The sequence below is a fragment of the Dipteris shenzhenensis genome, chromosome 31, assembly GCF_047967505.1.
Source record: "Dipteris shenzhenensis isolate YYH24624 ecotype China chromosome 31, Dip_SZ_1.0, whole genome shotgun sequence".
NCBI lineage: Eukaryota > Viridiplantae > Streptophyta > Polypodiopsida > Gleicheniales > Dipteridaceae > Dipteris > Dipteris shenzhenensis.
Window position 1 is genome coordinate 39,042,277 of NC_141626.1, and position 72,089 is coordinate 39,114,365.

Below are 72,089 nucleotides of genomic sequence, written 5' to 3' on the forward strand. Positions count from 1 at the left end.
CATAGATTAAAGGGCAAAGGTATGTATAAGGAATGTATTAAAGTAGCCACCCTAAGATGTGGACTACATGATGTGGAGATGTGGATTGAGGATATCCACAAGGAGAGATGTGGATGAAAGGGTACTTTGGCAAAAATGTATAGCACAAATACGCAAGCCAGGAAAATGCAGCTCAAGCAGGAGTTGCACAATGTGCAGAGAGAAAATATGAGCATTAATGACTACCACATGAAGGTGAAGAAAATTGCAGATGCACTTGCTTCCATAAGGTCGCCAGTGGAAGATGATGATCTAGTTTCTGTGACCTTGAATGGTCTAGGAAAGGATTATGCATAGTTTCGAACATCCATTGCCGTCCGTGTAAAATTTCCTGATTTTGAGTTGTTTGCTCTTCTAATTTCTGAAGAGCAGAGAAATGGTGGTGCATCTTCTTCAGGAGGAACTTCAAAAGAAATTGTCTTCTACTCAAATATGCTGGAAGAGGTAGAGGCAAAGGTAGAGGAGGCCAATCTGGAGGCCGTGGTAGAAATCAGAATATGCAGCAAACTCAAGAAAACCAGTCCTTTGGAGGAGGACGTGGTAACTCTAGAGGCAGGGGGAGCCAAAGAGGTCGTGGTGGATGGCAGAGAGGCCAAAATGCAAACAGCAATGTTGAATGCTACTATTGGGGTAAAATGGGTCATATGGCTAAAGACTACTATAAAAAGCAGAATGACATTATGAATGGAAAATTGCAGCAAGGCAATTATGCATCTTCTAGTAGACAGGGTGATGACAGAAATGAGCATCTGTTTATGGTGCAGCACATGACCAATTCTGTGACAAGTGCAGAAGAAAGAAATGATGTGTGGTATGTTAACTCAGGTGCGTCAAACCACATGACAAGTCATACAGAATGGATGCAGGATGCAAGGAAAATGGAAAGACCAGGATTTGTGGAGACTAGTGATGATACCGCACATCCTATTGTGCAGATTGGTAAAATTCCTTTGTCTATGCAGGATGGGAAAAAGAAATACTTGTCTGATGTATTTCATGTCCCAAACATCACCAAGAACCTGGTTTCTATTGGTCAAATGGTTGAGCAGGGCTTGTAGGTCAAATTTAATCCTCATGGATGCTTTGTTGAGGATATGAAAAATAACAGTCGCTTGATAGCAAAAGGAAAGAAGAAGGGCAGGATGTTTACGTTGGATGCGGACATGCCTTAATTGAGTGCAGCAATGTTTGCACATGGGACCGGTGTAGTTGCAGATATTGATATCTGGCATAAATGCATTGGTCATGTTAATGTACAGTGACTTAAATCAATGCAAGCCCAAAATATTGTTGCAGGATTGCCTAAATTCAAGGTTGCAAAAATGCATAAGGTATGTGAAGCCTGTCAATTTGGAAAACAGGCAAGGAAACCATTTCCTAGGCATGTTCAAGAGAGTAAGAAGCCATTGGAATTAATCCACTCTGATGTGTGGACTACTAAAGCTGCATCTATTGGAGGCTATCATTATTTTGTCACTTTTATTGATGACTACAGTAGAAAAGTTTGGGTGTATTTTATGAAAAATAAAAGTGAAGTGTTTGGGCACTTCAAAGCTTTTAAAGCTATGGTTGAAAAAGAAATAGGCTTGCAAATAAAATGCCTAAGGTCAGATGGAGGGGGAGAGTACCTCTCAAATGAGTTTGCAAGGTTCCTACAGGAGCATGGCATAAAGCAGCAATATTCATGCATTCATGCCCCACAGCAAAATGGACTTGCAAAAAGGAAAAACATGCATATTGGAGAGGTATCTCGGGCCATGCTAAATGAAAAAGACCTACCAGATTATTATTGGGCTGAAGCAGTTGCTACAGCAGTTTACATAATGAACAGGACTCCCACTGCAGCAATACATGGCATGACGCCAGAGGAGATGTATACTGGTAGGAAACCAGATATTTCTCATTTGAAAATTTTTTGTTGCATTGCCTATGTTCATGTGCTAGATGAGTTGAGGTCCAAGTTGGATCCAAAAGCTGAGAAGTGCATCTTTATTGGTTATTCTCTACAGCAGAAAGGGTATAGATGCTATAACCCTTCTACTCGTAAGTTTACAGTGAGCAGAGATGTTGTTTTTGATGAGATGAGCAGCTGGTATAAACTTGTAAATCTGATTGATGATGTAGATGCACAAAATGGTAATGCTACACAGAATTCACAGCAGCAGTCACAAAATATTAGTGGACCTGTAGTGTCCTCTAGTAGTGGTTCACATACTTTGCCATGGACAGGCAGATTGAGATCAGCAGAATCTCCTCAAAGCAATGCAGATAGTGGTACGCAAGTATCACGAAAAGGAAAAGAGAAGGTAGATCAGCCCATGTTTGATGTGAATACAGGTCACTCTTATGTGGATGGTGAATCCAGTGGCTCAGAACAGAGCATTGATGATGAGTTGGGTATTCCTTCTGTTGTTACACCTAGAGTAAGGAAGACCAGGGATGTTTTGAGAGCACCTGGAAGTGAGCCTATTTTGCACAGGTCTACCAGAGCTAGGTATCCTGTAGATAGGTTAAAATATGATGGATTTATAGCCATTCACTATGCATATATGGTCAATGTGATACAGGAACCAGAACCCACTTCTTTTGAGCAAGCCATGGGAAAAGAAAAATGGGAGAAAGCCATGGATGAAGAAATGGATGCCTTGGAAGCAAATGCTACATGGGAATTGGTGCCTTTGCCTAAAGACAAGAATGCAATTGGTTGTAAGTGGGTTTATAAGGTGAAGCACAATGCAGATGGTTCTGTGAACAGATACAAGGCAAGATTAGTTGTCAAGGAGTATGCACAGACATATGGCATTGATTATGAAGGAACATTCAATCCGGTTGCAAGGATGGCAACTGTAAGAGCAGTCATTGCTATGGCTACATCAAAGGGATGTCTTTACATCAGATGGATGTAAAGAATGCCTTCTTGTATGGTGATTTGCAAGAAGAGGTCTTTATGGAGCAACCACCAGGTTATGTTCATGCTGTTCATCCTGAGTTTGTTTGCAGGTTGAAGAAAGCCTTGTATGGCTTGAAGCAAGCATCTAGAGCATGGTCTGACAAGATAGGACAGTATCTTGTCACTATTGGCTTTCACATTTCCAAGGCAGATTTCTCACTTTATGTGATAAAAACAGAGAAAGGTATTATGCTGCTTGTCATTTATGTTGATGATTTGATCATCACAGGTGATAGTGATGAAGATATCCTTCATGTGAAAATGCTATTGAAACAGAAGTTTCAGATGAAGGATTTGGGAGAGCTGCGTTATTTCTTGGGCATTGAGGTGATTAGATCACCAAGTGGAATACAACTCTTATAGAGGCAGTATGGATTGACATGCTGTCTAAATATGGGATGACAGGCTGTAAGCCTATTTCAGTTCCTTTGGAGCAGAATGTGAAGCTGAGTGCAGATGCAAGTGAGCTTCTGGAAGACCCTACTATGTACAGACGCATAGTGGGAAGTTTGATTTATATGACTATTACCAAGCCAGATTTGAGCTATGCTATTGGATTGGTAAGTCAGTTTATGCAAGCTCCAAGGAAACCGCATTTGGATGCAGCTAGATGCATACTCATGTATGTGAAGTCCACATTGCAGTATGGACTATTTTATGAGGCTGGGGTTTAGATCCAGTTGCATGGATACACTGATGCTGATTGGGCTGGTAGTATTTCAGATAGACAATCTACCAGTGGATATGTGTTCTCTTTTGGGAGTGTTGTAGTCACTTGGAGCAGTAAGAAACAGCCTACAGTTGCCTTGTCGAGCACAGAGGCTGAGTACAGGGGTGTAGCAATGGTTGCATGTGAGGTAGCTTGGTTGCATAAGCTACTCTATGATATGCATCAGTCTACAGATGGGCCAGTTGTCATTTATTGTGACAATATGAGCAGTATACACTTGGCAAATAACCCAGTCTATCATGCTAGAACAAAGCACATTGAGGTGGATTATCACTATGTGCGGGAGAAGGTTTTACTAGGTCTTATTGATCTAGTTTATGTCAGCACAGAGGATCAGGTAGCTGACATATTCATGAAGGCATTGGGCGCAGAGAAGCTGCGCAAGTTCAGAGACCTGCTTGGTGTGCAGGAATTGGGATTGAGCTAGACGGGGAGTGTTGAGTTATTGAGCTCCACTCGTGATATGCCAGGGTGACCGTTGTGCATTTATGTCACCGACTTGTTTAGCTACAGATGCGGTTGGTACACCACCCATGAATAATAGCTGGATGACAACTATCCTTATCTACTCTAGTTCGTGGCTCAGTTAGTATGCCACCTTAGTTAGTTGGGTTTGGTTTTGAGACCCACATATAGGGTTCTTCTATTTCTTTGTACTAGAGTTCTTTTGGCTTACACAACTAAGAAGAGGAAAACTATTTTCAGCCTCCACCTCTGTGTGTATTCCCCCATTGTGTATGTGAGAAAGCCGCAAGTGAGACTCCTTCCCTCTCTCCCACTATCTTCACATCATGAACATTTATTTGCCATAAAGCCATCTATTGAGCTCTACAACAAGGTGGATATCTGCCTAAGTACAACATGATGGATAAGGCCCAAAAGGAGAAATTTGTGGCCTCCTCCAAAGTGTCACATATGGCAAGGTCTTCCACATTGGAACCTACCAAGGAAGAAGACAAGAGCCTCAACGGAATGAATATGGAAAATTGGACTCCAACCTACTAAGTCAACGAGGCCAACAATGGAAGTCTGGGGCATCCAATGAATCCCCCAGCAACACCCATCTATTTCCCAAGAGAGACAATGTGTGGTGTGGGGTATGCAATGACAACCATCCATCCAACGAGTGTCCGCACCTAAGGACAAGGCAACCCTATCACTCTACTATGCGCAGTGTGCTAGATGGGGTAACCATGATAACGCTCAGTGGTGGAGATATCCTCAAATGGCACCCCAAGGGATGTATCAGGCTTGCCCTCAGCTTGCTTTAACTACATCTCCAAACCCTGTTAACCAGGCACAATTGGTAGTATAAGGTACCATACCCACCAATATAGGCTAGTATAGGGTGCAAAATGTTCCACTACTACTGCTGCCACCGCTAGGCCCTCAACTACCCCCACAATGTATTGCTCCAATTGGAAGAGTTTCCCAACCAACTAGAAGGAGCCCAAACATGACCATGGCCTCCTAGAATACCCCTCTTACAATGAAGGGAATGGGGTTGATCCAGCATATTAAGCCATTATATCTTACAAGACTACCAACATGTTCTAGTGTATCAAATGGCCCCAGTCTCTCAAAGGGCAAGAGATATGAACATCCTGGCATGCAGACCTCCAATCCACTGCTATACATGCCAAGTGCCACACGGGGCTAGTGAGTGTCCATACAAGGGAGCGATAAACCCTCTCGTGTCTTGCTTCAAATGCCAAGGTCCTCATTTCCTAAAGGACTGTCTATACACAGATCTCACTCTAGTGTTACCATCCTCAGCGCCCTTGTATGCTAGGTGTGGAGTTGAACATTTGTTTAAGGATTTCCCACTCAAAAGGCCAGCCACACTGACCACCCTACCCAAAAGTAGTAGCCTCAACTTGTTGAGCACCAAACAGTGCCAAGTGGCCTATGTGCCCCTTAAAAGTAATAAATAGAATGCAGGACAAGTCCTTAGGTAAGGAGTTGAAGAAACAAGCAAAGAAAGACAAGGCCTTGACATCTCAACCACATGAGATAGTTAGGTCTACGCATGCAAGGGCCAGAAAGGCCAAAAAATAGGAGAAGGGGCAAACCAAGTACTCATCTAGAATGGCTACCTCATCTTCCTTTGAAATAATCCCTTCCCGTGGTAGCCCCAAAGCACCACCTTATCTAGAGGCAAATAAACCGGTGAAGGCCCATGGCCTTGCACCTTGGTTGCTCACAAAGGAGCTTATCCAGATCCCATCACAGAAAAACAATGCCTACAAGAAGGCCAAAACTTGGTACACGAGTGCCAAGAAAAGTTCGAGGCAACACTCAAGGCGAGCAAGGGGACAATTACCATACACCTGGGCCATCTAAACACTCTCAAGGGATCAAAGTCACTACAAGTTCCTAAGAGGGTAGAAGAAGAGGAATCACCTTGTCCCGCTACTATAGAGGGTCTCCATTTAATGCAGTGGATGTTTGATGAGGACCCAGCTCTGTAGAGTCTAAGGGAGGATGACGATGTAACCTAACATGGCTTTGAAGAGCCATTGTCACTTGGTCGGGAACCTTCTACTGAACCCCGTGACATTGCAGGATTATTGGCTTTCCTCTCCAGAGAGGTGAAAAATGCCCATACCAGCATTGCTATGGGGGAATCCCACACTTTGGTGTGATCTTGCTGATTGGACAAATGGGCAAATCCTAGCTCCTGAGCCTACAAGCCCCAAGGATAACTCACCACATGAATTGGGCCAGAACCTTCCCAAGGTTCCCATAAACAAACTCGACCAATACTTCAAGGGTGATGACACTAACGTCGTGATTCCCATATCCTTTCAAAATTAGAAGGTAGAATTCATACTAGATGGGGGAGCCAGCATGAGTGTATGCACTAAGGAGTGCTGAGAGAAGTGGGGAAAGCATCCCATAGTACATCCCCACCTAATAGTGAAGCTTGCCGATGGCAAAGCTACCAAACCCTTGGGAGTGCTCAAAGGGATAAAAATCAAAGTATTTAGCTTCACGTACCCTTTCAAATTTGTAGTGATGGATTTGACTCAACAACCTAGATACAAAGCGATCCTAGGTAGGCCATTCCTATGTATGTCGGGTTTGATGCATGACTTGCACTCAAACAATATTTATCTATGCCAAGGTCAGCAAGTCGTGTGGGTAGACCTTCAAACCTATAAGGCCTACCCCCTATCAGGATGCCTATTTGTTGTAGAATTTGCAAGTCCAAAGCATGTGAAGTGCAAAGCAATGGTAAAGAGAGGATGAGCATTGGTATGGACCCCTCCTTGAGCCAGAGTTTTCCCATAATTGGATGCATATCTTGGCGACCATAGACATCTCAGAGAGTATAGGATTTCAACTAATGACCCCCCAACTAGAAGAACAAGGAGTGGTAGAACCTCTCTAAATGTTCAAATGTGCTCAAACCTGCACAAAGGGGAAGTCAAAGTAAAGTCAAATCTTCACTGGCTAGCGTATGTAGGAGCAACCACTTCTCACCATGAGTTCTCCTCCAATAGGGAATCTCGGTTGAGTAAAGTTACATCTCTTGTGGGCTCCCTAACAGCAACAATGAGGGAGCTACCTCCAGGTCGAAAACTCCCTAATTCCAAGAGGCCCAGAATCCCACCAAGGGTAAAGAAAATCTTTGAACCGTGGTGGAGGAGGACGATGACGATGATAAAGAAGACTTGAGACAAGTCCCTCCCCACTACAAGGCCTACATGATAGAGGACCACAAGATCCTCTACCAACAAGCCAAGAGAACACAAGAGGAAGGTGGCTTCCAAGGATACGATGGCTCTGCCAAATTAAAGGAAGTCAACCTAGCACCCGAGGGGTTCAAACCGCAACCCATTTACATAGTCCACGACCTCACTCTCAAAGAGGAGAGAGCCCTCATTGCCCTCCTCCCAGACTACAAAGACTACTTTGCTTGGAAATACACTAATATGAAGGGTCTGTTAGCAAAAATCATGCATCACACCATCCCCATGTTGGATGTATGCTAGGCCAATAATGCAATGCCCTTACCCTATGAATCCCAAATACGCACTTATATTAAGGGAAGAAATACCAAAACTCATAGATGCAGGATTCATCTGTAAGGTTGAGCATATAGACTAGGTGTCAGTGATTGTGATAGTCTTGAAAATGAATGGCAAGATAAGAGTATGCATAGACCTCAAGAAGTTCAATGCTACATAAGGCAAGATCATTACGCCCTACCCTTTACAAAACACATACTAGAGAGGGAAGCCAGGAAGGAAGCCTCCAGCTTCCTAGATGGGTTCTTGGGTTACAACCAGGTATCCATCGCCCCAGAAGATCAACACAAAACGGCATTCACCATGGATTCTTTGCTACCAAAGTGATGATCTTTGGACTCACCAATTCTCTAGCCTCATTCCAGTGCTTGATGGTCATCGTTAAAGATTACCTAAGAGAGACTTCTTAGACCTGTGCATGAATTCTAAGTGGGATGATCATCTTAAATATCTAAATTGGTATTTGAGAGCTGTAGCTATACCTAATCTCCCCAAACCCTCTCAGTGTCAATTTTGGGTAAAGCATGGAGTGATTCCGAGGCACATAGTATCCAAGAATGGGATCTCCACATATTATAATAGGATTAAGCTCATCTTTGAGCTACTCCCACCCACCAATTCAAAAGGAGTGTAGTGGTTCACTATCCATACTGGCGAAGGTTCATCCTCTTCTATGTTGATATAGCTATGCCATTGTACAAACTCCTAGTGGTGTTTGATTGGACGGAGGAGTGTCAGAAGGCCTTTGACACTCTCAAGCTAGCATTGGCCACAGCACTTATGCTAAGGGTATCAAACTAGGATTCGATATTCCATGTCCACATTCTAATTATGCCATAGGGTGTGTGTTAGCACAACTAGGGGAACACAATCTAGACTACCACATGTACCTTGCTAGCTGGAAACTAAATGATTCCGAGGTCAATTATACGACCATTGAGCAAGAAGGCCTTGCCGTGGTGTATGTGGTTAAAAATTTTAGGCACTACTTGTTGGCAAAGAAGTTTTGGTACTTTGTGGATCACCAAGCACTATTGTATTTGGTCAACAAGCCATGTATGATTGGGTGCATAACTAGATGGATGTTAATTCTCCTCGAGTTTGACTTTACCATCACGGTTCATAAAGGGAGGAACCACGTCTTGGCAAACCACCTCTCTAGAATATCTAATGGGGAGCCCCCAACTGGACTGGAAGCTGCTGACCTCCCTAATGCGTCTTTGTTCCCAATTGATTTTATTCCAGAATTGGTAGTGGGAATAGACCACTCCCTTGCTAATGGGTTCCCAGCCAATAGGCCCCTCAACAAAGAAAGGGCATGTAAGCTCATCAAGGATGCTGCAACCTACCAACTAATCCCACATGCCAACTGTACTACATGAGGAAGGATGGGATGATGCTTAGGTGTGTGATAGTGGATGAGTAAGTAAATGTGCTAGAAGAGGCACATTCAGGCATAGCCAATGGCCACTTCACCACCACAGAAATCACAGCATGAAAAGTGCTACAAGAAGGTCTCTAGTGGCCTATACTCTTCAGAGATTTGGCCGAGTTCATCAATTGTTGTGATACTTGTCACCAAAGAGCCAAAATCCCCCACAAGGCAGACATGATGCCCCTTGCCAATATGTGAGCAAACCAACCATTTGAATAATGGGGCACAGATTTGATTATCCCGATAAGCCCATTAGTTAAGGGAACGGGAGCCAGATATATCATCCTGACTACCAACTATTTTACCAAATGGGTGGAGGGCAAGGCCACGAAAAAGACCGATGCAAGATGCATAGCCAAGTTTTGTATGAACATGTAATCACAAGGTTTGGATGTCCCTTGGAGCTCATTAGTGACTAAGGAACCCACTTCCTCAACAAGACTATAGCAATCCTGACCTAGTAAATTAATGATAATCCATCCAAAATCCACGTCTTACTACCCACAAGCAAACAACTTAGCCAAAATCTCAAACAAAACTTGCTGCAAAATAATCAAGTACATAGTCGAAGGAAGTTGCACAAACTAGGAGCACAAGCTCATTGTACCACTATGGGCATACCACACGTCATATAAAGTGGCAACCAATTGCACCCCCTTTAGCTTATCCTTTGGGGTGGAGGCATTATGCCAATGCAGAATGTGGTACCTAGCCTACACATTGTACTTATGTAAAAGGCTTACTGAGAACGCCTTAACCGAGTGCCCAATAGAGCTTGAGAGGCTTGATGAAACAAGATTGAGAGCTACATATTGCCTTAAGGTTGAAAAGGCTAGACACAAAAAATGGTTTGACTGCAACTTTTAAAAAAAGGACCTTAATGCAGGGGACTTGGCACTCCTTTATAGCATTCAAAAACATGAAGCAAAAACATAAATACAAGGGCATGGGTCCCTACCACCTAATGGAGATTACTCCACAAGGCACATGCGCAATAGTGACACTAGACGGTGGACAGCTACCTTGACGATAGCAAATTGAAAAGATACTATGGTTCTCTCACCCTACAAACCCTTTAGGCCATCCATCGAGAAAAGGAACTTAATGCCAAAGTGGAAGAATGAAACTCCAAGCCATTGAAGACGCCAAGGTCTATAAGCTAAATTAAGGCAAAGGAGGCAAATGGCCATATATAAGGCTACCTAGAAATGGTAGATGATTCTGAGGATATAACAATAGATCCTGCTAGGGTGCCTTTAAGGTTTCAAGTGGACAATAGGACAAGTAAGACTTGCAACACACTTATCGACCCAGGCAAGAGCCATAACTTTGTATCACGGGAGGTATGGGAGAAACTACCACAGGTACCTTTGTATCTAATCCCGAAGAAGTATGTGCCGTAAATGCAAAATATATGTGCACCCTAGGATACATAATGATCGACGGCACAATACATAACCATATTGTGTGAGCGCACTTTTAATTTTTACCCATAGGCTTGATCGAGAAATGGGTGATATTAGGAAAAGGGTGGTGCTAGCAAACTGGTGTTGCCTCACCTATGGAGGCCACACCTCAGTAGTACTTCTACGAGAGAAAGCTAAGAAGAAGATAACAGAACTAATAGAAAAGTCGACCCCCAAGATGTTGGCCCTTGTAGCCCCAAGGATGCCTAAGGTTCCCCCCCATACGCCCAAAGCCATATAGAAACCAGGATCATCAGATAGACAACCCAATGAAAGAAAGGACCAAGGGTGGTCTCCCACCCACAAATGAAGAATTCACATGGGTCTCAAAAATAGGCCTCAACAACTAAAGCCCCTTGCTCCTCCACCTCTGCTAACTCCCTAAGCCTCGGACACAAAGAAGCCAACCTCGTCGATGCAAGCAAAAGACCCACTCGCAATGGGTTTTGAAGAGGCTCCTAACAGCCCAAGGCTATTCCCAAGGCCAAATGTAGATTTGGGCTCCAAGGTCAAGCTTCCCTTAGCCTATGAGACAGGCCCGAGCCGTTGCGCCACAAGGCAAGGACAAAGGATCGCCAAGTGGAAAGATCTCCATGGTAGCTCCACACTGAACTTGCTTCGAAAAATGAAGTAGTGCCACAAGAAACTATCATGGACCTCACCCAAAAGAATGAATCTCGGAGCCAAGATCCAACAACGGTTCCCTATGTAGTGTCGCTCCATGAGAGGTCCCAACAAGCCAATGGGGAAGAAACACAAGAACCTACACCAAGGCCTACCCCCCAAGAACCAAAAGCTACCATGTCAAGGGTGACGCCAATACTTCCCACTTGCCCTAGTTCAACCAACAAGCGACAAGCCACAATGCCACAAGAACCTGCTTCCACAAAGGAGGCAACACCACAAGAACTTGTGTGCTTCGAATCATCAAAGGACCACCAAGAGAAGTGCACTTGCGCTTCTAGTCCCCATCATACAGCAGCTCATCGCCATCACTGACATCCCGAGTGGCCAGCAAGCTCAATGCTTGCTTAACCTGGTTGTCAGCAAAATATGCAACTGCCCAACGACAATCTTCCCCACAATCATCTTGAACCACAAAGGGCAGGGTGCATGAGCATTTAAATCCAAGTACAGGTGAGTCCATATGGTAGGCATTCCACTCACAATTGCCATATGCTCACTAGTCCCATGATATCATAAGACAACCACGAAAATCAAGGTCAGCACAGGTGGATCGGGCTAGGACCAACTACATTAGAGCACGCTGATCTCACACATGTTCACTCCGTCTAGTCTTGTCAAACTGACATCGCCACTAGAGGTCATCTTCTACCCAAGCAGGACCTAGGTAATAGGCTGAAAATTTCAAGGGGGACCAAAAATTTTGAAAACAGGGCAGGTAGCCAGGTTAAAGGGAAAGTCACTTAACCCACTGACCTGGTAGCATAGCTTATTGTCTTGCTAACCTGGTGGTTTAGCCCCCCATCCCGCCGATTTGGATTGTTATGCCCTTATTTTTCTAGCCTCGACTCTTGATCATCCTCCCCACCCGACTATCCCCCCGGATGGTATCCCTTGACCCGATGCCATAACTGCCTATTCCATCGGCCATGTGTACACAAAGATCTATCCCTCCGAGGAGTAACCCGTTGATCGGTTGGATGGAGCCCTATCCCCCCAACGTGGTGGCATGAGCTACCCCACCGGTCGGAGGGATAGCAAATTTCTATAAAGCCAAGGGCTATCCCTCGACCGGTGTCATGGCAAAAAGGCACAGGCTTTATCAAAATTTACACTTGTCCCCCCAACTCCCAATTGCTCCAAGACTTTAAAAGACACTATACAAGCTGAGATTCATCCTCTTCCACGAACTCCTGGATCACTAGATTGCCTCTTATCTTTCAAATGAACCCAAAAGGAGATGACTTCCAGGAGCTAGAAATTGCACTTGGCCTCAACCCCACTCATGAATCTCAAGCTCAGGCTACTCCCTCCGTGTCCATCAGGATGCCCTCCAATATCAAAGATGAAGAACTATAGGGGGATGTAGAAACATCCGTAAACCCCTCCGTCCAACCATCCTGCAAGAGTGCACAAGGAGCCCCTGAAGTTGCTCTGTCCAAGGTGAATTCAAGGTTTCAGATCACTAGCCCACTCACCCTCCAAGAGCAATGGCTCTAAGAGATCGCTAGATATGCCATCCACTCTTACTACTTCTATGAGGACCAAGAGTACACCTTGTACTACCATAACGCAGTGGCCTACCGCGCTTTACATCACCCAAAGGTCCAGCCCCGTCTTCTCTCGACTGGTTTCAAGCCCATGGCCGACAAACTCTCGTGCCACATCGACATAAGGCTGCCAGGGGAATTTCTCTTGACATATGACACCAATACTAGGGGCTGTGTTCTTCATGATGAGAAGGGTGTTCCACACTTGCACCACCTCAATGTTGATTTAGTATGAATGGCCTTCAACCTTCCAGTGATGGTCGGCAAGAAGTTTATCATGAAGAAGCAACTGGATGACATGCTCACCCTCATCTACAAACATGACAAGAAGAAAAACAAGGGTCGTATCAACTTCACTAACATCTTGGACCCAAGATAGACAAGCGTGCCAAGGTGGTGCATTTGCTTACATAGGTCAAACACAATGATCGCCACCAGACAATTGTCCTCAACATGCTCACTCGCCTGGCCTAGTTCCAAATCACAAATTAGGTAGAGTATTTTTTCACACATGAAGGAAGACCTTGAGCACTATGGCTACCATCGCAACAACCCTATGATATATATGCTAGTGCTCTACTATATGGTCCACCACCAACCACCACAAGGATACAGCTTGTCTGACAAGAATGCAACGGGGGATGCTGACCCGTTGAGGAGCTTATTTTCCGCCCTACCCCCAAGAAGCTCAAGCTCGCCAAGGGAGAATCCTCTGTAAACTGAGAGGAGAAAGAAAGATCTGATGAAGAGGCCAAGAAGTAGTGGAAAGAGGCAAGTGTCCAAAATTTCCTACAACACCAACCTAAGGGATTCACAAGGGGAACTTATGATATCACGTGAGTGTACAATAGGGGGCTTTTAAGAGATTAGGCATAAGCTTATACATTAGGGGTTGAGGCCCTTTTTACATTTTCCCAATCTTAAGCTTAAGTTAGAAAGGCCATGCCATCTTTTGGTGGGCGGGAGGGGGGGCAAGGCACTACTAGTTTTTACCCTAAACATAAAAAGAACACACACGTACCATTTGACTAGTTACAATTAGAGATGTATCGATGCCTAAACAACTAAGCCCAAATTATGGCCAATTTTAGGCCATGTTAGGGAAAAAAATAAGGCAAATATTAACCCATTGACAAATATTTGAAAGCGGTCTAATCCATATCAAGGGGATGTTATCTAAATTTTCTTATGGTCTAATCTAAATGATTGAGAAAGAACATAGATTTAAGGAAAGATTTGTATAAAAAGTGGCACTATTAGCTACACAAATCTAAAGACTTCAAACTTGAAATGATTCAAGTTTAAGCTTGCAAGAGACAACACCAAGGCCTTGTCCTCAAGATAAGACTATTATCACATGTAACAACCGTGGTGAGAAGCCACTATGTAAACCTAAAATCCAAAGTAGTAGGCCTTACGCCAAATTTAGCTTTATCTAGCTAGAAGAGTGACATAGAACTAGAATGGTCTAATACAACGAGAGCAACTAGTGATGATCATTCCACAATGCAATGCCAAAAGGATGATCTATCCTTCACAGTTAAGATTAATGAAGGAGAAGGCAATTACATAGTTCTGCAAGATTTAAAGAAATGCCAACCTCTATTGTTCTCATATATTATGACCATTGATAGGAAAAAACGTTTTGAGATATCGATTCGAAGGCCCTAATAAAAGAAGCAACCAACAAATGAATAGAGATACAAGTGGGGAAGCTACGATCATCATGAGTGGAAAAATTTGCTCAAACCATTGATTTTATCTTTGGACAATGATTTAGTAGGCTGGTGGTATATATTGCCCATCCGTTACATATATTGTGTATTCTACACCTACATAGCTTGGACTGCTACTTTTAATGCAACACAAGTTATAACTCCGTTGTTATTTTTACATGTAAAGGGATAAATAAAATTCCATTATGTGTTCATAAATGAAAGAAGGGTTGAAGAGCAAAAGAATAATCCTAAAATTACAACATGAAGAAACATGAAAGCCCTACACACGACATGCACAATCACAAAATAAACAGCATTAGTGGGTCCCATCTTGAGAGAGATCTTAAAAGCCAATGAGCCATGCCATAATCTATCAATAGTGAGAGAGTGTCACAATCATGTACTCTAAAATCGTGTCCCGTTAGCTCATTATATTTGACCAGATTTTTCTGATGTTATTTAAAAGAATGGCTTGTTGCTTGTAGCCATTTGGAAGCAGCTGTCTTTGAGTTCGGTATGACCAGACATGGTTATGATCAAGACTCAAGGTGGATAACATAGTCCAATTTCCATGAAAGGAATCGCACAAGCAACCTCCAATTACCACTACTGTACTTATAATGCCCAATCAACCCCTTCAGATGCAAGCACAGAAAATTTGAGAAGCGTTGGGTTATTTAAGGCTCTTACACATTTTTTGTAATACCCAGAGAAATGGCACCAACTATTTCATTTTGAGGGGATTTCGAGCAAGGCTATTTCATGCAAATTAAATGGTTTTGCACCTCTAAGATGCTTTTGTCACTAGATCTTCCTATGTTAGCATGAACCTCTGATTTACAAATGCTTTAACATAAGAATTTGTATCCTTTTAAAAGAAGCCACAAATTAATATGGGCAATGGTCATGTAATACATAATCATTATCACAGTTTTAATGTTAAAATTCTGCAAAACTATGATTCTAAGAAGTACTAAGGGCCTTTGAGAAGGTTTTGAGTCTCCCACTCAACTGATCTTGCCTCCTTTCAGAAGATCCAATATGAGAAAATCTTTACATCTTAACTCAAAATTGTAGCATTCGAGTGGCATTGTTGATTGACAAGGAATACAGGCCCCGTAATATTTAAAGAAACAAGAAACGATAAAAAGAATTTCAGTTACACAAAGGAAAAAGCAACTTCCAAAAATGTAACTGAAAGAAAATAATACATTGAAAAGGCAAGAATGTTCCAAAAACAGGAACCAATGGGTCTGTGCCATTGACAAACATTCTGCAGATACCTGAATGGATGAGGTTTATCACAGGAAATAAAGGCCTACACTTCATGTTTTATGATAACCTTTCCCGTAGCATGCCCCTCAATGCTCTTGGACCAAGCATCTTGGACTTTCGACAAAGGATGTTCTGAGTCTACCACAGATCTGATTTTTCCCTCTTTCAGAAGATCCACCAACAACTGCAAGTCTTTACGCCTTGGAATCATAAACATCAATCCAACTTTCTGCTTGGAAAATTTCAATTTCTTTACAGCACTTGTAATTATGCTCTTGAAACTTGGAGTAACATCAACTACACAAGCAGTGGGTGCCAAGTTTTGTTGAAATTTGGACCATGGAATACCTGCTACACAATGAATAATCACATCATACTTGCAGCCTGAAGGACTTCTGAGATCTGCCCCGTCTTGTGTCTTATAGTCTAGAACTTCATCTGCTCCCAAGCTCTTGACCAAGTCCAAATTACGTGCGCCACAAGTAGCAGTAACGTGAGCCCCACAAAGCTTGGCAATCTGGTGGACAATCGATTCTTCCTTAATCTCTCTCTCTCTCTCTCTCTCTCTCTCTCTCTCCAAGAGAGACCAAATCTGTAAAAAGAGGATGAGCTTACATGACCTAGAATTGGAAGCAGGTCGGTGAAGAGACATCTCTAGGGAAATGAAAGCACGCAAGACAGGAGACATCGAGGATGATCATCACACTTCTAGTATGTTGGGCATACCACTCCATCCAGGACAGACAAATAAAGAGACCTTGACATACAAAAATACGCATAGTTTCTTTGGACAGAGCAAAAGGAGTGGGATCAAACATTAGCGAGATTATGGAATACAGGAGAAAGGTTTTAGACATTGCATATCGTCTCGCCACAATGACACTGATAGTGAATCCATAAACTCATTAGTCATAGAGCTGCCATTTGTATCAAATCATCCTAATTTCTTGCCCAATAGACCCAGTTGGGTCTCCTATAGGCTTACCTAGAGAGGGCTGCACTTGTAGTCTACATGATCTATAGGAGATTGAGTCAGAGGAGCACTTTGATTTCAGATGTCTTGTGTACTATGAGACTTGAGACCGTCACTACTGTCTTTTCAGGGATGGATTCAGACCCCTCCCCAGCATCCTATCCCACCTGGATTCGAGACGTTTGGCTGTTTTCATTCATGCGGCCGTATGACACAAAGACCAGCTGCAGAAGGCACATAGACGAGATCATGGTGCCCAGCCAGACTCCACCCGGAGTGTGATCACTAAGTTTTTCCATTTAGATAGCACAGATCAGCAGGTTCTGGGGATATGGCATAGCCAAGGCCTAGAGTGAGAGATATGACAGACCCATCAACGTGCCAATGCGCAGATCAGGCTTGGGGATTTTCCCTCCATTCTTGCAAGTCAACCTGTCTTCCGAATCCCATTTGGGACTCTTGCCTTCCCGAATAGATTTTGGGAATCCTCTGCATCTGCTAAAATTAGCAATCTGTAATGGAAATTAAGATGGAATCCATTGAGAGGAACTAGACTTGGGATCTAGTTCCAAGATCAACCCGGTGGTAGATCATAGGGGCCAAGTGGATATACAAGGTCAAGACAGGATATTTGACAAGTATAAGGTGCAGCTAGTGTCCAGAGGTTTGCATAGTCTGAAGGTCTCGACTACGAACAAACATTCACTCCCACCACTCAAATGAAGACAATCCAAACCATGATTGCAGCGGCAGCCCATTTGCAGTGGCCCATCTTTCAAATGAGCAAGAAGTCAGTGTTTCTGAATGAGGATCTCAAGGAACAAACACTAAGCAGGTATCAAAACCCAAGGCAAATACAATATAATCATAGAAACATTAATACATAAAACATCTGAGCCCATGGAGAGGATGGAAACTGTCGTGTGGCATCATTGTGATGATCCTTTGGAAGTGGCAAAAGGGACAAGCCCAAGGCATTGTATGAGGTTGCGGTGGCATAAAACCTGCGATAGAACGTTGGTATGGTCGCTATGTGTAGTCTGTTGTGGTCTCTTAGTTGTGCCCTGCATCAGACAAGTGCCATTGTCACCCACATCGGCTGTGCCTTCGATCTGGTGAGCATGGAGGAAAGGTCCTCAAACCTGATCTGTGCATCAAGCCACGGGTGAGTCTGTCATGTCTCTCACTCAGAACCTTGGCTCTGGTGTCTCCTAGGGACAGCTAGTCCCTGCTGTCTGGCTAGAAAAACTGAGTGATCATGCTCTAGGTGGAGTCCAATTGTGTACTCTGATCTTGCCTATGTGTCATGAGCAAATTCTCTCTGTGTCAAATGGCCTCATGAAGAAAGTCATCAAGCATCTTTGATCTGGGTAAGACTGGAAACTAGGAGTCAAAAACCATCCTTCAAGAGACAATGGTAATGACCTTGGATCTCAGACTACATAGGGCCCCCAAAAGCAAAGTGCTCCTCCAACTCGATCTCCTGCCTATCACATAGAGTACAGATGCAAACCTCTCTAGAGATGCTCTCAGTTTGCCCACTCTCAATGTGCAGTCGGTGGCATCAGATACAAAACTACCCAATCGAATGGGAGAGGCGGATCCGCATATATCTTGGCGGGTCAATGAGTTTGAAATCCATAAGCAGTGGTCCCTGTAGAGATGAGCTTCATGGGAATCTCGCTAGGTGCCAAGCAAATCTTGAACATGTGTTATATAAGAGAACCTCCCAGATAACCTTGTTGACCTCATGATAAGTGAGCGGAACAAAGGGGCCTCAATGCTATATTGAAAGGGGTAAATCTGTCCATGTGGAGCCCCAAAATCTCAAACCATTTGCATGTACATGTGTACCAACACCTTTGGTCGCCCTCAGCTGCTAAAGTCATGGATGAAGATAGAGCTAGCCATGGTATCCTATGTTGACCTGAGGTGTGAAAGCCATAGTCCCTGACTTGGTATGGTATGTGATAGCCTGAAAAGTTGCATCACATTGTAGTGAGAATGCTCCAAACTTAGCCAAAACTATCTGATGTGGGATTGATGGCTTATTGTGAATCATCCGTGATAGCAAGAGAGCTTGAAGCCTCTCCACTCGAACCTAATCTACCTCTTCTAGGTTAGTTCCCTAACAAGGACTGCCATACATGCTCGCTGGGTGGACCAAGGAGACAAAGAGAAGAGATTTGGCCTGGGAATCCTAAAAATGAGAGTGAAAGCACTTTTGCTTGAGTCTAGCAAGTGTGATATATCCCCAACTCAATGGGGCCTACATCACTGGTCACATCGTGACAATCGGGCCAAAGGAAAGAACCCCAAGTATGTATAGGATGCGACAACCTCCATCGGTAATCCGTCCAATGTGAAATGCTCTTTGTATATGGCTGCTTGGGATGGGTTGAAGATCATGACCTTAGTTTTACCAAGGTTGACCTTCAAGTCATGTGTCTCGTAGAATGTATGAAGCGCATGCAAGTGTCATTGGAGGCGCTCTGCTAAGAATGGAAGTAAGACCACATCATCTGCATATAGAAGGATCTGAATCAAGGAGCCAACAAGAGAGCAGCCTGCCCCCCCCTAGTGTCCCAATGAAAGTCTTCAGCTAAGGTTGGTGATAATGGAAAACCTTGTTTGATCCCAATAGTGCTCATGATCTCATCTGTCCAGCCTGCACCTGTCCGAAGCCTGCCCAAGACCGTCTCAAGGGTGCTATGACTGCCCAAACGATCTCCTGACCATACCCCACCTCTTGCAAAAATCTAGTGCGGCAAGCCCTTGACATTGTGTCAAAATCTTTGCAGAAATCCACAAAGCAGCAATAAACCCTCTATATCCGTGATTTGGCCTCCTCATAGACACCTCTGAGTGTCAGTATGTGATCTGGAGTCATGTGATCGGCCTAGAAGCCTGCTCAATTATAATGGTCTTGTAGTTTTTCAAGCTCATTGGATTCCTTGCCTTGTGAATGGGAGAGATGGTGTTAAAAGTGTGAGGAGAACCAGTGCAAGCTGTTTCATTAAAAATCTTTGCTACATTGGGGCCATATTACTTATTTCATATGCAATGAATTCAGTACATAGTCCATCATGATCTTTAGCTCAGCCATTATGAAGCTTCAAAGTTGTGTGTTTGACATAACCAGCGGTGAAAAGCGTGCAAGAAGTAGGACAGGAAAAGGGTGCGAGGTCAGGTGATGACTAGTGAGGCATGTCATGTAGTGTGTGTGCATAGGAGTCCCATATTGTGGTCTACCTGAGAGGAGATGGGGCGTGCCACTCGAGAAACTTTTGCGAGAAGTCCTTGGAGACGTTACTAAACAAAACATATATTAACTCCTCGTTCTGGCAAACAAAATCTTGCTTCTTCCAGGCATCATACGATAGTACTCTCCTATCATCTTTGGCTCACTTGGAAGGTGATTCTTAGTCTTGAATCTGAGTTGATGGCATAGAGCCTTACAATCATCGTTGTACCATTAATTGCAAGGTACTAAGCCAATAGGCGATAGAGGAGTGGAATGAGTGGTGTGTGAAAAAGTGTGTAGCGTAGTCTCATGGAGGGAGCGGGTAAACAAGACGGCTCGATCCTCAAGAAGTGGTATGTCATTGATTTAGTGAGTCAAGAGGAAAGGCATGCGGAATTCTCAAGTGAGGCTATGATCAGTGTATGTCCTGAAATGTAGTGTGCGTGGGTACACTCCACCCACGCAGCTCATTGTATCGGGTTCTTTTAGTCTCATAGGCCCTTTGGTCTTTCGATGACTTTAATAAACTTTCTTTCATTCTTTCTCCCCAAAGCATGACAACCATCATTTAAAGCTTTGAGCAGTGGTAAGGCATACCATCGGCCTTACACCTTCACACTACCACGTCCATGATTGGTTCCAAATAAGTTTAGCACTTCAAGTTGACCACATTCAAGACGTCACATCCCAATCTAGGAAAAGGGCTGGTCTCCCTCAGCTCACCTTGATAGAGACGCACAGCTCATTGAAGTCAAGTCTATCTAGGCTTACGTTTAGCTTTCATCATCCTTTTCCCAGCAACCTAACCTTAGGTGCCAGTTGAAATATTTTTTAAAGTGAAGAAAAGAGGTGTGAGTTTACATAGTAAAATGTGAGCTGAATTCTACTTCAAAGAGGTCATGGTCTTGATGATTACTAAAAGAATATTATTTTAGTCTGTTTGGTTTGGTTTCACCTGTATTAGAACAGATACATAAAAAGCATACAAGAAGAGATGTGATCCTTTCGAACCAATAAAATCAAAGGTTGATCACCTTCCCAGTACTAGAAGCTCAAATATGTTGATATTAGCCTTAGAAAATGAAATAATCACTCAAGGTGAGAGGCCCAGCAGTATTTGACTAACCTGTACAGCATAATGCCCAACTCCACCTGAAGCACCAGTCACAAGAAGGTTGACATTGCTTGGCAATCCATCAAGCTTTAGACCAGCATAATCACGAACTGCTTGTAAAGCAGTGAGCCCAGCAATTGGAAGACATGCAGCATCAACAGCTGAAACCTCTAAAGCTCTTTTTACTGTGTATTTGACAGAAGCTACAGCATATTCAGCAAATGAACCTCCTCCCTGCCAAACGAATCACAAGGTGACGGAATTCCAATGTGAGCTTTCCATCTCTGACACACAGCCGAAACGATTTCTCTTTCGTTACAAAAAAAAAGACTCTAGACACACGTCCATTTTTGCAAGAATGAGACTTTAGTCATGATTAAGTCAGTTGACATTAACTTGTCACAACAAGAGGACGAGATCATGCTAATGGGACATTACTTTGAGAAACAGCATTCACTCGCTTTCTCTGTCCCCGACTGCTCTCCCATCCCTCCACTATTTCTAAAACCCATCTCTTTCCTGTGGAGCCCTGGCACAGGCTATCTCACCAGTGCAAGCCTGCCCCTCGTGCTACCAGTCCTCTGCCTCCCTCACTAATCCCTTTCTCTCTAAATGCAGCCTATCATCTCCTCCATCCTTTTGACATATATTCCTCTACCAAGGCGGGCCTACAAACCTGCAGAGGAAACCTCCCTTCTCCTTTCTCTTTTGGATGCTTGATCCCATGAGATGAGATCAACCATATCATATGGTCAAATATACCAGTCATGGACTTGGGGGGGGGGGGGGGGGGGAGGAGTTCCCCACCAAGATCCAGTTCTATCACGATCACTTCTCGAGAGTATTAAAGGATGAAGTGATTATCAGACCCCAATACCTGGAGGACAGACAAGTCCCACATGCATTGAGGACTGCCATTAGGCAGACGTTGTCAGAACTGCGGCAGAAAATGAACAGAAGAGAGAGAGAGAGAGAGACTCACACACACCACACTGAGAAAGAGGGAAAGGAGAGAAAGGCACAAGAGAACTGCAAGTGATCTCTGGAGAAAGCCACGCTACAGCTAGGGGAAAACCTCTGAACAAACAGGCTGCTCGAGAGCTCAACTGGACAGCTCAACAACCATAGCAACTGGAGGCACAAGGAGTGGATGGACTGCTCCACAACCATTATCAGCTCCTGGATGGAACAGAGAGCTAGGTGTGCAGCTGGAACAACTGGAGGAATCCATCGTGTGATACTCCACTGCTGAAGACCGCCACATGTATTGTCAAAGAAGCCCCTTCTTGGCACGAACCGCCTCAGCACGATCACTGGAAACTGGGAACTGTTGCTCCTAGGCCACAGGTGCTAGGAACACTCCTCGGGTCTGGTAATGGTACACTGACTCCAACAGAAGGTACTGGAACAATAATCCGATTGATACTGTCATCAATGCAAGGCCTGCTTCCCTGCATGGGCACCTGTATCACAGAACTAGATAGCCCCCTCTGACCTCTCAAGTCCAAACTAGTATATTGTCGCCAGATCGATGAACTTCAGTGCTTCAATGACAACAGGCACATAACAGCTCACAAGGATCAATCAATTGTGTCTGGGTTCCTGCACTAGCAATCTACTGACCCATCCGGATCTCCAACAGCATCAGACAATAGCTGTAGCAGAACACTACGATGTTGGAATTGATGCTCTAACTCAATGATCGGTTTATGAAATGAATTGAGAACTCCATATGAAATGTAAACTACTGTTTTATATCACCATTGAAGTTTGCACAACAGAGAAAAATTGTGACACAGAGAAGAGACGAAACACCTTCTATTAAACGAGAATCCAAAACATATGACCTGGACGGACTACAACGCACCTCTCCTGAGTTTGTTGCTGCATTACAAGACTCAATCTAATGACACCGACCTTGATCTAGGGACTCCTACAGACATAGAAAAACGACTACCTAGAGCAGCTGCTCTTGTACATGCATTAGACGACTCTCATCGAGCTGTCAGGACAAAGAGAGAGCTCAAAGCTCTGATCTTTCTTTTCATATTGAGCTACGCCGCCTTAACTAGAAGTTGCCAGAACCGCCTAGGCACCAAGTGCCATCCATGTAGTGGTTAGTTTCAAAGGTGGCCAATCACCCTCCTCCTATTCCATGGTCCAATCACAATCAGGCTGCCAGCATAGAAGAATCACGTGCCACAAATATCTCCCCACGAGGATCTATTCCAACAATCCCCCCTGAGCCGAAATGGGGAGAAACAAAACATCACTACTTACAAAAGCCATAACACAAAAACTGCTATGCTCACAAAGAGCTACCTCAATATCTCGTTCACAAAGAGCACTATCCCACAAAGGAAACACTGGCACAACAACTGCTCACAAAGAGCCCCAAAATAATCTTTTGACCCATGCTAGCAACACAATCTAGGATAGTGGAGACATTCAACTGTTTTTCAAATATGTTCCTACCCCTTACAAATTCATTATGTTCTCTCTCCACTACCCCTACACAAATGACCTTGATACAGATGGTGATGGCTTTAGCAAGGATCTTGTAAGAGGTGTTGAGCATGGTAATAGGTTGCCAATCCCCTACCTTCAACCGGTCTAGCTTGTTAGGGAAGAGCTTCATTAGGCCTACATTGACATCAGTAGTAGAAAGTGAGCCCACTCCCACTACCGCATTAGCCATCTTTGTTAGATCTTCACCTACCAAATCCCATAACACTTTAAAAAATTCCACCATGAAGCTATCAGGTCCAAGGGATTTATCCTTATCCCATTGTGTTCAAGGCTTCCCCAGTTCATCCTTCACCTTTGTCACTCTAACGCATGCATCTCGATCCCTTGGAGTATCTGAGTTATTGCGTTCTACCATTATTTGTCCTGTATTGCCTCCATACCGACTATCACAATGAGCTTTTTGAGAAAGACTTCACTCACATGCCAAAATTCATTTACCAGCTTACCCAAAGAATCAACAACTCTATCTATGGCTTCTCTTTGGTGCTTATTCTTCAAGGAGTTGAAAGAGGCTTTAGAGCGATAGTATCCTATTGCCAACTAGTGCATTTAGCTCTTAATTCTGGCTATCCCAACTTCCTTGATCTCCCATTCTTGCAGTGCCGATTCGATCTACACCAGTACTGTGGCCATTATAAGGTCCTGTGGGATTAGAGATACCATGCTCCTAAGGGCTTGGTGCACTGCCGTCAGTGCCTGGATCCCCCTTCGACTTTGTAGCTGCTCTGAGTCTTTGGTCCCACTGCTTCACCTTTAAATGAATTCTATGAACCGCTACATCCTATCATTTGCAAGGGTCCACTTCTAGTTCACCCTCCAACTAGCCCTCCAACTAGGCTTTCCAAATGTCCCTACAAAACTGAGGCGAATTGAGGAGTGTGTTGTTGAGCTTGAATGGAATATCCTTAGATCTTCCCATCTGCATCAGAAAAGAGAATTTCCAGCTAATGGAAAAGTGGTCAAATAAGAAAGTAAAATCCAGACAACCTCCACTCATTGGTCCTCTCAGCCACAAGCACTCCTCCAAGACTCAAGCAACAAAGATATGCCCACACACAAAACAAAAAACTCAACACCGATCAATAAGCCATACACGAAGTTTCCTGGCGCCAGAAATATGACCTCCCAGAGACCATCTGAAACAAGTGCATCGAAGCAGTTCTATAACATGCCAAGAACAATTTAGAACAATTGTCTGATACTAGACTAGCTAGGTAGTGGACTAACTTACAGTATTCACCAAGGCATTTGACCACTAGTTGAAGGAAAAAGCCAGATGGCAAATTGCAAGCTTTTCCGTCACTTGTGTATGATTAGATACAAATTGACTTCTAGCCAGGTCTGGTGGGCCCCGCTTCCTACTTGTTGGATTACCTAGAACCCCACTTGATGTACCCTTCCTCTTCATCCCTGTTCTCACCAATGCCCAAGAATGTGCCTAATTCTTTTCCTCTTCTTTTGCTATTTCTACTTCTTCGATGCCTGCCATGTCTACCAATGTGTCTGCCATAGTGTATACCACTACCTCCAATGTGTCTGCAACCATGCTACCTGCCATCATACCACTAACACTATTGCTAGTACTACTGCTGCTCTGTTGCTATAAGTTATCCTCTTCCAATAACAAGGGAACCCTTATACCTCACCCCATTATCCCTCTATCCCTTTTCCATGTTAAGATGATGGTCTACCAGGAGCAACAGGTGCCTACTACCACTACCACTACCACTATCACTAGTACTCCTACTATTGCTTCTGCAAGTAATCCTCTTACACCTTTACCAGTCACAAGGTCACGCCTTGGACCTCACCCCATTCCCCTCTTCCATGTTGAGACAATGGTCTACCAAGAGCAGCAGATGCATGGTCTTGCACCTAAGGGGATAGAAGCAACAACAACAAATTTTATGGACCCAATCATTCACATGGCAATCTTTGACCTAGCTCCATCTTCCACAATTTGCTATGAACTAGTGGGTTAAGCTACCGTAACTCCAACCACTAGTGTGGTGCCCTCAATGCCACCTCGAGTGACGAGCATAGTATCCCTTGCATTCTCCACTCTCAAACCAATTCCTTCCATATTTCCTCTTCCATCTAGTGGTGGTCAAGAGACCTCTACCACCCAAGTTTTCCCAAGAGAGACTCTCTGAATACACATCCAACTGTTACTCGAAAGATTTGATAGCTCATCCTCTATTTCTACCCCTAGGAGCTCCAAAATTATAGGGCATCAATGGGCTTTTATTTTTCGATGATAGCTCATCCTCTATTTCTACCCCTAGGAGATAAAAAATGATAGGGCATCAATGGGCTTTTATTTTTTGATGAGTCTTGTGTGACTGCAAACCTATACTTGGAGATTAGGTGATAGCTTAGTGCAGAGGGGAGCAATCCATAAGAACCCTATATCAAATTCTTAGATATTGGGTGCCCCATCAAGTTTTTTGGATGGTCCAAAGAGAGCTCTTCGATGGGGACCAAGTGCAGCAAGCCACTCAAATGTAGCTATAGATGGAGCACAATTCTTTGAAGGTGGCCTTCACTCAAGAGGTTCACAATATGTAAATCCTCTACATCACATGCTCTCAAGGACTAATTTAAAAGTCCCTTATCTATGACATTTTCATGAATTAAATGCACCCTTTTTCTATTCAGTCTATGAATACATCCTTTAAATAGTACTCTTTTGTATGTGAAAAATGTGCAAAAGAAAGGGTCTAAAAAATCCCTTTTGTTGAACCCACGTGCTACACTTACATATTTAGGAGTGACCCCCCCCAAGGGTCTTCACCTCATTGATAGAGAATCATGAGAAACTGCAAGCTGAGCATGTTGCATTGGTCTTCTAAATCTAGGAAACAAAAGAAGTTCTCAGGTAGGCTGAGCAAAGGATCATGCAATTGAGGTAAAAGAACAATGACAAAAACACCCTTGGTTAACATTATTACATTTTGTTCCTTTGCATTTAATCTTGTAAATAGAAGTATGCGCCAAAGGATTTTGCTAGGAATTTCTAGAAACTACACATTTTTGGGAAGTTATGAATTCTTAGAGACCACATATTTGGTGTTGTGTTGCTAGGCTTTTGCTTGCATGTGCATCTCTCATTACTTCCCATTTCCCAACACTTAGTAGCTTGGTGAAAAGAAGTTGGTTTTGGTGTTTTGAAAAGGTATGAGCTAAGAAAAGTGGAAAAGAGAGTGAGAAAGAGAGGGAAAGCTATTTAGAGTTTTTTTGTAGATGCTATTCCTGATGATTTGTCATGTGAGATGATGCACCGCTGTCGATATACGAAGGATCCTATTCCGCTTGGTCAACTTGATAGCTGAAATCCTCTTTTGGATCGAAATCAGTGTCTAAGTACACTGTATCAGTTTGCTGCATTTCCTCATTTGTAAGAAACATATTCCCATGTTCATTTGCAAACTGACTGTGACTAGAATGTCCCCACCATGATGATTTCCTCTACCTCAAAAATTACCTCAATTGTTGCTAGACTGACCGCCTTGGTCGTACTACTTCTTGCGGCAATATCTTTCATAGTGTCCAAACTCACTCATGATCAACGGCTTCTGCGTCAACAAATCCATTGACCTCTGTGCCCGAGGGGAAATCTCTGAAAAGTAAACGACAACTATCGTCCTACTTTTTGCCAATTAAGGGAAGCATCACCAATCAAATGAAACGAACCATAGATCTTGTCATCCGATATGTGACCTCCTCAAGGTCACCTATAACAACGGCTTCCATGCAATTCTGAAACATGACAAGAACTCTTGAAAACGCCCAACTTCATCAAATTGGACTTCGTTCACAAGACCAGCTACCTCATTCGAAGGAGACTCATCAACGGCCAAGACACAAAGATCCAACAACTGCATGCACCTTCTCCTTCAAAGTGGTCTCAACCAAACATCCACGACCAAAGAACCGCAATCTTTTGGAGAAATCATTCCGACCTTCACAACTGTAGCCTTAGACAATTTGTAAACCTGATTTTGGCCGTCACAAACTCTCCATGATGGGCAAACCCTTAACGATCAGAATGTCGAGCTCTAGAACCATGCGCTCGAATCGAAACCCTGATTATACTGAGAGGATAACTGGGACACGAGAGTTATGGCCATGTCGTCGGATGATATTTGCTTCCCTGCCTGGACGATCTCTTGCAAAAGTTCCTATAACTTGTTGATGTGGTCCCGCATTGATGTAGACTTCTTGGGATCCAACAACTGCATCTGGACTTCTAGGGAAACCCTCTTCATGGGAGAGGTTCGATTATACATGGACGTCAGATGCTCCCATATGCTCTTGGCCACTGTCATATGCTTCACGTGATTAATCACCTCAGGAGTATAGTTAAGGAAAATGAATTATCTAACCCTTGCATTGACACGGTCCCAGAGCTGAGACAAGGTCTCAGCCTCCTGCTGCTCCAAGATGCCAAGGTCCTTTGCAAGGGGATCTGGTCTGGCAACACCTATCAAGACGAAATCTGCCAAATCGTATTACTGTAGCACAGACTCCATCACCCGCCAGAGGCTATAATTTAGCACATCCAATTGCCGGTCAATCGGGAACATGAGTGACACTAGAATTCTAGTCTTGTTCTTTGCCATCTCGGACAAAGTTGAGAGAGCTAAACTGAAAAAGAAGGTGGATGGGATAGAAGGGAATAGAAGGTTGAAGAGAGGAGAGGGCTGGAGAAGAGGATGAAGGGGCTGACAGCCCAATCTACCTTCACACCTCGCTCTCCGTCCCTCTTGAACACCTCCTGAAAATACCCTTCAAAGTCACCCTTTGCTGGTCACCCGAACAGTCCACTCCTCGCAAAGACACCTCCGAACAGAAGCCTAATCCTCCAATCTGTGTGCTGGCTCACATTCCCTCGCTCCTCGGGTCTCAAGCCAACCGTGGCTCTGATACCATGTGAGAAGTGAAGCGGAAAATGAACGGGGGAGAGAGAGAGAGAGAGAGAGAGAGAGAGAGATTAACGTCCTCGGGAGACCTCACAGGCCTATGGGACAAACACACACCAAAAGGTGAACACCAAAACATCAGTTATAGACTGAGAGTCTCTTGTGAGTGTATATAGCACTCACAAAGTTATTATAGGTTAACAACCATCTAACGACAGTCTACTACCAACGATAATCGGCCTGCATTACATCAGTTTAAGACTGAGAGTCTTTAGGCTTGGATTTAAAGTCTCTTATAAGTGCTTTTCCATCTCTCTAAACAGCCCATTTTCCTTCCTTTCGAGCATCCTTCACTTTAGCCAATTCAGTGGCCATCATTTTGAGCTGAGTTGAGGTGAGCTCCTCCGCTATCCATATTTTAGTGCCTTTCAGCTTATTGGTTTGCTTAAGAAAGAGAGAGAGAGAGAGAGAGAGAGAAAGAAAGAAAGAAAGAAAGAAAGAAAGAAAGTTTATTAAAGTCTTCGGAAGACCGATGGGTCTATGAGACTGAAAAACCTGATACAATGAGCTGTGGTAGTGGAGCTACTAAACAAGCATCCACACCAATGCAGAATGCAAAAAATGCAAAGTGGCAGTACTAAGTCCTAAGTACAACATAGTCATGTCGATAGTCGACTATATATCAATCTTAGCATCATCGTCATCATCAACATCATCAAAATCATCATCATCAAAATCATTAGTAGCAGGACATCAAGATGGATGAGGCACTGGAGGCATGAGGTCAGCAATAGAGCATTGTCGGCCCCTCAAGGGTGCAGTCCTGGTACGTCTCCTGGTCGTAGCTCTGTGTCTAACCAAGGCCACTGTGACCCCCGTTGATCGAGCTCCGACCCTAAACAAGGAGGGGATGTCCCCAAGTATGATCTATGTGTCTGAGCTGTCGGGTCACAGGCTCCAGGTCACGGTCATGTCGAGGTATTGTCTCGTGGGGGTCTATGTGATCTGGCTGAAAGAACTCCGTGATAGAGCTCTGAGAGGTATCAGTCGAGGAAGAAGTCTGCTCCTGTCTCCGTGCTCGGAGTATCCTCTCGCGGTGTCTAAGCACCTCATGAATGAAACCAGCCAAACACCGCTGGTCTAAGTAGGAGAGGAGACGGGCCAAACCCCCATTACTATCTCTGAAGAGGCAGTAGAAACGCCCTCTGATCTCATAGTAAACAGGACACTTGAAGATGAAATGCTCCTCTGTCTTAACCTCCTGCATGTCACACAGTGTGCATATGCGCCTCTCCTTGGGTAACCGCTCTACTCTGCCACTCTCGATACGAAGTTTGTGTGAAGAGACCCGGAACTGCCCAAGAGAGATCCTCAGCGAGTGGGGTAGGTGAATCTGCGTGTATCCTGGTGGATCAATGAAACCCTCCGCTATGATATGTAAGAAGTGATCTCTGTAGAAGCCCAGCTCCACTGGAAGATCACTCGGGCCCAACCACGTCCGGAATGTGTGTAGCCTCACACACACCACACTGAGAAAGAGGAAAAGGAGAGAAAGGCACAAGAGAACTACAAGTGATCTCGGAAGAAAACCCCGCTACAACTTGGGGAAAACCTCTAAACAAACAGGCTGCTCGAGAGCTCAACCGGGCAGCTCAACAACCACAGCAACTGGAGGCACAAGGAGTGGATGGACTGCTCCACAACCCTACTCCTGAGGTGTTACACTAGGCTGGCTATGCTCTTCCACTAGGCACTAGAATGAGATGAACAAAACACAAGTGGGGGGGGGGCTATATATAAGCCCCCAGCCTCCTAGTCGGCCAGCAAGAAGCAGGGCCGACCAGCCTGCTAGTGTGAGCTGACCCACAGCAGGGGCCGACCCCTACAGCCCTCTATATAGGGCTCCACAAGGCCCCAAAGCATGGGCCTGCAAATCAACTGGCAGGGCTCTAGGGCCGACTGCCCCTAGCAGCCTATACGAGGAGCTATGCCCTCTGCCCTCCAACCGACCAGCAAATGAGGATGGGCCAACCCACCTCTGCCCCCCATAAGGGGCTGAAATACTGTGCCACATGGGCCGACTGACATGCCTTCCTCCAGCCTCTAGGCCTCCCCAATGTGCAGCAAGGTGTGCCTACACAAGGGCTGCCATGGGAGAGCATGTGACCAGCATGAGGCGCAAGAGGACCACGCAGTACCTACCCTAGTCTATCCTCACGAGGGGGGGGGGGCACACTCGCAACACAAGCCCTCACTCATCTACCCTAGCCTCACTCACTAGGCGGGAACACCCACAAGCAAGGCCCTCTCTATCTAGGTGACGTCAGGAGATGTTGACATCTAACAAACGTCCCACCAACTAAGGATCAAGACAAGGAGAGTCATAGGCACACCTAGAGAGTAACAGATCTCTAGGCTATGCACATTGGAGGAGGGGGAGACAAAGGAGCACTTCTTATGTACATGCCCAGTCTACTATGAGATTAGTGGATATTACCATAGCTATGTTCAGGAGGGGAAGGGTTTTGGGTCCATTTCTTCGCTAATCCACTTTCATGATCAAGTTTGCATTAGTCTCTATCTGATTGGGATGCAAGGACATAGAGACATCTCGATGACACGGATCAGACAGCAAGAGGTGATGATGGGATAGGAGACAGAACCAGAGCAGGCATAGCAACATGCCATAGACTTATATACGTTTGAGTCAATCCTAGGACAGAGCGGAGTGAAGGAGGAGCTAATATGAGGGTAGAGTGGAGTAGAGGTAAGAGACGATGTGGAGTAGTGAAGCCAGAGACACAGAGACCACACACAGGGAACAGGCTAACCAGAGCACACACGATGGAGGTCCATCCTATCTTGGCATTAGATAGTCAGAGTCGAGGTGTCACTCTAATATGACCCACCAGATACAGAGATCATTGAGGCCACGTCCCTAATGCAGAAATGGACGACCCTGCAGAGACTTATATTAGACATCTTCATATCCCATTGCAAGGCTGCCATGGCACCACGATCATAGCTGATAGTCAATCACATTACCCGATCACATAGTCGATCACATCTCTTGCTCTCTCAGGATTTTTTGAGGTTTGATTTTTGAGTTCTAGTTCTAGTAGTTGAGTTTCTTAGTATAGCACTCAACAAGGGCCATAGCAAGCCCTTGCCTTAGTCTATAGTGGCCTGTATGAGTTACTTTTTTTATTGTACTTTGGTCTCATAGGCCTAGGAGGCCTCCCAAAGACGTTAATATATCTTTCTTTCTATGGGCACTTTTTCCTCTCTCTCTCTCTCTCTCTCTCTCTCTCTCTCTCTCTCTCATCAGCTAACCCAGCCTCAGGCTGAGCTGAGCCCCTGGCTCACTCTGAGGTGTTAGCTCAAATAAAGGGGTCACTGATTGCGCATGTCTTTTTCAATATGGAGTTTCCGAAAACAAAGCTTTTCCCATCGACTCCAACCACCAAGAAGCCATTCTACGCCACCATGGCATCGACGCCTTCCCCCTATGATCTAACTTATCACAGATTTCGAAGTAAGCTTGATCCACATGAATGGATTTACTTCCTAAAGCAAGAACTCAGAGATGCAAAGCTCCGCATTGCTTCTTTGGAGAAGATAGTTTCAGAAATGAAGAATGAAGGCAGACAAGAGGTAATACAAGAAGTCCTACAGCAATGCAACACCACGGCTCCGACACCACAGCTCGTAGTCAAGATCCAAGAAATGGTCAACACTCCAGCTCAAATCCATGGGACATGAAATTACAGCAGCAATACACAACAAGATCGACAAATGTGATCTCTATACTGAGGTTAGACAGCAGCAAAACATAGTAAGTAACAAGAAGATTTTACGCATTGGAGAATTGCCAAGACAGCTGTGTTAGCTGTTTTGGAATGGAAGAGGAAGAGGAACACATTGATGAGAGCAAGATCATTCAACTCAAGAAGGCAGTACCACAAGTCCATTGGGATGAGAATGACATAAGATTCATCACTCGAAAGGGTAACCAAGCACAAATTTACTTCAAAGAAAAAAGCTCAAGGGTCAAGATCCTTAGAGAAACCAACAAGCTGAAAGGTACTTGGATTTGGATATCTGAAGAGCTCACTATGACCCAACTCAAACAACAAGCAAATGAACTCATCAAAGTGAAAGAAGCAAGGAAGGAAGATAAATGGGCGGTCTATCGAGATGGGCAAGCACTGATAAGAGATTTCAAACCTAAACCCAAAGACTCTCAGTCTTAAACTGATGTTATTCAGATCACTCTTACATAATACTTGAATGTAGTTATGTTATGCTATCATAATAATCTGGGGCTCAGTTGTTGTACTCCCCCACAAACTCTCAGTCTCTAACTGATGTTGTAGTCTTGTGGTGTGTGTATTTTGTCCCATAGACCCACGAGGTCTTCCGAGGACGTTAATATTTCTTTCTTTCTTTCTTTCTCTCTCCCCTCGTGAAACTTTCCCCCGAGGGTAGCTCTTCAACGAAGAGAATTGCATTTAGTAGCCAAGAAGGCTCGAAAATCCCTCACTTTGTAGCCCAATTACATTTGGGGATTCCAAGTTTGTCCTAAAAGTGGTCAAATGCTTTCAAACACATGAATTCAAAAGACCTTTCTGAGGGATATATGAGGACCAAGATTATCACTCCTTAATCCATCCTTTTGTTGAAAATTCAGAACAGACCACTAGAGTTTTATGCTTGAAAATAGGATATCAGCATGTCACAAAAGTGGAGGAGATGCCCAATGACATATTATCCACACTAGCATGGGAGACGGGGCCTAAATTACAGGAAGACACTCAAGAGCAAGATACTTAAGACAAGGTAGGGTCTCTAGATACTAACATGGTTCCAAAGATGGGATGTACAGTGGCTGTGGGATTTTCCCCTTGAAGAAATGAAGCTAAAAATTACAGGTACCAATATTGGATACTCTGCATAGAAAGTGGAAAGAGGCCCCCGAATGGTCCAATTCTGAGTATTACTACACACACATTGATCCCCGGTATTGGGAAACTTACACAAAGGAGCAAACACAGCCACACTTGCAGATGCAAATCTCACCTCAGGCTTGACACACCATCACCTTTATTTGCACTGGATTCCACCGTCTTGGACTGCGGACTACATCCTTGGGGGGCTGCCATCAGAGGCTTGACTATACACCCTCTATGACAAGGATGAGGTAAAGACAAGGGAACACATGCTTCTCTTTGCTACGTATATCCATACATCAGACATAAGTATGAACGTATCTTGGGTAGGTCTCTTCACTTTCCAGGTATAATCCATAGTTCACCAAATTGGCACTTGATTTGCACAAGTGCTCACCCTTCAAGACCAGCTTCTTAGCCCGCTTTCAAGCTACATTAACCCTAGCCCTCAATCAACCACTATATTTGTGATTGTAGTTTTATCAATTTGTGCCTGATTATCAATACACCATGTACAATGGGCTTTTGTAGTTCTTGTATCTTTCATGCTTTTGTTTTCGCAGACAGTTTCCATAGACCATATTTTGGTCTCCATAGGATAATAATAGAATCTCTCTCTCTCTCTCTCAATGATGAGGAGGCGCACACAGAAGACGAAAAAATCAGATGCTTCAAGAACAGGATACCACAAGTTGAATGGGGTAAAAGAATATTCGCTGTATCACTCAAACCGTACACAAGTGCAGGTTTATTTGAGAGAGAGGGTAGGAAGAGTCAAAATTCTTTGATAGACAAATAATCTGAAGGGTGCAAGGATATGGATATTTGAGGAGCTCACTTCGACCCAGCTCAAATAAAGGAATACTGAACTCAATAAAGTGAAGGATGCATGCAAAGCGGGGAAATGGGTGGCCTATTGAGATGGACTAGCATTAAGTATAGATTTCCAATTTAAACCTAAAGATCATCAATATTAAATTGATGTAATGAAGGAAACTTTGCTATAGGACTTGTGCTAAAATAATCTCGAGTGAGATGCCATGTGCACTCCTTGACTCTATGAGATGTAGAGATGTAGTAGCTACTCTTTTCTGGTGTGTACTTTGTCTCATATGCCCATGAGGCCTTCTGAAGATGTTAATAAATCTCTCTCTCTCTCTCTCTCTCTCTCTCTCTCTCTCTCTCTCGCTGAGATGCCATGTGCACTCCTCGACTCTCTGAGATATAGAGATGTAGTAGCTACTCTTTTCTGGTGTGTACTTTGTCGACCATGCAAATCATATCTGATGGACACAATACTTTGCATGAAACTCAAAATAGGTGATATTGACTTGCGTGCAAAGTGGTGCACCCATCCGATAAATACTTGTTTGAATAACACACCTAGGATCATGTTTTTTGATGGTTGTCATGATACTAAGGCAAAAACGGTGTTTAACTCTTGATCGACCATACAAAGCATATCCAATGGGCACAATACTTTGCATGCACCTCAACATAGGTGGTATTGAGTTGCATGCAATGTGGCGCGCCCATCTGATAAGTACTTGTTTAGATAACACACCTAGGAGCTTGTTTTTTGATGGATGTGCATCACACTGAGGCAAAAACGGTGTTCAATGCTTGATTAACAGTGCAGAGCCTATCCGATGGGCACAATACTTTGCATGCACCTCAAACTAGGTGGTATTTATTGGCATGCAAAGTGAGGCGTCCATCCCATAAGTACTTGTTTGGATAACACACCTAGAAGCGTGTTTTTTTAAGATTGTGCATAACACTAGGGAAAAAACGGTGTATAATGCGTGATCGACCATGCAAAGCATATATGATGGGCATAAAACTTTTCATACACCTCAACCTATGTGTTATTGATTTCTTGCAATGTGGCATGCCAATCCGATAAGTACTTCAAATAGCATACCTAGGACTGCCTTTTTTTATGCTTGTGCATGACACTAAGGCAAAAATGGTGTTTAATGCTTGGTCGACAATGCAAATCATATCTGATGGCCACAATAATTTGCACGAGCCTCAACCTAGGTGGTATTGATGTGCATTTAAAGTGGCCTATCCCATAAGTACTTGTTCGGATAACACACCTAGGAGCGCGTTTTTTGACGACGGTACATAACACTAGGGAAAAACAGTATATAATGCGTGATCGACCATGCAAATCATATCGGATGGAAAAAATACTTTGCACATGACTCAACATAAGTGGTATTAAATTGCGTGCAAGCTAGCGCCCCCATGTGATAAGTACTTGTTTGAATAAGACACCTAGGACCGTGTTTTTTGATGGTTGTGCATGACACTAAGGTAAAAAAGGTGTTGTTAATAAATCATGATGTCTTGCTGCTAATGATGATGATGATGATAGTTATGATGATGCCGATGATGATGCTAAGATTGATATATATAGTCAAGATATGACTATGTTGTACTTAGGACTTAGTACTGCCATTTTGCATTTTTTTGCATTCTGCATTGGTGTGGATGCTCGTTTAGTAGCTCCACTACCACAACTCATTGTATCACGTTTTTCACACTCTCATAGACCCATCGGTCTTCCAAAGACTTTAATAAACTTTCTTTCTTTCTTTCTTTCTTTATCCTCCCAACCTCCCCCACCTCCCATCTCAACCTAGCGACACTTTCGAATTAAATAAATTAATAAACTTCCAATTTTCGAACTACAAATAAAAATATTGCTCACACACATAACCATATATCTCATTTGACAGAGAGAGAAAGAAGAGAGAAAGAAGAGACACCGACGCCCGACTGGGTGTGAATAAGGTTCAACCCCCAACTAGAAAGACCAGTTGTATTTTATATTCATGATGCTTAGTCCAATCGATAATTGCTACAAATCTTTGGACAAAACCTTCAGGACTCTTGACTCCTAGTCCTAGATCATATAATGATTTCATTCAAGAGATTAGACTCATATAGACAATACTTTCGAACTTTCCAAAAAGTAACCGTTGGCAGCCCCTGGTTGAATCCAAGTGAAGAGTGGCATGGTTGTAGCTTGAATCTTTCTCTTAAACCTTGAAATAGAGACACAACACAATTTTCACCCCGTTAGGATAAGCATGATCAAACGGAAACCCTAAAGATAGTGTTCAATCATTTATACACAAAACCCTGGCTATCTAAAGATCAAAGGAGAGAACTCAGGATTGAAATTTGAAAGCTTTCTAAGGTTCCCAAAAAGCAAAACGAAATCTATAAAAGGAGAGGTAGACGAGACAAGCTTACCCTTTCTGGTCGAGATTAAGTGCAGCAAAGTACGCCAAGAAAGTGGTCAATTAGGGCAATCAGATTTGCAGCAGTATGGGGACCAGCAAATGGCTGTTATGGGCTGACTTGGCGACTGATTCAGGGCAGGGATAGAAGTGCAGCAGGTAGGCGACCTTCTCAGCACAGATTTAGCGACTAATGGAGGTGAGATGATGGAGCAAGATTGGAGAGATGAAGGTTGATGTGTTGGCGGAGGCTGATGCACAGGCAGGGGCTGATTCGCTGGGCAACAAGCTGGAGGCTGGCAGAGGTTGATGCGCTCGACAAGGGAGGAGCAGGAGCTCAAGCTAGCAGTGAATCCTGGAAGAGGATTGGCACTTCATATAGGAGAGCTAGGCAAAAAGCTAGGACTAAAAATAGATGGGCTTTTCTAAAAATTAGATAAACTAGGCGCCTACGTAGCTTAGGAAGAAGAAGGAGAGCTAGGTGTCCAGGTAGCTTAAGGGAGAAGCAGAAAAGAGCATTTAAATAATTTAGTAAACATAGTTGCCAACCGAAATGGAAATGGAAGAAACGAAAACGGGAAAAACCGGGGAAACGGAGTTTCCGGCCCCTGCCGGAACGGAAACGAAAGAAACGGCAATATGGTACAATTTATGTACAAAATTTTATTTTATTTTAGATAATACAATTATCAATAGAGTGCAAATCGTACATATTACAATGATCTATACTTGAAGCATCATGCATGCTTCTATGATTCTAAATTCTTGAACGATGCTTCAACTATCAACATGTGTCATGAACTAAGGATGGAGAAGATGGAAAGCAAGATGGAGAGGATGGAGAGAGAAGGATGGAGGGATGGAGACTTGAGAGGATGGAGAGCAGGATGGATGGACAACAGCAACGCACACGACAGCAAGCGGCGACAATAAGAGCCAGGCGGCGAAATCATATCAAAAATGGCATTTGGGGATTTAGGGGACAAAGCCGGTTTTAGAAAACGGCATTTCTGGAAGAGACACAGTCTCCATTTCGCCGTACCCGTTTCTTGGCTTGAAACGGCCATTTCTGGCAACTATGTTAATAAACTTAACTTTATTCTAAACCACTTTACCCATACACAACATTAATTAATCTTAGGCCTAGGACCCTAACGAATTCCAAAACTTGATTGACTCATACTAGCCATACACAACTCCAAATTCCCTTAAATTGAAAGCATTCTTTAGATCTTGGAGAGCTCTACAATCTAGAACTCAAGGCTTGGTTTTGAACATCACTTCCATCTCACAAAAGCTATGCCATCTTGATTTGTCCTTATAAAACTAAGCATCACAACCCAACACACGAAGGCTCACCCCCAAGGCCATTGAAGGTGTTAGGAAAAGAATTATCGGGTATAAAAAACCCTTGTGGATTTGCGAAGCGTCCTTGGTCTCATACGGCATGCTGATAAATTAATATCGAGTGGAGGGTGATCTGGTGCATAGTAGCGTATGGAAGACGGCAACAATAAATCATGCTGAAAATGATAGATCAAACTGAAAGTGATAAAGTCACACCTGAAGGTGACTAGTCACACTGAAAGTGACAAGAGCTCTGATATCTGATAGAGTCACACTGGAGGTGACTAGTCACACTAAAGGTGATATAAGCTATACTGAAGATAGCATGCATGATGATCAACTATGAAAGAGTACTATGAACTGCAAACAAGTACAAGTACATGCACATGATAGCAGAACATGCCCAATCGAGATGTGGAGTCCTGCAACCAAATTAACATACAGTAATACACACGTGCTCACAAGCTGTGGTCAATCTGCAGTTGAGCGTAATTCCCTCTCCCTTGATGCCAAGAAGATGGGCCTTCACCCTATCAAGTATCCCACCTCTTTTCAATCTACACCACCTGCAAGCGCCTCCTTTCTTGGCGTCGTAGGAACCCAACAAATCAGCTTGACTCCGCCAAAAATCTGCTTGGATGAAGTCCGCTTCGGGATGAGACTTAGAGATATGGTTCCTTAAAGCTATGGAAGCTTGAAAGGGGGCTGAAACTAGAAAGAGGGCTGAAGGGCTGAAATAGGGTGCTGAAAGAGGATGGAATAGAGGGCTGAAGGAGGATTGAAAGAGGGCTGAAGGAGTGGAGTCTGAGCTATGAAGGAGGGCTGAAGGGGAGTGGATGATGATGGAGGGCTGTAGGAGAGAAAGGACTCCTAGGGAGTGAATGGGGCTCAAGGAGGGCTAGAAAAACCTCAGAAGTTCAAGAGTACGAGGCTGAAGGGGTGGAGGGAGTGCAAGTTTGCAAGTGGAGGCAAAATCAAATGTGCAAATAGTAAAAGAAGCTGCCGGTGCAAATCACAAAATAGGGGAGAGGGCTTGTTACGTGAAACGGGCTGTTTCGGCCTGCTAAAACGTGTCTTAGTTGTCCTAAAGCGTTTAAGGATGCCATTTCAGGGGCATGAAATGTTTCAGCCTTGAAATGGTGTTTCATGTCAGGGCCCTTCCAGAAACGGCGTTTCAAGGCAAGCTAGGCCCTGAAACGCGTTTCAGCGTAATTGTGCCATAAAGACTATTATCTCTGTGATGGGTAGTTCTGGAAACAGAACATGATCTATTTAACAAGATATTTGTGGCAAAGGTAACTGAAGAATGCCATAGTCCTATCTTTGCTGGTCGTCAAGGATTATCACCAACTCTTGGACAGCTTGAGAGGTATTTCTACTGGCCGCAAATGAGAAAGGATGTCTTTCAGCATGTAACTTCCTGTGTAATTTGTCAAAACATTAAGTACGATAGACAAAATCCCCAAGGACTACTTCAACCATTACCAGTACCTGAAGCACCATGGGAGCATATTGTCATGGATTTCATTACAGGTTTTCCCAAATCTCCTCAAGGACATGATATGATCTAGACTATGATTGATAGATTCATTAAGCAAGGTCAACTCATTCCTTGTAAGAATACTCTTAAGGCCACTGAGACAGCTACACTTTTCATCAAAATCATTTTGGTCGATAACCTGAACATCATACTCAATATAAAGGGTCCATATCACCTTACGAGATCCATTCAGCTCCAGGCGTCTCCTTACTTCTCTAGGCTCTTCCCTACACATGTATTGTGTTCGAAAGTACTCCCGACAGCTTCATTCAGCTCCAAGCAGCTCACTTCAGCTCCTTTGTCATCTCTAGCTTGCCCACACAGTCAGTGGACTGTTTTGCAGGTGGTTCCGGCCAAGGTGCGCTTTCAGTAAGTGTTTTGAGTTGTGTATTTCGCTTCGGGACTGTTTTTGCAGCCCATACTCTTGCACTCTCAGGTGCATTTGCAGATACTCTGCATTGTTGGGTGCATTTGCAGTTACTGTACAGTTGTGGATGCCTTTGAGCTCCATTGGATGCAGCTCTATTTGATAATTTAAGCACTACGTTGGAATATTCATCATCTTACCATCCAGAAACAGATGGGCAAAGTGAGGCAGCTAACAAAGTGATGTAGGAATATTGAGGTGTTCTGTCCATGATCATCCTCGGTTATGGGAAAAGTATCTATCCATTGTAGAATTGGCTTTTAATAATACAATCCATTCTTCTACAGGCAAAGCTCTCGCTGAGAGAATTTCTCGAAAACCCTTACCATTATCTTTGTTACGTACAAAAGATGAAGTGTATGTAGCAGATTCATTCATCGAAGACCAAACATCAGCCTATGATTATGTTCGTACACATATACTTCCAGCTCAAGAATGGTAGAGAAACTCCGCAAATCGGCAACGGAGGGCCGTTGACTTCAAGAAAGATGATTGGGTTCTTCATAGATTCAATAAAGCAAGGCTTACTAAAGTTCATAACAATGATGTCTCTTTCCATTTGCATCTTCCATCACATTGGAAGATCCATAATGCTTTCCATGTCAGTTTACTTAAGCATTATGAGGGACCCACACCATTTGCTCCGATCGATGAGCCTCAACCGGAGGTTGAAGATGAAGATGAAGTTATCATCTTGAGAAGATTCTTTATCACCGAGATAAGCGTACACAAGGCGGATGCTATGAATGCAAGTATCTTCTCAAATTTTTGAATTACCCCCCTACTGATGCAAAGTGGGTGGATCACCAGTATCTTGCTGATTATCCTCGTCTCATTTAGTTATATGAGGAAGCCTTGCAATTGAGTACCCCCGCCTAGTTGTTGTAAGTTATATGAGGAAGCCTTACAATTGAGTACCCCTGCCTAGTTGTAGTCAGTTATATGAGGAAGCCTTACAATTGAATATCCCCGCCTAGTTGTTGTCAGTTATATGAGGAAGCCTTACAATTGAGTACCCCGGGTATCAATGTCACCTGCCCAATCACTTTCACAAAAACAATATCCAGAGGTCGATCTCTGAGTATCAATGTCACCTGCCCAATCACTATCACAAAAACCTCCCAACTCAATGCCTTTGGTATAAGTGATGCCGTAGGTGCAGGTACCCTTCAAGTACCTTAGCACCCTCATACCTACGTCCCAATGAGCCTTCTTGGGTGTGGCGGAGAACTGACAGAGCAATCCAACTACGAAGGAAATATCTGTTCGGGTATTGGTAAGGTAAAGCAAACTCCCCACCGAGCGTCGATACAGTGATGAATCAACTGGCTGAGATGGATCACGCACACTCAACTTCAGACCAGTTTCCATGGGAGTCACTACAGCTTTGCAATTTTCCATCTCAAAGCGTTTGAGCAGTTCCCAACAATATTTTTCCTGTGAAATAAAGATATTGCTCTTTCCCTGCTTCACCTCAATCCCAAGAAAGTAGTGAAGTATGCGTAAGTCAGTCATCTCGAACTCCTCCATAAGAAGTCTCTTGACCTGAGCAATCTTCTTTGTATGATCCCCAGTAATGATGAGGTCATCCACATATAGAATCAATACCAGCCGCAAATCCCCCTCTGTGTCGAGATAAAGATTTGCCTCTGATGGACTCCATTGAAGCCTGATCTTCTGCAAGAAAAATTCTATCCGCCGGTACCTAGCTCTGGGGGCCTGTTTCAACCCGTATAAGGCCTTCTTCAGTTTGCAAACTTTTGATGGGGATCCTGGAATCTGAAATCCTAGTGGCTGTGCCACATATACCTCCTCCTCCAGGTTACCATTCAAAAATGCAAACTTGACGTCCCATCTGAAAAATAGGCCAACTGTGATGAGCAGCCAAAGCAATGACTATCTGAATAGTCACCATCCTAGCTGTGGGGGCGAAGGTCTCGTCAAAGTCAAGTCCTTCTGACTGTGCATAGCCTTTCACCACCAATCTTGCTTCGTACTTGTCCAAGCTCCCATCTGACTTGAACTTAAGCTTGTACACCCATTTAGTCCCAATGACCTTCCGCTTGGTTGGTTTGGGCACTAAATCCTAGGTGTCATTTATCAAAATGGCATCCATCTCTGCCTGCATGGCTTCTTGCCATTCTAGAATATCCTTCGCTTCCTGGAAGGAATGAGCCTCCGCAAGTTAAGCCACCAAAGCGAAGTTCACGGAGGGAGTCTTCATGTTTCGTTGAGACCGCCGCGCTCCGGAATTGCTCTCAGGAATGTCCGTGACCCAAGAGTCTACTAATGTCTTCAAATACCATTGAGGTAGCTTCTTCTAAGATGGAGGTGCTTTAGATGGAGTTGACTTGGGAGCTGGCTCTGGAATGGCATGCTCCTCCTCCTCCTCGGGATCTTCAATTGGGGCTCCACCTCTCGAATGGTGACTTTGGGTGAGGGTAACGCCAGAAGTTCTGGAACCTCTTCTGTAGGCTGTGGCTCGGTCTATTCAAAGATCACATCCCTACTGATAAGGATTTTCTTCTTGTCCGGGTCGAATAGGCAATAGGCCTTGGACTCTTCGTTGTATCCCACAAAGATACAGCTCCGACTATGGGGATCCAACTTTGTCCACTCATCTTTATGTACATCACAAATGCTTTAGAACCCAAAACCCTTAGATGAGATATGATGGACTTCTTACCATAATAAGCTTCGTATGCAGTCTTGTCATCAACAGCCTTGGTCTTGGTTCTGTTGAGCATGTGAAAGGCAGTGTTCACAGCTTCACCCCAGTAGGATTTCGAGAGATTCCTCCCTCGCAACATGGTCAACCCTGTCTCTGTGACGGTCCTATGCTTTCTCTCAACAACTCCATTTTGTTGAGATGTGCGAGCTGTAGTAAGTTGTATCTTAATCCCGTGCTTCTTGCAAAATCCATTGAACTCGGTACAAGTGAACTCTCCCCCTCTGTCGGTGCGGAAGGCTTTGATCACCTCCCCGATCTCCTTCTCTACCTGGGCCTTCTAGTCTTTGAATTTCTCGAAAGCTTGAGATTTCTTGGCCAGGCAGAATACCCACATCATGCGACTGAAATCATCCACTAATAAGAGAGAATACCGAGAACCTGCGAATGAATTTGTCGACATTGGGCCGCAGTTAGCGTGAACCAACTCGAGAGGCTGAGGCCTCCTGTGGGAACTTGTCCATGTGTTGCTTGCCTTCTACGCAAGCTTTGCAAACACGATCATTGCCAGCAATTGGTGGAAGTCCATCCACCATCTTTGTCTTTTGCATCTCGGAGAGAGTACCATAGTTGACGTGATTGAACAGCTCATGCCATAATTTGGATCTACCATGGTCCCCGTGCACTAACAAAGCGTTGAGCCGATATAGCCCATGCTCCTCGACACCTTGAGCCACCACCTATCTATTTGCCTTGGATGTGACAGTGACCTTGCCGTTGTCGAATAACACCGACATATTGTGCTTGTCCATCTGACTGACTGACAATAGGTTCTTGCACAAATTCAGTACATACAGTACACCGGAAATCAACTCCTCATTTCTTGCAATCGTGATGAATGGAATACTACCAACACCCTTCATAGGGCATGACTGGTTATCCCCAACAGTGACCTTGAAATCGAGATGTGTACCTTCCATGGTTTTGAACCACTCCTTGTTGGACATGTGCTTTGAAGCTCCACTGTCCACATACCAACCTTCCTCTCCTTCACTGACTGCATAAGCTGAGCAGTACTCAGTGATGATGAAGAGAGCGGTCGTGATGTTTGCTGATTCGGTCTTTGGCTCCTCCTTGGACTCCTCCTTCTTGAGGTCCACCTTCTTCTTGCGGAACTCTTTAGCAGAATGACCAAGCTTCTCACAATAGAAGCACTTCATCTGCCTCTTTCTCTCTGCATCCTCGGTCTTGCTTTTGTTCTTGGAGTCTTTGAACTTACCCTTGCCGGGCTTGTCCCTTGCCACGAGAGCCTTCTCGTCCGATTGAGTAAACAATTTTTCCCGAGCCTCTTCCTACAATAGAAAAGGCCCAAGCTCCTCGAAGGTGAGAGACTTGGTCCTCTGTCCTACAACGACCGTAGTCACGAAACTCTTAAAACTTCGAGGTAGCTTGTGTAAAATCAACAGTGCCAGTTGACTTGAATCTACCTTCTGACCAACTACCGCGAGCTGGTCCCTTACCACCTTGACTTTTGTCAGATGGTCATGAACATTGTCTACCTCAGTCATGTCTAGATTGTACAGTTGATGTTGGAGCATCAGAATTCGAGATGTATTGTCAGTTTCATACAAATCCTTCAGGATAGCCCACGCCTCTACAAACGTCTCAGCTATCTAGATGTGCGGAAGAACAGAGTCCGCCATGGTCCCAATGATTAATGCTAGGGAGTGGGCATCCCTCTCTTCCCAATTCTCAAGCTCTTCACCATCCACTAGAATGACAATCTTCCCCTTGCTGTCCAGCAAGTCTTCCGGTTTTGCCTCCACCCCCATCGTTAGCTTCCACAAGATGGCTCCGGATTTTCATCTTCTAGATCGGGTAGTTCGACCCATCTAGCTTCCCTAACTCTCCGAAGCTCGGGATTGTGAATGAGAGGAATCTGGAGGAGGAAGGAAGAGAAGGGGCTGAAGAGGCAACAGTAGAATCTTTGTCCTCCATCCTTCTTGTAATAAAGAACAGTAAACTGAATTTACAGCAGAGAACTTGACCACGCAGCAAACCTGAGTGTCGATTGGAGTCGCCTACTTGCTGAGGTACTCCGATCTAGAGCTATGAACCTAGCTCTGAAACCATGTTGAAAAAATAGAGGATAGAATCACTCACACCTCACTCCCGATCTAGCTCATATAACACTCAAAAAGACGGAAAGAGAGATAGGACAGAAACTCAGATACATTCCTCCACAAAAGTGGGCAGACAAAAGCTCAAAGATGAGCACAAAGGACAGCAAGGCTGCTGTCAGTATGAACTGAGTATTCTCCTCTCCCTGCACGCTTCCCCAGTGCAAGGCAGGTCAGTGCTGGTGATGAAGAATAGTGGGGGAATGAAGCCCCTTTTATAGGAGGGCGAGGAGCCCTGGTAGGTGACCAACCAGGCCAGTCTGCTGCAGCCGACTGGACCGACCTGGTCAGGGCCCTTTTTTGGGGCTGTAGGTGGGCCAACCAGACCTGGCTGGTCTGGCCTATAAGTAGGCCCACTCTAGAGGCCTTTTGCTGCTGCTGGCTGGTCCTGGACCTGCTCCACGTGCCTCCATACCCTGCTGGCGCAGTCTTCTATGCAGGCGCAGTCCTCCATACAGCTAGGTACCATTGCCCCTTACCCCCTACAGTCTCCTGCCCCCTTGTCCCCTCAAAACGGGGGCTCACAGGTGGGCAGTGACTTTTCTAACAAAACAATGGGACTAGGGTGAAGAGCCAGCATCTAAGAGCAAGGATATCCAAGGACAAGGCAGCAAATAACAAAAAGCAATCAGCGAGATAGAAGAAGAGCAGAGTATAGAGGCAGCGAAGCGAAGTTAACTATTGGCCAATAAGCAGCCACAGTTCCAGCAGAAAATAGATCTTGTGCTGCAGGAGGGTGAAAATAGATCTTGTGACTGAGGAGGGTGGAAACAAATTGAAATAAATGTGCAGGGATGGTGAGAGAGGGTCAAAGGCAGTGGAGGGTAGCAGGCCAAGGGCAGGGGAGGTCCTCCGGAAAAGCAGCAAGAGAGGCCACACTTCTGTCTAAAGCCTGCCAATATAGAGAAATCTTTTTAACTCTCATAGCACAGCAATGACAGCATTTGTTACACTTGAAGTTGTGTTTTGAATCTTTACTTGTATTTATTGTGATTACCCTAGCTGGTTCAAAATCCAAGAAGGCGAACTGGTAGAAGTTATGCTCTATTTGTAAAGCAAAATGCTTAGCTGATATAAGCAAGCTCTAAGATTTGACTCCATCATTACAATGTTAGTTGATTCTTATGGTTTCATTCCAAAATTGTACAGCAGCATGATGCGAAACAAGCCCCAGGAGTTAAAGCTTACCCCGATGAAAAGCCAGCTCACAACCTTGTCACCTATACTGAAGTCATTCACACCATGTCCGACCTTTACTACCTCTCCAGAAATATCAGAACCTGTATCAAGCAACAGACATAGACATTTTCCTGAGGTTTTGCAAAAAGTTTTCATAGATTTTATGATATCCAGTTGATTCAAGAATCAGTAAAAAAAGAGGGGTCTCGCTAAGATTTGGAGCGGTCATTATTGCGCTACAGCAGGACAGACTAACATAAACAAAATGAAGGTGTCTCTTTGTGCTAGGTATATTTCATCATTGTAGGCATAATTCCTTCCAACATACCTTGAGAATCCTTCTTGCGTTCGAATTGTTTTCTTCAGGACACAACCACTGGCATTTCTACATAATTCTGAGAATCATGCTTGCTACTTTATCAGCATCTAACTCCTCCCAGCATTTTCTATTCCTTTTTGGTGGATAAGTTGTCTACTATCAGGGTAATTGAATTGAAAAAGAACAACTCTCTAAGAATTTTGACCAAAAGGAAGAAAAGTCTTTTTCCATACCTGGTATAAAAGGAAATTTTCCTGGGAAAAGCGGTCTCAGCATCCCTTTCTGGATCTTCCAGTCTACTGGGTTTATGCTCGAAGCTTCGATCTTTATAAGCAATTCATTCTTCTTGGGTTTTGGAACAGCAACCTCGACATGCTTCAAGATGAGTTTCAGATTTAGTTAATTAGACTCCAAGACATGTTTGCCGAACAAAGAACTTTGCATCAGTAATTTAAGGATCAACCTGTTTGGTTGCATCTGTAATTGAAGCCAACCACAGATTTGGCGTTCTTTTACCAATGAGAACTCAAATTTCTACATTCAATACCTTTTACATACATTAGCCACTTATCTGTAAAAGCTGACTATGGGAAAGGTGTTAGAATTATAGATATAATTCAGCAGTGACCAATGTAATTTAATAAGCTAGTTAGGGGCACTTTTCCCTCTTTAAGAGGTTTTTCCCCCTAACCGCAATTAGTCCACTAACTATGGTTAGTGACTACTAAGGTTTTGTCACTAAGACAAAACCTTATCTCACTCCTTTAGTTGGATCACTCTCTTACTCTCATTCTATTGCAACTAAGCTTTCAGCTCACTCTCTCTCCCGTTTCTTGCTCTCACTGTTGCTCTCTCTCTTTCTCACATTTGGTATCAGAGCAGACTAAGCTCTTGGACCAGCTCCTCCTGCCCCCGAACTAGCTCCCATCTTCAGCTCCCAAGCTCTCGACGTCACGTAGCTCCAGCTCAAGCTTCGAGCTCCTATGCTCATCGTCCGTACATGTGTATGAATTCTGTACTATCAGCCTGCATCAGCCGTACTATCCCATACATCTGCGCAGTATCCGTACCATCTTGCATCAGTTCCGTACAGCCAGTCTAAGCTACTTCGCACGACCGTACATTTGCAGCGCCTGTTCCGTACAACTGCAACGCCGTACAGCAGGTCATCCGTACCTACTTCCGTACAGCTCCTGCATACAAGTCGTCCGTACCTGCTTCCGTACAGCTCCTGCGTACAAGTCGTTCGTACCTGCTTCCGTACAACTCCTATGTACAAGTTATCCGTACATTTTCGTACATCTGCGTACAGATCTTCCGTACAGCACGTGTGGTGCCGTACACCTGTAGTTAATTTCAAGCATCTTCCGTACACTTCCATACAAACTGCCGTACAGTTTGAAGGTGGGCTTGGAAATTCGCATTTATGCAATACTTTTGAGCAAGGTTCTACTTGCAAGGTTCATTGGCACGCGCATTCTTTACATATAGCCATTGTTTGGCTCAGCTTTGTGGGAGTACAGTTGGATTTTTTAGGCAAACATTGCAATAAATCTGCAAGTGTTGAAGAAGTTGGGGCTTTTGCAGGAGAATAGCTATTTGGGTGAAATTTGGCTCAATTTCAACTCGAAATTTGGGGCTTTTGCAAATCTAATCTGAAATTTGGGACTTTTAGTAAATTTGCCCCTTTTTGGTTGCAATTTCAAGCCACAAATTGGGGCTTTTGTGTTGGGAGATCAATTTTGGAGATTTCAGTTCACACTGCCTTTCTTGAAGTGTTTTGCAGCACTTTTGGCAGATTCCGGAGAGTTTTTGATGCTTGGACAGATTTCTGACAGTACAAGTGCAGAAATCTGAGTTGCAGTTACAGCCAGTGCTTGGCTGTGTTTTTTGGGAGCTGTGCATTTCATTCCCAGTAAGGGAATTCAGTTTTGTATCTGCTAAAATCTCTTTCTCAGATATGGCCCAGCAAAATCAGAATGATTTCCAGTTCGGTGGTCTTTCACAGGAAGACAAGTTGGATGGTACCAACTACTCCCTCTGGAGTTTTATGGTACGCAATATTCTGATTTCTCGTAATTTGTGGGATTATGTGAATGGGGATGAGATCCGACCAGCAGGTATGGCACCTAATACCCCTCCTCAGCAAGAAGGAGGAAGAGGTCGTGCACAGGGTGCAGCTGCAGGACAAGTTGTTGATGCAGCTATAGCCACTACTCCAGAGCAGAAGAGATGGGATTCACGGGATGCCTTAGCTTTGTCATGCATCTCTCTTTCAGTGAAAAGATTTATCATTCCGCATATCCGGTCGTGTAAGACCTCGAAGGCAACGTGGGATATCTTAGAAAGCATGTATGCAGCCCGGAATGATGCAAGGGTATCTTTCTTGAAAAGAGAGTTAAGTAATACACATATGGAAGAGGGTGACTCCATGTCAATCCACCTCACAAAGCTACAGGATCTCAGAGAGCAATTATTGAACATTGATGAGATTATTCCTGATTCAGAGATGATTACCACCACTCTGAATTCTCTTCCTGAGACTTATCTCAGCTTTCATACCTCGCTGAACTTATCATTGAGGGGGGGTGCAAATCCTCTCACTTTTCATGAGTTGATAGGACTTCTACTTCAGGAAGAGCAGACCAGGAAAGGCTTCACGTGCAGGTGAACAAGCTATGCTCTCAAAGTTCAAGTCAAAAGGAAAGGGACAGGCAAAGACATCAGTAAATCAGCCTTCCAGTGGGTCAGGACAGCCTTCACAAAAGGCTAAGAATGATGCAAGTAAGCCCAAGAAGAAGGGTTTTTGTCATTACTGCAAAAAGCCAAGTCATCACATTGCAGAATGCAAGAAAAGGCTTGCAAAAGAGAAGAAAAACAGCTCCAGTATGGCTGTTTCAGATTCAGCTCCTCATGCATCTGACAATGGGGATGCTGCAACCAACTTTGTTGGACAGGATTATGCCTTTTTATCTTGCATTTCAGATTCTAGGCTGGCTGCTCCAGATGCTCGGGATAGTACAGCCACTTGTAATGATGATACATATGCCTTTTTGACTTGCAGTTATGATCCTTCCACGGATGCATCAGCTTTCAGTGTCAATGAAACACTGAATACATGGTATTTTGACAGCGGTGCCTCCAAGCATATCACTTCTAGGAAGTGTCTCTTCACTTCTAGGAAGTGTCTCTTCACTTCCTTGCATCCACCTCCCGTTGGTAAGAAAGTCACTTGTGCCAACAACTCGTCATATTCACTTCGTGGTACAGGAGAAGTTGAGCTTACCGCCATTGATGGCTCAGTTTTCAGACTTTCAGATGTCTTGTATGTGCCCAGCTGGTATCACCAAGAATCTCCTTTCAGTGTCCACTCTTAACAGGGCTGGATTTCAGGTCATCTTTGAGGATGAAAAATGTGCTGTCCGAGACAGAGAAAATGATTATGCCTTGAAATTATCTGGTACTCTGCTGCGTGGGCTTTTTCAGCTTGATCTTTTTGAGAAAAGAGCAGCCCATGCTCTTGCAGTTTCTACTCGTACTGCTCCCATGCAGAATGCAGAATTATGGCATGCCAGATATGGCCACATGCATTACAACAGCTTGATGACACTTCAGAAGCACTCTATGGTTGATGCATTGCCACCTCTTGAGATACCTCCTCCACATGCCTGTGAAGGGTGCATTTTAGGCAAGATGCACAGATTCCCCTTCAAGAAGGATGGTTCAGTTAAAGCTGTCCGAAAATTACAGCTTATACACAGTGATGTCTGTGGTCCCATGAGGACTCCATCATTGGGTGGTCATCTCTACTTTGTTACTTTTATTGATGATTACTCCAATTTCACTTGGGTCTTTGGGCTGAAGCACAAATCAGAAGTGTTCATGGTGTTTAAACACTTTTCAGCCATGGTTGAAAATGAATCTGGACTCAAGATACACACATTGCGCACAGATAGAGGTGGGGAATACTTGTCTGCAGATTTTGATGCTTTTCTGAAAGGCAAGGGTATTGTGCATCAGCTCACAGTGAGGCTGACCCCTCAGCCTAATGGCAAAGCTGAGAGGAAAAATAGAACTCTTATGGAGATGGACAGATGTATGCTGAAAAGCAAACACATGCCTCACAAATTCTGGCTTGAAGGTCTAATGTGTGCCAACTATATCTTAAATCGGTCTCCCACTAAGGCTTTGAAAACAAAAACTCCCTATGAAGTCTGGAATGGGAGAAAGCCTTCAGTGGATCATTTCCGTGTCTTTGGATGCCTTGTATATGCTCATGTGCCAGTTGAATTTCAGCATAAGTTGTCAGATAAGGCAATTAAGTGCATATTTGTTGGGTACAGTGCAGAAAGCAAGGGGTACCGTCTCTACAATCGTGCTACATGCAAGATCATTGTCAGTAGAGATGTGATATTTGCAGAAAATTCAGCTCACACTCAGGCTGAATTTCATATGCCTTCTTCTTCAGAGGATGTTTTTGAGGGGTTACTACCCATTGCCTTGGGTTCCCCTGCTAATATTTCTAATGCAAATCAGAATTTACAGCCACCTCCCAATGCTCGAGTTCAGCCACAGGATGTCTTGCCACCTCCACAGGCAGTGGAACAGGTGGTTCAGCAAGAAATTACAAACATACATGCAGCAAAAACAGTCCCAAATTGGCTGTTACAGACTCTCAGGGAGAGTAAGATTGATGCTCCATTACCTAGCAAGACTTGTAGTGCAGTAAGGCACATGGAAGGTGCTAATTCAGTGGAATCAGCATATGCAGGTACTCTTCTCGATGAGGAGGAGCCTGCAACATTCGAAGAAGCAAAGGACAATGTGCATTGGATGAATGCCATGCACGATGAATTGCAGTCCATTCAGAAAAATCAGACTTGGGATGTCGTAGAATTGCCACCAGGTAAACATGCCATTGGTACACGATGGGTTTTCAAGGTGAAACAGGAGCCAGATGGCTCCATTGACTGATACAAGGCAAGGCTGGTTGCCAAAGGCTATGCTCAGAAAAAGGGCATAGATTATGAGAAGACTTTTGCTCCTACATCTCGGATGACCACCATCCGATCTGTTATTGCAATGGCTGCACATTTTGAGTGGAATGTTCATCAGTTGGACATTAAAACAGCCTTCCTAAATGGAGACTTGTTGGAAGAGGTTTATGTCAAATAACCTCCAGGCTTTGAAATTTCAAAAAATGCACTTCAGGTATGCAAGCTAAATAAAGCTTTGTATGGGCTGAAACAGGCCCCTCGTGCATGGTATGCCAAGATTCATGCCTTATTGACCAGCAAGGGGCTGCACAATAGTCCTACTGAGAGCACCCTCTACATCAAGAAGGATGGGGGGGAAATTTTAGTCATGATTCTTAATGTCAATGACTTACTACTCACAGGGTCCAATGAAGATAATATTGCAGATTTCAAAGCTGATTTGCAGACCAACTTTGACATGTCAGATTTGGGGCTGCTTCGCTTTTATTTGGGGATCCAATTCTCTCAAGAGAGACGTGGCGCTGTTATGTCTCAATCCAAGTATGTGCAGAAACTCTTGGACAGATTTAACATGCATGATTGTAAGCCCATAGCCACTCCCATGGAGCCGGGGCTGAAACTCACAATGCATGATGCAGGAGAATCAGTTGATGCCACATTTTACAGTCAGGCTGTTGGATGCCTCATTTATCTCTGCAACACTAGACCTGATATTCAGTTTGCAGTATCTCAGGTGAACAGGTATATGCACAGCCCAAAAACTATGCATTGGCAAGCAGTTAAGCGCATCTTCCGTTATTTGGAAGGCACGAAGTCTTTTGGCTTGTTATTTCCCAGGGGGGGTGACTTGCAGATGCATGCCTACAGTGATTCAGATTGGGCTCGTGATTATGACACTAGGCAGTCCACTAGTGGCAATTGTTTCTTTTTGGATAAAGCTTGCATTTCCTGGCTGAGCAAGAAACAATCTACAGTGGCTACCTCATCATGTGAAGCTGAGTATAGGGCAGCTTTCACAGCAACAATTGAATGTGTCTGGCTGCGTCGTCTATTTGCTGATCTTCATCTGTCATTGGAGGGTCCTTCTCCAATTCTCACTGATAGTCAGAGTGCCATTGCAGTGGCAAAGAATCCAGTGTTTCATGCTCGCACGAAGCACATTGAGGTTCACTATCACTACGTCAGAGAGAAGTTGCATGCAGGAGAGATCAGTATGATCTTTGTGTCCACACATGACAATGTTGCAGATATTTTCACCAAAGCACTTCCACGTGAAAAGTTTGAGGCATTTCGCAGTGCCCTGAACTTATATCCATTTGGTGATTAATCATCCTTGTACATGACATTGGCACTACAGGGGGGTGTTAGAATTATAGATATAATTCAGCAGTGACCAATGTAATTTAATAAGCTAGTTAGGGGCACTTTTCCCTCTTTAAGAGGTTTTTCCCCCTAACCGCAATTAGTCCACTAACTATGGTTAGTGACTACTAAGGTTTTGTCACTAGGACAAAACCTTATCTCACTCCTTTAGTTGGATCACTCTCTTACTCTCATTCTATTGCAACTAAGCTTTCAGCTCACTCTCTCTCCCGTTTCTTGCTCTCACTGTTGCTCTCTCTCTTTCTCACAAAAGGATACACAAACAGTCTGTAAGGATCAGCAGATTCATTTGTCTAGATTCATTGAGATACTACAACGTAGCAAGCACTCTGTTTTATTAAAGCAATCAGCCTGCTAATTTTATCGTTTCCAAAGAGATATTCCCCTTTCAGTGAAGGGTTATGGCCATAAAGGATAATCTGCTAGAAATCAACCAACAGAGGGTGCGCACAGCGGAAGACTGATAGAATAGCCCAGGAGCTCACATCGTGTGGTGTGGGGTGCGGAATCACAAACTTCTTAACTTAATGTGCATCACATAGATGTGCAGACTCATCAATAGACAAAGAACCACCCAGATATGGAAACCACCAAAATAATATATTTCCGTCCAAAGCTATGGACACAATACAAAAGAGATAGATCCAGAGTCCCACCAATGGTGTGGTCCTCTGATCTTACCACAAGGTCCTTCTCCTATCTGCTGGCTATCTCTACACTCGAGCCCGCGTGCTCCACCTCGAGCATCTGTAGTCTTTCTGTTTAGAATGATCTCCTCAACCTTGCTGCCGTGTGTGTGAGCCTAGGTAGGCAGCCCTCTGTGAGCTACGTCTGCAGCTCCTCAGCCCAGTTCACTTCCTGGTCATAGGCCCCAGCTGGTGCTGCTCTGTTGCTCCTTCCTGCTCCCTGAAGTGCTGCTCCAGAAGATATGGAATGAGGGCCTGGAGGCCCTCCTTTTATAGCCCCCAAGGGCTGCTGACAAAAACTGACAAGCCTTGCTGATTCTGGCCGGCCAGTCAGTGGCTGGTCCAGCCCTTTAAGGGCTCTCAAACCGAGGCCCTTTGGCCCACTCTTCTAGGGCCTTGGCCCTCCAATCAAGGCAAGGGCCCAGCCCTATATAAGGCATGTCCCTGCCTACTAGCAGCCCCCTTTGCTGCTCCACCAGGCCTCCATGTGGCCGACCTGATCTGCTGGTCTGCCCCGCCCTTCTGTGCCATCTGCTCTGCCAGACAGCCGCCATGCAGGTGCATCCAGCCTGCCCATGCCACCACGTGTGCACCTCTTTTGCAGGCCCATGGATCTTGCTTTGACAGATGTGCCTTTTTGCCTGCCATGCTGTTCCTCTGTCAGCCTTCTGTGTGCTGCCCACATGGCAGCCTGTTTGCTGCCCATGTGGCAGCCCCTTTGGCTGTCCTGACCTTGTGAGGTGCTGCCCATGCGGCAGCCCCCTCTCTCCTTTTCTCTTGGGCACATGCCCTAGGTCTCCCTCCCCCACGCTCTCCTCATATGGGGGCTTACAGATGGAGAGGTGACCTTTCCAACATAATCATTGTGCCACATCAGCCCGAACTTGCTAGAGTTCTACTAATTACAGTTGATGAGACAAACTCCTCCATTAGCAAGTTTTGTTTCTTGTTTGTATGTCACATACCTATCTATTTACAGGTTGCCAGTAGCTAACCTTAGGGTGGCATTTGTCTTCTCCAACTTTGGTCATTGAAAGCTCACTCATTGGGACTCTCTCTTAGGGCATATTACTAGAACAATTAAGGGTTGTCACTTTGTCTCTGCCTTATTTTCCGACTGGAAACATATACTATCTCATCTTAAATGGAACGGCAGGGATATTCGTGCTGGCAACTCCTTGTGGGCTAGATGTCTTCATTGGTCTAAGGTGTTTACGCAGACTTTGGCATTGCAAGAACCCTGCAGATCATATTTTCTTTGGTCTAGAGTTATTTCTCTTGTGAATGATGTGCTTGATGATGCAGGCATGGTTTTATCCTTTCCATTGGCAACCAGGAAATTTGATTTGGGACAACATTATAGACTGCTTTGGCATTTATTGCAACAAATGCTTTATGATTTCCAGCCTCTACCTTGTCTTGAGATTACGGATCGTCTCAAAGACTGGGTACTACACTCAGATGACCCTGCTTATTGATCGTTGCCTTTGGCACTTTATAAGGTTTTGCAGCCTTCTACATAGGTGTCAACCCATGCAAATCGGGTTTGGTCTATGACACGTTCTTGTTGGTGGAGGAAACGGTTGAGGCAAATTTGGGATTGCAAACTTCCACTTCGTTTGCAGGTTTTCTTTTGGAGAGTTCTCCTTGGGGTTCTTTTGTGTGGAAAGCTATTGGCCTGCCATCACATTGCTCAAGCTATTTGTCACTTATGTTGGCATTGCCCGGATCCTCGTGATTTCCTCTTTATGCTTCAACAATGACTTACAGCTCGTTTTCCTACAGCTACTTTTGGCAAGCTATTCTAGATCTTTGGTGTTCATCCTGTCAGGCAGAGATTTGATCTTTTCTTTCATTGAGTCCATTTTTGGGCACTATGGACTCTATGGAAGGACCGTAATCATAGAGTCTTTGGTGACCCTGACCTGTGTAAGTATCATTTCTTGTGTGCTTCTCTACGACAATCATTCTTTGACTGCCTGCATGCACGGGATCTGGATTATCCTGATTTTTTGTCCTATAATGAGATCTTTTGATGTTGTAACTTCCTGTCCCCTCTTTTTGCGAGGACAGTTTCATAGTTTCTTGTAATATAATACATATGGATTTCACACAAAAATCAAAAAATGTGTGTGTGGTGGTGTGTATGGAGAGAGAGCTAAGGAGCTTTGCCTGTTGCCCCTGCCCGGTCTAGGGCCTGTCTTGTTAGAAATTACCCTACAGAGGGTATGCACGGCGGAAGACTTATAGTATTGCCTAGGAGCTCACACAGTGTGGTGTGGGGTGTGGAATCACAAACTTCTTAAACTTATGTGCATAGATGTGCAAGCCAGTAAATAGAAAATGCTCAGAGACAAATATAGAAGCAACACCTTAGATTTCAGTCCATCCTCAAAGTAGGACAGGATACAATACCAAAAGGTTCTCCTACTAGATGTCAAGCACTTCTAGATCTCTGTGCCCGTGTGCTCCACCTCAAGCATATGTAGACTCTCTGTCTAGAGTGTTCTCCTCAACCTTGCTGCCCTGAATGTCAGCCTAGGAGGTTGCAATTGTGCAAAACATTTTACAATAGGGAGCAAAAACTTGAGGAGTCCCTAGGTCCTAACAGACGGCCTGTCTTGATTAGAGATATGTTATTGGAGATGGTGAAAAAGGCTTGTAAGATGCTTGAACTTTTGCTAGAGTTAAGCCATGTGCCTCTAGATCCCTTTCCTAGCATGAGGTTTTGGATGCCCTTTTGATGTTGCCTTAAAGGCCGCCAACATACCCCCTAGACCAGCTTGTGACGAGGAGTGTCATTGAATGCGGCCGTATGTGGCATCCGGCACCACACCGATGCACGCTTTCCTAATAAGAGACGTCCTCTCCACACATAGAGCCTCCCAGGATATTCGGGCATTGAATGTGGGGGGTTTTCAGGCAGCAGTCTATACCTTCAGCTGACAGCACCGACACGCAGATTTGCTTCATTTGATCGTCTTTCCAGGATTTAGCCACATAGGCCATTGATTCATCGTTGGAAGCAAGAAAATTCTTATGGTTCAATCAGATGGCATGAATCTCTAAATAACTCAGGCTGATGTACAAATTTCAAGCCCACCGAATAACACAAAGGAATTGCATAACGGGATCGAACAATTGCAACACAATTGCAGAAGACGTCGGCTAAACCAAAGGAACATGAACTAGCTCTGCTAGCCACGAGGCTGCTGAAATAGTCTCCATAACAGCACGATGGACGAGGAACTGCGCTGTTGCGAAATTCATATTGAATCGTCATCGTCAACTTCTAAGGGATACGTCACGGGTGCTCAAAAGGGGATGGCGAGAAGGGAGCTAACCTTAAGCCCATCAGCACCCCCACCAAAACGATCGTATTGAACAGCTCGCATGGTGTCGGTCATGGCAGAAGATTGAGCGGGAGAAAGCTTGGAAGAGGGAATGCATTTGTTTTGGTGCTTTGCTTGCAACTTGAATTGTGACGATGTTGGCATCGACAGTTCCGCTAGTTGGCCAACGCTCAACTTTGCATGTCCTCAAGCTCTTTGGAAAAAAAAACCAGGTGGGATCCCACTATGGCCCTGGCTCTTTGGAGTGACATTATAAGTGTAGAGTAGCTCCATAAATATTTAAAACCATTTGTAAAAGGGCAACCATTGGTGTAAATTGGAAGGAAAGGAAAAGGTGAAGATGAAGGAATATGGGGAAACGTCCATGAGAGAAAAGAGGTGAAAGAGGTGTGTGGTGGATGGACTATTAAATAAAAGTGGGAACGTTCCTACTTTGGCAAAAGTAATATAAAGGTGGTGTCATACAAGAGACAAAGAGAGCCTCTGTCTTTAAAGAGAAATACCTAGCAAAAGACAAAACCATTAGAATCTCCACAACAAAAGACAAGAACCGGACCTCCACAAGCAAACTAAAGGCTCTTAAACTACTACTAACGCATACTTAAAGCTCATACAAACCACAATTTGCATGGTCAAATTGACAAAGGACTTAGCCAGGCCATTGCTTATACTGGGAAGGCTATTGAATGGGCAACTGCTGGCTTTGGTGATGGAGCATCCCCCGTGTCCAAAGAAGCTGACAAGCCAAGAGCTTCATCGATGGCCACCGAGAGACACACAGTTGCACTACAAAGACAAGGCAAGATAGAAGATTTGGATGCACGACAAGAGCTTCACCGGATCTCCTAGTCTGGCATTCCAATGCTCGACCGACACAAGCAAAATCAGGGATGCTGAGCCAACATTGCAATGCCAGCACTTACTCCCGTTCAGCATTGGAAAGCAACATGGGACACTTGCCCTTTCCTGCTAGTAGCGTTGTGCCAACGCTCCTGACTAGCATAGGGAGCTGCTCTTAGCCATCTAGTTTCCTCTTAAATGGCAAATTTGAATGCAACCAAACCTTCAAATTTGAAATTCTAGGTGAAAATTGACTAGCAATATAATGAAAGAGTTTAACATTCTAACCGGTTGATTTCCTATTGACTTGCAATCCAACCATCCAACTTGAAATTTTAATCGACTGGATGCTAAGCTAAGGTGCTCTTTTCTTGTACCTTTGCAAAAAAAAGGCTCCTATGGAATAACCTAAATTAAAAGTTAAATAAAATCTTTAGAATAGGCATCTTAGCACCATGTTATTTTCTCCTCTCATGAAGCCATGTGGCTCCCTTTAGGACCTTGATCTTTATGATTAACTAGTTGCTCGGTTGCCATCGCTTAATGCTTTTTTCTTTTTCTTTATGTTCTACCATTATGCTACTTGCGTGCTCAACAACAAGTTGCATGTGTACCCCACAAACAAGGGCTTCGTACTTCTTGGTAATGGCAAGATCTCATTTTAACCCTTTTGAGGATTTCATATCATGGCCCCAAATGCAACGACATCTACTAGCTATGTAGTTTCAGACTCACAACAGCCACTAATTAACAATGCAAAACCAGCACATATCAATGAATGCTTGAGATAGGCTTGAAAGAGCAATTCCAATAGAGAAAGAAAAAGGGAAGAGAGAGAGAGAGAGAGAGAGAGAGAGAGAGAGAGAGAGAAGCCAAGAGGACACAAAACAAAGCTTGAGTCCAAAAATGTTGGCTCCACAAATAGAAAGAGACAACAATCAACAAAGAGTAAGGGGGAGCATCAAGGTAGTAGAGACAAACAGAGCAATAGGTGAGAGCATCAACTTCAACAACGAACTCCTTTTATTTTGAGGACACAACTTGAAGCCCAAAAAGATAGACATTATTAGTACATGCCCGTGATGAAGAAACTTAGGCTAATTCAAAACCAATTGAGGGCTTGGTTGAAAGTAGCCTAATTCAAAACCAATTGGGAAACTTGTTTAGAAGCACTCTAATCCAAAGCCAATTGGGGAGCTTGCAAAATTCACCTACTAATCCAAACCTAATTGAGAGATTGTTCTTATTTATCATTGTCGATTGTATATATTCCACAATTTGGTGTAGCAATATATACTTTCTCTCATCTAAGGCAAACACAATGGCAATAATTAGCCTTTAATCATTCTCAATAATTCCAAGTACTGTCCTTGAGTTTCGATCATTGTCTCCTTTCTGTTATTATTATTGATAGATTATTATTCATAGTTACAAATTTCTAATGACATGATTCAAATATGTGCATTTACTTACACTATGGTAATATACATATTGAAATGTGTGCATTTACTTGCACTATCAAATTTGGGACGGGGGATGGGAGAAGTATTTTATTGTAATTAAGTAGCCTTAGTCAAGGTCACTCACCATATCTTACGAGTTAGAGTGATGGTGACTTTCATGTTGTTAAAGAGAAAACTTAAGGGCTCATGCAAGCGATTCCTTATTCATATATTAGATGGGCTTCAACTCTTTGAAAAATGATAGTCTCTAGCCACCAGTAACTTTGTAATTAAAGTACTACCCTTAATATGTTGCAAGGAGGATTGGGTCTCAACAAACCCTTTGTCATGCATTTTGTCCACAATTTACTCTTTTGTTTTTCCCTTACAAAAGAGATGATAAAATGAATGCAATAAGATGCAAATCTATCAACTTAAGCAACTACAAATTATTCCAATAGAGCTACATGTTGAGAGTTGTGGTGCCATGAGCACATGTAGAGCAAAGGTATGAGCAAAGGGCAAGTTGCCACATGGCATGGAGGACATATCCCGCATGTGAGCAAGCATATGGATGTAAGTACCCTCACCTATAAAAGAGAGGTTCATTTGAAGTAATATCAATCAAGCACTTTGCACTATCTCAAGATTCTCTTTATGAGTCCAAGCTAATCTATCTTGGAACCTAATTGACTTGAGTTATAGATCATGATCACTCTTAGGATTCATTCACCTTAGATTAGTGTTGTCATTACAGTAGATTAGGGTCCACAAGAGAGCTTGGTCCATGTGCTTTAACATGGTATCAGAGCTTAGGTCCTAGCTCTCCTAGATTAGATGTAGATTTTTAATTGAAAGTTCTCTTCTACTCTGAGAAATTTTTTGTCATGCATTAGAAATTTCCGTTCGTATTTCTTGAAAAGTTCATGAGTGATTCTTTTGTGAAAAGAGGGTGAGTTCTTCTCTTCCGAAGAGAGAGATCTACTCTCCTCCCAATCCAAGAGGAGAGATGAGCAACAACTAGCAAGTAGCCTCACCAATGAGCCATCCTCGCAAATTCCAAAACTCACGCACTCCAAAAAGGAAAAATAACCGGTTTTTTGAGCTCTACGTGCCTGTCAACTTAGATTTTTTGTATGCAATTAGACACTGCCAGATTTGAAAATATCTTCAATTGGTAAGACCTTTGTGTTAGAGACTCACTGTTCCCACCTGTGAGCCCCTGTTTTGTGGGGACAAGGGGCAGTGAGAGTAAGGAGGGATGGGAAAGAGAGACCCAGGCAAACAGAGTTGGCAACCAGCACACGGGCTAGCTGCTATCAGCAAACAACACAGATTTGGGGGGGGCTCTTTGCCTTCCTAGAAGCATGGACTGGTTGCACAGGGCACCCTTTTATAGGGGCCTGTGGCAGGGCCAGTCGGCCCAACCAGGGCCGACCCTAGTCGGTTTTCCAGACTGATCTGCCAGTCAGGGGACCGACCCTGCTGGTCGGCCATACCAGCAGGTCTGGGCAGTGCCTATAAAAGGCCCACACTTCCCTCCATTTTGGTATCCAGTGCAGGACAGAAAGCCTCAGTTTTAGGCTGTGCTGTGCACTCAGATTTGGCATCTTCTGACAGAGAGAGTTCCTTCAGTTTGTCTCAGCACTTGGCTGAGTTTTGTATTGCTCTCCTGGAGCCAGTTTTCTGTCCACCATCCGGTGGATGAATATATTCTCTCTCTGTCTAAGTTTTCTCTGAGTAAGTATTGTATCTGTGATCAGTTATCTGAGTTGAGTGTTGCTAGAGTGGGAGAGATCTTGGCTGGAGGTTGGAGTGATTCTTTCCTTCTGTTTTCTAACATGGTATCAGAGCCATAGGCTCTCGACTCTTCCTCATCAAAAACACTCTCTGAAGGAAGGAGTTCCTTGGTAGTAAGGCAACTCTGTTTTCAGCTCAGTGTAGTACAGAAGGTCAGTTCATTTATTTCTGTTTCAGTTATTCAGTTTTTTAGCTATTCACTGAGATGGATCAGCGATCAGAAGCCTCTACATCCATTGCTCGTCCTTCCTCCTTCTCCAGTCATCTTCCTTCTTCATTTATCCCTAATTTCGGTGAAGCTGGAAAGCTCGATGGTACAAACTTTCCAATCTGGAAAGTCAAGATCCGAAGCCATCTGTTGGCACGGAGGTTGTGGAAGATTGTCAATGGGACCGAAGAAAAGCCGGAGGACATTGTGGACAAGAGAGGTGAAGTTCTAGCTGAAGTAGATGCGGATGAACTCTGTGCATGGGAGGAGAGGGATGCTCAGGCCTTAGCAATGCTTATAGGCACGACAGCAGATTCTATGATTCCTCATATCCAGTTGGCAGAAACGTCTTCAGAGGCATGGACCACACTGAAGGAGCTGTATGAAACCGATAATACAGCTCATATCATCACACTGCAGCATCAGCTTTATAACCTTGATATGAATGAGGGTGATAGTGTGCATGATCATCTGACGAAGGTGAAAGTTGTGCAGGACCAGCTCGCAGCGGTTGGTCAGAAGGTGGACACGAGGCAATTAGCATTAATCACACTCCACAAGTTGCCATGGAGTTTCAAAAGTTTTTTGACTACGGTCACTGCGGGTCAACGGACAAAGCCAATCACCTTTAAGGAGCTTTGTCCACTCCTACTTCAGGAGGAGGCTCGAGAGAAACTCTTTACGCAAACCGACGAAAAGGCATTGGTTGCCAAAAACAAGCCTGGCAAAGGCAAGTCAAAGGATTCCAAGAAATCAGAGGACGCTGAACGTAAGAAGAAAATGAAGTGCTTTTACTGTGAAAAGCTTGGCCACTCTGCCAAAGAATGCCGGAAGAAGAAGGCGGATCAAAAGTGGAAAAGAGAAGCCAAAAACAAAGAAGAGCCTAAGAGTGATTCTGCCAATGTGACAACTGGACAGTTATTCTTGCTCAGTGAACATTGTTCAGCTTATGCAGTTAGTGAAGGTAAAGAGGGTTGGTATGTTGACAGCGGTGCTTCTAAGCACATGTCCAACAGAAGGACGTGGTTCAAAACCATGGACAATACACACCCGGATTCCAAAGTTTCTGTCGGGGATAGCCGGACATGTCCTGTGAAGGGCATAGGTAGCATTCCTTTCATTACCACGGCGGGTGAGGAGAAGGATATCTCTGGAGTACTTTATGTACCCGACCTTTGCAAGAATTTACTATCTGTAAGTCAGATGGACAAAAACAACATGGCAGTTCTTTTTCAAGATGGCAAGGTTACCGTGACATCCAAAGGGAGTGGGCAAGTGGTGGCACAGGGTGTTGAAGAGAATGGACTGTACCGTCTCAGTGCAATGTTGGTTCATGATGATCACGAAAAGTCCAAACTTTGGCATGAGCGCTTCGGTCACGTCAGCTATGGAATCTTGGCTGAAATGTCAAAGTCGAAGATGGTGGATGGACTTCCACCAATTACAGGCAAGGATGATGTCTGTAGGGCTTGTCTAGAAGGCAAGCAGCACAGGGATAAGTTCCCACAAGAAGCTTCGTTTCGGGCCAGCAAACCACTTGAGTTGGTTCACACCGACATTTGTGGTCCAATGTCTACTGCATCATGGGCAGGATCCAGGTATTCACTTCTCTTTGTGGATGATTTCAGTAGAATGACTTGGGTATATTGTTTGGCTAAAAAGTCTCAGGCTTTTGAGAAATTCAAAGACTGGAAGGCTAGAGTTGAAAAGGAGACAGGGGAGGATGTCAAGACATTTCGCACAGACAGGGGGGGAGAATTCACCTCAAGTGAGTTTAACACATTTTGTCGCAAGCATGGGATCAAGCGACAACTCACCACGGCACATACTTCTCAGCAAAACGGGGTAGCCGAGAGAAAGCATAGAACCACCACTGAGACAGGGCTTACTATGCTCCGAGGGAGGAATCTTTCTAAAGCCTATTGGAGTGAAGCTATCAATACAGCCGTACACATTCTCAACCGGACCAAGACAAAGGCCGTCAAGGACAAAACTCCATATGAGGCATTTTATGGTAAGAAGCCCTCTATTACTCATCTCCACAGTTCTAACGCGTGGGTGCATGTGCACAAGGAAGACAGGACCAAGCTTGATTCCCGAAGCAGACAATGTATCTTTGTTGGGTATAGTGAAGAATCCAAGGCCTACCGCCTCTTCGACCCCGTAAAGAAGCAAATACTCATCAGTCGTGATGTTGTCTTCGCGGAAAAAGAACCTGAACCCCAGGAGGAGCCTCAGATTGAGGAGGAGGAGATTGTTCAACCCCCGATCCCACCCCATCCCAGATTGACCATTCAAGAGGTTACCCAATCAAAAGCTGATATTCCACCCGATACTCAGGAAGAGCAAGATGTTCCAGCAGAAGTTCCCATTCCTCCTCCCACAGAGAAGCAGAAAAAGTTGCCCCAATGGTACCTCTGGACATTGGAAGAGTCTCATGTCACCTCATTACCTGAGAGTAGCAGTTCCGGATTGCGTCGGTCTCAACGTCTTCAAAAGACCCCATCCGTGAATTTTGCTTTGGTGGCTCAGATTGTTGAGCCATGAACCTTCGCGGAGGCGAAGGACAATCCCGAATGGCAGGCTGCCATGCAGGCAGAGATGGATGCTATCCTGAAGAACCATACATGGGACTTAGTGGCCAGGCCCCTTCGACGGAAAGTCATCGGCACTAAGTGGGTATACAAACTTAAATACAAATCTGACGGCAGCTTGGATAAGTATAAAGCAAGGTTGGTAGTGAAAGGTTTTGCTCAAACTGAAGGCATGGATTTTGATGAAACTTTTGCTCCCACAGCCCGCATGGTTACTATCCGAACAATGATTGGCCTTGCTGCCCAATTCCAGTGGCCTATTTTTCAAATGGATGTGAAGTCCGCATTCCTTAATTGAACCCTGGAGGAGGAGGTATATGTGGAGCAGCCACCGGGCTTTCAAGATCCAGTGTCCCCATTAAAGGTCTGCAGGTTGAAGAAGGCATTATACGGGCTGAAACAGGCCCCCAGAGCTTGGTACCAAAGGATTGATATATTCTTTCAGAAGATAGGGCTCAGTCGGAGTCCTTTTGAGGCAAACCTTTACTTGTTCATTGAGAAGGGATTGCGATTGGTACTCATCCTCTATGTTGATGATCTTATCTTGACAGGTGATCATGTCAAGAAGATTTCACAGGTCAAGGAGCTACTCATGTCTGAGTTTGAGATGACTGACCTTGGGTTATTACATTACTTCCTTGGGATTGAAGTAAAGCAAGCTAAAGACAGGATCTTCATTTCACAGGAGAAATATTGCAGAGAAATTCTAAAGAGATTTCAGATGGAGGATTGCAGAACAGCATTAACTCCCATGGAGGTCGGGCTTAAGCTAAGTGTTCACGACACATCTCAGCTGGTTGATACTCTTTTGTATCGACGATTGGTAGGAAGTTTGCTTTACCTTACCAATACACGCCCTGATATTTGTTATGCAGTTGGGCTATTATGTCAGTTCTCTACTTCTCCCAGGAAGAATCATTGGAATGCAGGTTTACGAGTGCTGAGGTATCTGAAGTGTACTTGCACCTTTGGGATCAGCTACACCAAAGGCATTGAACTAGGCGGGTTCTGTGATAGTGATTGGGTAGGTGATGTGGACACCAAAAGGTCGACGACAGGATATTGTTTCTTACTTGCATCTGGAGCCATCTCTTGGCTAAGTAAGAAGCAACCCACAGTGTCCCTTTCATCTACAGAGGTAGAGTACAGAGCCACGTGTACAGCAGCTTGTGAGACATTGTGGTTGAGGTGGATTCTGGAGGACATGGATGTGTGTCAGGAGAATGCGACAGTGCTGATGTGCGACAATCAGAGTTGCATAGCTATTGCCAAGAATCCAGTGTACCATGTGCGGACCAAACACATCAAAGTTCATTACCATTTTGTTCGAGAGCTCATCATCGACGACGTGATCGAGCTTATCTACTGCCCGACCGCCGACAATTTGTCCGACCTTTTCACGAAGGCACTCCCTCGAGAACAGATGGAGCACCTCATCAAACGCATGGGGATTGGCCCACAGTTGTGACATTGAGGGGGGGTGTTAGAGACTCACTGTTCCCACCTGTGAGCCCCCGTTTTGTGGGGACAAGGGGCAGTGAGAGTAAGGAGGGATGGGAAAGAGAGACCCAGGCAAATAGAGTTGGCAACCAGCACATGGGCTGGCTGCTATCAGCAAACAGCAGAGATTTGGGGGGGGCTCTTTGCCTTCCTAGAAGCATGGACTGGCTGCACAGGGCACCCTTTTATAGGGGCCTGTGGCAGGGCCAGTCGGCCCAACCAGGGCCACCGACCCGGTTTTCCAGACTGATCTAGTCGGTCACCAGTCAGGGGACCGACCCTGTTGGTCGGCCATACCAGTAGGCCTGGGCAGTGCCTATAAAAGGCCCACACTTCCCTCCATTTTGGTATCCAGTGCAAGATAGAAAGCCTCAATTTTAGGCTGTGCTGTGCACTCAGACTTGGCATCTTCTGACAGAGAGAGTTCCTTCAGTTTGTCTCAGCACTTGGCTGAGTTTTGTATTGCTCTCCTGGAGCCAGTTTTCTGCCCACCATCCGGTGGATGAATATATTCTCTCTCTGTCTAAGTTTTCTCTGAGTGAGTATTGTATCTGTGATCAGTTATCTAAGTTGAGTGTTGCTAGAGTGGGAGAGATCTTGGCTGGAGGTTGGAGTGATTCTTTCCTTCTGTTTTCTAACACTTTGCAATGGCGATACGCACCCCAACTGTTGAGAAGTTCACTGGGGAAGGATTTCACACATGGTTTACACAAATGAGGTATCTCCTGATGCACCAAAAGCTTTGGAAGATTGTAAAAGAAGACATACCCACAACACAAAATGATGCATGGAAGGAAAAAGATGAAGCGGCACTATCACTCATTGGTTTACACTTGGGTCCAAACATAATTCATCATATAGACTCCAAGGATCATGCCAAGGATGCATGGGATGAGTTGAACACAGTGTTTGGTGCAAAAGCCAAAAACCAAGAAATCCATTTTAAGATTGAATTCTATGGTATGCACATGGGCTTCAATGAATCCATGGCATAATTTGTCAACAGTGATCACTAAGTATATTCAATTATTTTTTGGAACTCAAAGTAGGCATTTTGTTAATAATGCTATCTTAACTTTGAGCGTTCCATTTCTGCAAGAGATTTCAGGGTATAATACCATGTCAACACATCAGGCAAAGGATTTAAACTTTGAAGGTGGTCATATAAAGATTTTCAATAGAGTTCCAATTAGGTCACCTAAGATACATTTTGAAGGTTCCCACATGTATATTGATTGGAATTATATGATGTTTCTTCCCTTTATAATTCCTAGTGCCACGTGTCCATCTTCCAACACATTTGATCCCACAACATATTCCTCATGCACATATAACATAACTTTCTACCTACCATTGCACAAAGCTTATTGTGTGAGCTCAAGGAAAAAATCTATAATCACATAATATTTAAGAGATGCCTTACTTGTAATTAAAATTCAATAGAAAATGTTGGCTTCAAACTAGACAACCTTGAGATCCAAGCTAGGATTAAGCATACATCGGAGAGAGGTAAGGGTAGACATCTTTTTACTAGATTCTGATGGGAGAGAGGTAAGGGTAGACATCTTCTTACTAGATTCTGATGTGAGAGAGGGCAAACATTTCCTTATGAGATTTAGATGGACTAATGAAATCAAGATTCAAATGGGACTAGATTCAAATGGCACTAATGCAAGAAAGAACCTTCTTGCTTTTGCAAGAAAATTTGGAAGGATAAAGCCAAAACTCACAAGTTGGCAACCCAACACCCTCCCTAGGTAAGGAAGGCCTCTTGGGTACCATAAAGGATAACTAAGATTAATAAATTTACATGTCTATGCTTTAAGAGTTGGGGGATTTTGTGCACAAGTAAGAGCTAAACAAGATGCATGCAACAAAAAATAGAAGTAGCTTCAAGATGGTGATTGCCCATCTAGTTATTCTTTAATGTAGCAAAAGGAAAAAGGATCATAGAAACCATTGATAGAATTCCAAAGAAGGCAGGTATAGAGGTGGAAGAGCCAAAAGTAGTACTATAAGGTTTTAATATAGAATTGGGGGATTGTAGGGGCAACTAATGCTTGGTCAAGCTAAAGGGGGGTAGAAAGCTGAGATCATGAATAGGCTATTCACCAAATATGAATTGCATAATGCCTTGATGTAAATGAAAGAAGGAAATTCCCCTTTAGTATAAGGTTTGCCCGTAACATTTCTCTAAAGTCTTTTCTTTGGCAAGTTAGGATATTCCAAGAAATCATAAAGACATTAAACATATTGTGAAAACTTTTTAATGAGATTATAAAAAATGCTTGTTGTATTTTCATCACTTAATGGTTTTTCTACACTAGAAAGGAGCATCCTTAAATGTGTGCAATGCTACACATAGAAAAGGGGTCTCCATCCATCCTACCATGCCATTCAACATCCATTCTCACAATGACAAATGTTTGCTACAATATAAGTCCACCTTTACAATGCATGTGATATCGTCATCTCTTAATGGTCTGTCCATGATAAAGACTAGTCCCCTCTTCTATTTACAGTGCTGCACATAATAGAGGGTGATCCATCTATTCAGCTACCCATTGTTGCAATGATGAAGTGTTGGCAAAAGTTGCCCACGTTTGAGATGGAGTGGGAAGTTTGCATGTTTGTTAGAGTCAACTTAGCTGTTTCCATGGGGATTCTGGCAACATATATGAACCATCTATTTGCATCAGCTCTTGAACTTACAAATGAAGAAGATGGTAAAGCATCCTTCTTTGACATTGTTGGTTATCTACCCATCTTACCAAAAGACTATTTGGTTTCAAGAAGGGCTTACAACGTATTTTAGTTTATGCTATGTTGAGTTTGGATTTTGAAAATTTGGGATTAGCAATGAGTACAACCTTGCATTTTGTATTTTGTAAATGTTCAATGGCTAGAAGAATAAGGATTAGTGCATAGAATTGGTTTCAAAATCACAAAGCTAGAAAGACATGAAAGTAGAGTTGCAACAACTACTAGCATGTCATTTTGCCTCTATCAAGAGTATACTACTACATTGATGAAATTTGTGAAACAAATTAAGATGTGTGTGGGGTTAAAGAAACTTTATTAAAAAATGAATAGTTTACCTTGAATTTGGAGGGCTTCCAAAGGCATCTTTTGATTCAACCACATTAAGGGGAAGCGAGGCACATTGACAAGCATGGCTCTTAAGTATTGGTAGACAATGTGAAAACATATTAACAAGACTAAAAATGTGCAAAACCTAGCACCATGTTTTTAAGGGATAATGAAGCACAATTAGGTCAAAAGGTGCATTTCTTTTGGTTTTTAAAGGGATAATGTCTTCCAAGCATTGTCACCAAAAGCACTTGTGCAGCACTGACACCTATGATGTGACATGCCTCTCATTTTGGAAAAAATGTACATCTATTTGAAAATAATTTTGAAAAAAATGCTTTACTAAACAATCTTTTGCCAATGGGGTCATAGTTTGGTGGTTAAAGCACGTGCACACGTATTCATCTATGCGTATGTGCACTTGTGCACCTGTACAAGCATGGGTTCAAACCTTTAGCTATGCCCTTGCAGTAGAATCATAAATTAAAAAGCTGAACATATTTTACAAATAAGGTATTAAAATGCATGGCAAGGATCGTAATCTTGATGGATGTAATTGTTGTCATGTCATATTATGCATGTGACATCCACATCAAATTAGCTTCTCTAATTGAAAATTAATATTCAGGGGTACATTGTATGTTCATTATATTTTAAAGACATGTTTGCTAAGAATGCGATATTATAGAGAGCCACATGCTTGCATACATGTTATTTTTTGAAGGAATTTATGCAGAGAGTTGTACTCTCGTGTGCATCCTATTTATTGATGGGATAGTGTAAAGAGAAGCAGTCTTGTGTGCACGTTATTTATTGAAGTCAAAAAGACTCTCAAACTCAAAAAGAATATCCCCTTTGCCTTCATGAGGTCAGTGGGGATTTACTTGTTGATTCTTGCTAGGATTTATCCAATTCTCATTAAGAGGCAAAGTCTCAACTCTTTGGTTATTCCCCCTTCTTCGGCCCTTTGTTCTTTATTTCTGTATCTAGTCTCATATTGGTCAAATTTCCCAATTTCCTCTCCACTTTGAGTCTCCTCTTCATTCATTGTCTAGATTCCACTAATTTGAGCTTCCAGCCCTACTATTCATTCTTCTCTTTGTTATATCTTTGGCAGCCAACAATGATCTCTTTCATCCTCTAGTATAAGGATTCATTGCATTGGCTCATCCGCGATAGACCATGATGATTTATTTGTCTGGAAGTTCTTTGGTGATTTGCATTCAATCTGAGTTTTGTGAGGTACACATTACCAAATGAATCATGCGTTTGATGGGTTGGGCTTGCTACGATGGTTGCAACAAATACAAAAATAGTCAAATGTAAGACAAGTAAACAACAAATGCTTGGAACATATGGAATGTACTCATGACAACAGAATAAGAAATTATTTCTTTGTATTACTTAAATATGTCCTATCTACCTCTTGTTCACTCCCTTACATGCATTCCCTTTTGAGAGTTTGTGGCAGGTACCACCTACTTGCACCTACATTCATATGCACCTATTTGTTAGTAGGGTAGGTGAGCACTAGAATGCTTTTGGCAGAGGGTCCCCTGCCACTGAGCTTGGTGGATTCTAGAAAGGTCATCTAAGTTCATTCCACACTATGTTGACCCAAGTAAACAGATCATTGCTTACTTTGCCCAAACCCCCTCTTTCTTGTGCACTTGGTGGTTGGTACCCTTTTTAATTTGACTTTGTCTTTGTACACATGGAAACGGATTGTGGGTCGAATGGCATTGGATCCTAGTTTCATGACATGTTATCCAATCATGGGTTAAATGATGCAATGTTAGTAGATCCAAGTCATCAATGCATTGGTTGATTGTTGAGCTTGAAGACATGACATTTGGAGTCATGTATGAACTTGGAGGATTATTTGGAGCATGTTTGGCATTGATTTTTTGTCCATCATCTGATAGTGTGCATGCCTTTTGTGCTCAATTTCCATTCAAATCTCACCATTATGGGTGGCGTAAATTTGTACCGATGCCAAATGACATCAATTGGCAAGAATGAAAGACTAGCTTAGATTGCACAAAATGATATTGGCAAGGATAATGAGCAATGTGTGACAATCATGGTCACAAGAGATGCTCTAGTGATTTAAAATCATGTTTAACATTCTTATGTAATAGAAAATGTAGAAAAGTTGCACTACAGCTTCAAAGAATTACCTATGCAATAATATTTAGCCACATGGAGGGGTTTCCAAAAAGGAAGGGGTAAAGGTCAAGTCAATTTATGAAGACATAATGGTATAGTAAACTATTCACAAATCCAAGCATACATTTTGAAAATTAACAAGGATCATCATCTTCATCATAGCATCATAATGTTCCTTCTAATCAAAGGGGGACTTAGAATCCTAGAGATAGAGGTAACTTTGACTGAAGAGGTTACCAATGCAAAGCTCCAAAAAGGAGTACAAGTACATACAATTATTGCAACATTTTAGGCCATTGCGATCTTGAATGTGAGAACAAACAAGGAGGTAATATTAATGTCGATATTATAACACAACAAGGAGGTAATACTAATGGATAGTACAACACATATAGAAATTAACAACAATATCATCATCAAAATCAAAGTCAATCTACCCATTTTCTCAGTGAGAAACAAGGAAGTTCAACATCAAGTTCTTGTCTCTCAATACTTAAATGCATAAGGCCCAAATCATTGGACAATGATGAAATAATTTGGTGGTTTGACTCAGGGGCAAGTAATCATGCATCTCATGAAGAAAAGTGGTTTTTAGAAATGTATCTAAATAAGAATGCAAAAGAAAAGGTAATCATGGGTGAAAATACCCCACACAAGATTGAAAGGATAAAAATTATTCTACTACAGTGATGGTGGAGACGTTGTACAAAGAATAGCAGATGCCTTCTTTATTCCAACAATGGCTCAAAAACTCTTATCGCTATTGAAAGAGATATGGAATTAGAGTTCACAAGTCTAGTTGAACAATTTGAGAATTGTATGTGGCCAGTTCTACTGAAATGATTTTTTACAAGGCACTAATGAGTCAAATAGATATGGACCCATCTTGTAAATTGAGCAAAAATGGGGTAAAGCATAAAATCAACCCCCTGCTTCTAGAAGGAAAAAATGATTTTTGTATTATAAATGCTCATGTGGTTTGTGGTTAAAAAATAGGCAAGTGACCCTTAAAAATTTTGGGCATAAGATTAGCATTTGTCCCTTCAATTTTAAAAGGGCAATGAAAAGACCAAAGGACCCTTCATTTTCCAAAGTGACCCTTCATTTTATGAGGGAGGCACTTCTATAGTTTAGAAGTGGTGCATCATAAAGCACTTGCACACGATTGACATTGAGTAAAGTTTGTGGGAGGTGTGATAAGGTAAGTGACATAAGCACCTACCTTCTATTCATATAAGTAGTCCTTAGGCAATGAAATGCTAGCATGCATTGAATTCAACAGTCCATTCCAAATGGTCACATGTTGCAGTATGCCACATGGAACCCAACGAATTGGGAGGGTGCCTCCATCATTAATGTATTGGCCTACCATAGCAAGGGGCATCACAGTGTTGACATAGTCACATAGAACTATGTGACCTCATGGCCACGTGGATGATTCCTCACACAAAAGTAAGCCTACATACACAATCGTGCCAATCAATGGCATGACATACACAAT

The 72,089-nt window shown here is 43.6% G+C and overlaps 1 protein-coding gene across 1 annotated transcript; it reads right to left on the reverse strand.

Annotated features, from left to right (window-relative positions):
* Positions 1-15,777: 15,777 nt before the first annotated feature.
* LOC147881444 (chloroplast envelope quinone oxidoreductase homolog) lies at positions 15,778-57,249 on the reverse strand. The gene is made up of 5 exons (XM_087369745.1): positions 56,937-57,249; positions 46,760-46,901; positions 46,217-46,308; positions 21,225-21,446; positions 15,778-16,398 (listed from the first exon to the last, which is right to left on the reverse strand). Exons 1-5 carry the CDS (start codon positions 57,087-57,089, stop codon positions 15,925-15,927), a joined length of 1,083 nt encoding a protein of 360 aa, XP_087225871.1. The 5' UTR covers positions 57,090-57,249; the 3' UTR covers positions 15,778-15,924.
* Between the last annotated feature and the right edge of the window lie 14,840 nt (positions 57,250-72,089).

Coding starts and splice junctions, on each gene's coding strand:
- LOC147881444 (XM_087369745.1), bottom strand. CDS start 57,089: ATGCCAACATCGTCACAATTCAAGTTGCAAGCAAAGCACCAAAACAAA. Junction 46,902..56,936: donor GGGGTGCTGATGGGCTTAAG/GTTAGCTCCCTT, acceptor CTCATCTTGAAG/CATGTCGAGGTTGCTGTTCC. Junction 46,309..46,759: donor AAAATTTCCTTTTATACCAG/GTATGGAAAAAG, acceptor TGCTTGATACAG/GTTCTGATATTTCTGGAGAG.